This window comes from Gadus macrocephalus, chromosome 7 (genome assembly GCF_031168955.1).
Source record: "Gadus macrocephalus chromosome 7, ASM3116895v1".
Classification (NCBI taxonomy): Eukaryota; Metazoa; Chordata; class Actinopteri; order Gadiformes; family Gadidae; genus Gadus; species Gadus macrocephalus.
Window position 1 is genome coordinate 5,985,778 of NC_082388.1, and position 72,089 is coordinate 6,057,866.

The 72,089-nt window shown below is 44.2% G+C and overlaps 2 protein-coding genes and 2 long non-coding RNA genes across 4 annotated transcripts in view; 1 reads left to right on the top strand and 3 right to left on the bottom strand.

Moving 5' to 3' along the window:
* Positions 1-28,951: 28,951 nt before the first annotated feature.
* On the bottom strand, positions 28,952-31,826 carry LOC132461165 (uncharacterized). Its single transcript, XM_060056209.1, has 4 exons — positions 31,812-31,826; positions 30,427-31,640; positions 29,265-29,307; positions 28,952-29,131 (listed from the first exon to the last, which is right to left on the bottom strand). Exons 1-4 carry the CDS (start codon positions 31,812-31,814, stop codon positions 28,952-28,954), a joined length of 1,440 nt encoding a protein of 479 aa, XP_059912192.1. The 5' UTR covers positions 31,815-31,826.
* A 654-nt stretch (positions 31,827-32,480) lies between these two features.
* LOC132460755 (uncharacterized) lies at positions 32,481-33,834 on the bottom strand. Its single transcript, XR_009526408.1, has 4 exons — positions 33,790-33,834; positions 33,265-33,659; positions 32,874-33,147; positions 32,481-32,714 (listed from the first exon to the last, which is right to left on the bottom strand). It is a non-coding gene; the product is annotated as an uncharacterized LOC132460755 (long non-coding RNA).
* Positions 33,833-34,326, bottom strand: LOC132460762 (uncharacterized). The gene is made up of 3 exons (XR_009526415.1): positions 34,238-34,326; positions 34,036-34,104; positions 33,833-33,919 (listed from the first exon to the last, which is right to left on the bottom strand). It is a non-coding gene; the product is annotated as an uncharacterized LOC132460762 (long non-coding RNA).
* Positions 34,327-66,771: 32,445 nt separating this feature from the next.
* Positions 66,772-72,089, top strand: part of LOC132460647 (NACHT, LRR and PYD domains-containing protein 12-like) — a gene marked incomplete at its 3' end in the record, with an annotated part of 11,793 nt that continues 6,475 nt past the window's right edge. Inside the window, exons 1-2 of the mRNA XM_060055441.1 lie at positions 66,772-68,678; positions 71,126-71,293. Of these exons, the coding sequence (XP_059911424.1) occupies positions 66,889-68,678; positions 71,126-71,293 (1,958 nt within the window). The remainder of the gene's footprint in view (positions 68,679-71,125; positions 71,294-72,089) is intronic.

The following is a 72,089-nucleotide window of genomic DNA, read 5'->3' on the forward strand; positions in this document are numbered from 1 at the left end:
GTCTGCCTGGCGTATAAACATGCCCTCTTGTTGCTCTCGCCGCTCTGCCTGTGTCAGCATTGTAAGGCGCTGCCGGTGGACTACCGACAGCGCAGAGCTGACACTGCCGGCGTCATCGCTGAAGGTGCCGACGACTTTAATGCCCTGCTCGACGATGCCCCCTCCCTCCTTGCGAACTCGAGTGTCGGACAACTCCGACCGCGGCGAGGAGGGGGCGTCTCCCCCGGCTTCCCCTCTCTGAATGGAGAGGTCGGAGCCCGGGGCAGCAGCATTGCCCGTCTCTGCCACCACCTCACTTCCAGTGGTTGGAGCTTTGGTTGCAGAGCTTCTGGGCATTATCGCCAGGGCAGCCGCAAACCTTGGCCTTGTTGTGCCCATGCCTCAGGCCCCACAACGCCCGGACCAGCTGCATGGAATCTGGGGGCTTGAGGCCGCGACACGCCCCGCCCGGCTCGACCCGATCTGGCCGATGTTTCCCGCCATCAGACCGAACTTCAGTGGGGCTGCGGCGGAGCCCGGGAAGCTCGGAGTCCCGGTGAAAACATTCATCCAGGTCACGAAGACGGAGGGTCTGACAGGGCGGTACTGCCGCTGGATCCCGCTCTGTGCGCTGTCTTTGGAGTGAAGCCGGGACTTGGCGGCCGCTGCCCCACTCCCAAAGACCACCTGACGGCCAAGCTTACGGGCAGGGCGCATCAGTATATGATGCAGCAAGAGGCTGTTAAGAATAACATCGCCCTGCTTGCACATGACATCTCAACCATGGCGGCTGACCCTCATCGTCTGGCCGGGCCGTCGACGTGGCGAAAACTGCCGGTGTCATCCTCTGCCTCTGCTCCACCGGTTCGGCGGAATGGCAGCACCTCATACAGAGGAACCTGTGGCATGCAGCAGACCCCGGGCATCCTTGAGCCGATGAGACGACAGTTGCTGGAGTGCCCCGGCAGCAGCGCTCCGCCCAGGGATCCTGTCGCCGCCATAGGCCCCCGACAGCCACTTTCACGGCGCCGCCGGCAGCTCCTTTTCCTGACCCCCCGGCTTACCAGCCTCGCCCGGCTTACAAGCCCCGCCCGCCTCCATCCTTTAATGTCTCGCTGCAGCTTGTAGGACATGGACATCCAACGTGCAAGTGCTGTCACGTGACGACAGCCTTTTAAGTGGTCGGCCTCATTGACCTTTAAATAGCTGAAGAAAAGCTGTTTATTGGGAGCAGAACGTCTGCCGGCGCCCGCTTATATCTGTCAGTGCCACGGCTCGGGCCTAGGGAAAACCCAATAGCGATAGCATTAAAAGGCTGCGCCTATACACTTAGAATCTAGAGTTACAATACTGAACTAACGATGTCATCAGTAGAGGTGAGGGGTGGCCGTTGTCCCATGGGGGCGTCGACAATGAATTGCTGTAGGCGTGGTGGTTGAAGTGGACATCGTCGCTCGACTCGGTCCTCTGAATGAACTGCAATGCCCGACTTCGTGCACAGGGCCTGCGCTTTTTTCCAACATCTCTCCCCATGAGTTGTCATTCCGCTTTTCTTCCAGGGAAGAGATAAGTGACTCAATCAGACTCAATGCAGACGCTAGTTCAAAATCTGGGGCCTGCAAAAAATCGGAAAGGAACGTTGTAGTGCGGAACAAATCCTAAAAAGAAAACGAGCTGCAGAGCAAACTCCTCATCCAGCTGAGCCTTCATAGATTTCGCCTATGTTCTTCTCTTAGCCCATGGCAGCTTGATCACATCGGTCACTGTACTGAGGATCGCGGGCAGTGATTGCTTTATGGCGCACAGTGCCATATATTGGCAAGCCCACCGGGTGTCCGAAAGGGATTTCAATTCAACCAGTTTTTCTGTCAGTTCGAGTTCAACTTGCTTCTTGGGCAAAAATGCTGTGCACCACAGAGTCAGAAAAAAAATTAAGGAGCATCTGCACAACCAGAAAAAACTCCCCTGCTGGTTCGACATTGCTGACACAGTCCACTAAAACTAGGTACAGCCGATGGGCATGGCAGTGAACATATACAGCCTGAGGCACCTCTCTCCGAAACCTCATAACAACGTCATATAAAGAAATGAGAAAAAATTCTAACAAACCTGAACCACTGAGTAATCCAAGTGCAAACTTAGTCCTCGCATTAGACGCCATCTCCTTCTTGGATGTCCCAAAGGACATGAGTGGCAATGCTGGAAATGCCTCCATCACTGCCTTCGCCATCTACTCCAACACACAGAATGAACCTTGTATTCTTTGAAACATTGTTTTTAAACAGAAATGCAATAATGTGTCAACAATCTTCCCTCACTTCAATCACATTAACATCAATCAAAAAATCATACATTTTAGTGTGAATTCACTATTTGGACATCAATTAGTTGTTTTAGTTTTTATCATGCACAACAATTGTTTGTTGTCATAACTGTAATTTATGTAATATTTGTCTTCTTATTTGATTTTAAATTATGCACTGAATATATTTTTTGAGAACTCAATGTTTGCTGCATTGTTATTTATTCATATTTTGAACATTGAATCAAGACACTGACTTCACCAACTGAAAATCTGACATGTAAGGCATTAAACGCAATGTAATTTTGGACATGCAGTGAAAGAACAATGCAACATTGTTCCTATCACCCATGGAAACCATGATAAAATTATGGACGTCCTGTCAATCACCAACTCAGAAGAGCATCAATTCTCTTTATCAGAATAACTGGTATTATGTATCATTCATCCATTAGGATATGTTGTAGTGACTTTACCCTTTGAATATAGAAAAAAATATATATGTTATTTAAATTGCTTAAACTATTTAGCCAGTCTTCTAAAGACTTTTGCCATTAGTCTTTCATTTCTGGTGATGATTGTTATTTACCCCTTTTCAGGTAAACCATGTTTTTTCTACATACTTTGATAGATATATATAGGGATCGAAATTCAGATCAAACATGCGTTCATTACCATGGTGACGATGACCCAGGGCCGGCGCTGGCCGTTTCGGAGCCCTAGGCGACTCGAAATCAACTTGCGCCCTGGACAGGTCTTGCGAGCGGGGGGGGGGGGGGGTGCTACGCTGACGGTCCTGACAATTGCTCTCGCTTCTCCGTTCGCGTCATATATTTTAATTGATCTATTTTTTAATTAAGGGCGCCACCAGAGGGCGCCCCCAACGCATTTGTCGCCCTAGGCGGTCGCCTAGCTCGCCTATGCCGATCGCCGGCCCTGCGATGACCCCACAACTACTCCTGTCCTGTTGAACAGGGTGGGGCATGGTGGCTCCTCTCCAGTTTATAGTCCCCCAGTCATTTTTTGCATGGCAGATTTTTCTCATCTTCAGGAATTCCCTTTGGAAAACACATGGAGGTATCAAACCACATGCAATAGCAATCTCAATGTCAGGTTTAAATAATAATAATGACCTTCCAATCAGTAAAGCTCTAGGACCACAAAGCCAAATTACCTATTTAATTGACAGCTTTTTGGGATCTCTGACTTATTCTGTTATTTGCAACATTTTAACAAAAAAGGTGCATGATATCATACCAGATGCTATTGTCATCTTTCAAATTGTGTTAATTATTTTACACTGATTTCTTCAGGCAAATCTACTAAAATGTAAAATCAAACTTTATGAAAAAGTTGATGACCTACCCTATTCTTTTTGCAGCCTTTTCGGACTCTGCTTGCTCGGCTTTATTCTCCATTGGATCCACCAAAAAGACTGAGCATGTGGCAGGGATTATGTACTAAAAATAGAATTGTTATTTAAAACTTTATCACATACAGTAACAAAAAAAGATTTTTGACCGGCAGCCTTGAATCACTGACCAGTAGATTCCAGTGAACTCCGCCAACATTCACAAATGACAGTATTGCTTGGTACAAGCTGAAGTAAGTCTGTAATAAAAAAAAAGAAAATCATTTGATGTTGAAGTTTGTTATGTTTACATTTGAAAAAATAAATAAAATGAATGTGAAAATTATTCAAATTCTTAAATTAGATCAACCAAAGCCTTCATGCTGTCATACTAAATAATGAAACTTTACAAATGCAAATTAACCTGTTTTTAATTTAAAAAAAAATAGTCCGGACAGGTTAATGGACTGAATACAAGCATTACCCTTGGCAAGCTGTGTTCTCTCATTTGGTCTCTTTTGCCAAAGAGTATTACACCTGCGGTGTAATGGTTTAGCAGGTAAATATTCTGGCCACGTTGACATTGGCGGGCATTTAGATGGAAGAGGCCCTCCATTACCTAAATTAAGTAATATAGATAATTACACAATAATCACATGTTCAATTAAACAATGTGAAAATATAATGTATTGGTATGGAAAGTTATTCGTTTTTTCAGAATTTGGAATACTTTGCTCAGTAAAGCTTATTTTTGGTACTTTATGATATTGTGGGTAATGTTAGAACAACCAAATACCTCGACTGTCAGCCATCTGTGAGGTCTCAGCGAGAACAGTTCGCTGTGATTATTTATACCTTCTCCTTTGATTTTTGGAAGGTGAATGGCTTGTGGATTGGAGTAACATATCTCCCCCTCTTTTTCTGTTGCCGTTCCTTCCATTTCTCAGAAGCAGTCATTGAGCAAATACAGAACCAGTGAGACAGAAATCTAGATTCTACAACATTGCACACTGGTAATATTAATAAGGCCAGTCATGATTACTTATTAAGATTGTAGAATTTACAGTGCAACAGTTTTTATATTGATTGTATATCTTTTAATAGACAACTTTTATTACACATTACTGTCATGTAAGGGCACAAGATATTGAAAGGAAGTCCAGTACTCCAGGCAAATGTTTACATTGTTGAACTGGTGCGCATAACTTTTTCAATCAGGTGAACTAGCACAGAAATTCTTTGCATATCAAATTTACATTTCCTTTTTGTCAGTTGGCAATTATTTTCTACACATCTTTCATTGTTGACCAGAATAAAAGGTACAGATGAAAGTTTTCTTTCATGAAATTCCAGTAGTGTTAAAAAGTTTACATGTAAAAGTTAACTTGTGAAGAGCTTATTGTTTTTAATGAACTCCAATGATGGAGCAAGTTAGCTTGCAAAATTAAAGAATGTACCTTACCTTCTACATCTTTTTACTAAAAAGAATAATCAATTTACACTTCCACAGGTAAATAAGCATTCATAGCATCGAAAACTAGACCACACACGTCAGGCACCACCAGGTTATCCAATAAATTAACATAGATGCACCTGACTATATTTTAGAACTATTAGATGTGTGTTGGTATGAATAATCCAATTTCTAACCTTTCTTCGAGCACCTCTTTTGGAGTCTTCATACTCCTTCAGCAGAGCTATGTGGGTCGACTGGTACTGAACCACAAAATCGTCCAGTCTAGTGAGCCTGCCCGACCGGAAACAAATGTGTTTCAGATCCCACTGGCTCTTCTCCATAATTCCCTGGGTCCTGTTGTCTTATGTTGTGTTCTGAAAAAAATAATCACATTGTATGAATAACAAAATTAACAGTCAAACTTAACCTTTATTTGAAAGAATGAAAAATTACTTGTCTCTTCATGTTTGTCAGGACAGTATATCTCCTACTGCACTCTACATATGCCTGCCCAGTGCCATGTCTTCCAAGGTCACCTAAGCATTGAAATAGATTACATTAATTTATTTGCATAAACTTCCTTGCACAAACTGTTTTTCATTTCAAAAGGAGAACATTTGCTTGTTTATTAATTACCTACCAAGCATTATTGCAGTCCAAAGTCCAGCATATGGAAGTGGGTATTTATTCATGTGACTGAATAAACCTTTGCAGAGGTAGGGGTTTGGCTCTCCATCCAGATCCAGTGAAGCTTTGGAAATGACTTCTTTGCAGTGTTTCCCAAAGTTGTTGTTTCCTTGGATTTCCTAAAGTGCATTGTACAATAGTGATTACTAGTGTCTTTGAATGTTTAGTGGTGCACATTTTGAGATAAAACTGACCCAATGTCTAACCTTAATGATACAAAAAAATAAGATTGAAATGATTTATAAGAAGTTATTAATATGACCCCCTTATTCTTGAGCATGTCTCAGTCCCTTGAAACAGATCAGAAATTCTAAACCAATACATTCTTGAGGTCACCTTTACTTTACTTCATGGCACTTCTTCTCATAATCTATTTTGTTGCTTGTGTTATTTCCCACAAGTGTATATTGCTTTGATGAAAGCCTCTGTTCCGTCTTAACCAAAATAATTACATACCTTCAAATCCTCTGCATTAATCTCCGACTTCACTTTCTCCTCCTTTGGAATTCCTTTGTTTTTTAGCCAGGACTGCAGGTTTAGGAAGTCTTTCTGAACATTGGCCCCACTGGATGGACTCGAATACACAACTGCTGCACTTTCCAACATGTCACCCAGGTCACACAAGGACTTAGCTGTTGTCAGCAGACCAAAAGTGTGCATGGCCAGATGATAGTGTTTTGGTGCACTGTTGGATGTAAGAAAATAAATAAGTTGAATGAATGATATGCAGGTCTAGTGGACATTTACCGAGAACAACATTTGTTTCTCTTGCACAGTTGAGGTTAGGAAATCCCAAGGCCACTCTGCTAAGAGCATTCTAATGTGTGATCATTAGGAAGAGCAGATCTCACCATTGTACTTTTAAAAAGTAGAAAACGTTATTGGATTTTATTTTGTTATTTTAAATACTTTGGGTCTTAAATGATTATGTTAAGAGTATTAGAAACTAATTTAACTCGCCGTTGTGTTTCCCCTGTGCATTAAGAGGCTGATACAGAGTATTTTACATCTGAGACCTTCCGCTTTCACAAAAAATATAAGGTTTTCCAAATTTACTCTGAGTTAATGTAGTTAAAAAACTAGGTGATGATTACTACTTTCGACACGTCTTTGGCATTCTTCATCACATGACTGAGACAGCGATGGAGAACAGGCAACCCAAAGTCCTTCTTGGTTGCTGTTCCACTGGCTATCCTGTAGTAGGCGTTGATGGTGTCATGCTGATTTTTTCGGGCAAAAGTAAAACCAATGGCTCGCATTAGAACCATTGACCAATCGCACATGATGAATATGGGTGCTTGAATGCCTCTGCGTCCATAAGCCCTTGTGACATCTGGTTGAAAGGCCTCTAGGAAATAAGTCACTGAGGCGGTAGTGTGGTCACAGGTCAGGTAAGTCGCAACTGAAAGTGGAGATTATTTTTGGGGATTTCTGACCACCAGTTCATATGCATAGAATGGAGGCGAGTCCTTTTCTTTCTTCACGATGCTACCTGTAGCATCAAGATAAAGGATGTCCTCCCGGCAGCGCTCCTGATCAATTTCAATGCTCCTTTGGGACCACAGGAGAACCCCTATCAGATGAAGAAGTACTTTTTGTAGTACTTCATCTGCAGCATGGGTTCTACTTTTTACCATTGCCTGGAGACTTAAAATCTCATTTTTGTGCAGGCGACTTTTCTTCCTTAACTCCCATGAAATGTTTTCCAAAACATTGGGGGTTGGAGCCTCATCCCTGCAGCCAGAAGCCAGTACGTCCTCCTTTAAAGGGCCCATTTTCTCCAGATACATTGCTCGGGGCAACTGTGTCTGCAACTTTTCCCCTAGGACTTTTCTTTCTTCTGCCCTGACAGGTCTTCTCTTTATTTCCATTTTGTTGTGGACACACATCCCCCCCTGAAAGTCCACTGTGGCTTTTAAGTCCTCCTCACTCTCTAAAGTTACTGTCGCAGTGACCGGGCAGTCTTCAAAACCGCAATATCCCAGACAGCACAATTCTGGGCCTTGTTTTTGGGAGCCGGAAACTAAAGGGTGTGCCCTTTGAAATAAATTGAGCAATATGGATATATGCTCCTGAACCCTTTAGAAATTACATTTGTCCATTGAAGACCTTTAAATCTTCTTCATTGCCGTTTTCTTTTGATTTCATCCCACTCTTTCCGCTCAATATAGGCAAGACAACTTTATTTATATAGCACTTTTCATACACAAGGCAGACTCAAAATGCTTCACATATAAACATTGTCATACAATAAAATAATAGATAAGTAAAGGAAAACATATGCAAAGAAATGAGTAAAATAGAGTTAAAAAGGCATTTTAGTATTAAAATAGAAAATAAAGGCAAAGTTAAAAAAGCTTTTTAGAAAGTGCAATGTATTTAAGATTTAGCAGAAAGCAAAAGCAAACATAAGTCTTCAGTCTTTTTTTAAAGGTCCTCAGAGTTGGGGCAAGTCTTAAATCCTCAGGGAGTTTATTTTAGCTGTTTGTTGCATAATAACTAAATCCTGCTTTCCCATGTTTCGTGTTTACTCTGGGGATAATTAACAGATTGGTCTCAGAGGATCTTAGTGATCTAGAAGGCTTATGTAGTGGAAGCATATCAGTTAAATATTTTGGGCCTAAACCATGAAGGGATTTATAGGTTAGCAACATGATTTTAAATTCAATTCTCTGACCTACAGGAAGCCAATGTAGCGATTTAAGAATTGGTCTAATATGTTCACATTTTTTGGTCTTTGTTAGAACTCTAACAGCAGCATTCTGAACAAGCTGAAGCTTCTTCAGTTTGTTTTGGGAGACCTGTAAGGAGACCATTGCAGTAATCAAGCTTACTAATGATTAAGGCATGTACAAGTTTTGTAAGTCTTCGGTGGACATGAGCACTCTAACGTCTTGCTACATTTTTAAGGTGGTAATATGCAGATTTTGTAACTAATTTGATGTGACTGTCGAAAAGTAAATCTGAATCCATGATAACCCCTAGATTTCTGGCTTTGATTGAGGTTTTCAGGGACAGAGAGTGAAGGTGTTTGGTTACTTTAAGCCAGGGGTGGGGAACCTTTTTGTCATCAAGGGCCGGATACATTTTTGTAACTTGTTTGGAGGGCCGCACTTTTTTTAGGCCTATAAAAATAGCTCATGTCAAACAAAATTGTTTAATATATATATATATATATATACATAGGCCTATGTTTAAATGTATATATTTTAAAGCTTATCTCCCTGTGCAACGACATACTGCTTTCTGATTGGCTAATGGGGTGTCCATTAAGTCCATGGAACAGTATACCTTTGACGTAATCCCAGTAGAAAAGTTAAATCAGGTTTCATATCAATGCTCTTGAATAGTTACTTACCATTAACAACCAGTAGGCCTATCACCAGAATTAATCAGGTTATTATGCCTTTTATTTTCCTTAATGTAAAGGCATTTCTTAATATTAATAAAAACACATTTTGTGGATTTTGTAAACGGGAGATGGCGGGAGACTTCTTCGCCACGCTGTGTCCATTAAGTCTGTAGAATTGTAGGTTACACCTCGACGGTCGTTATCCCTTAATTAGGACTTCTCCCATCAAACAACAAAAGCGAACACACACTGAAATAATAATAAAATTAATAGCCTAACAATAAACTAAGTATACGTAAAACATAGCCTGCATCAGGAATAAATGTGGCAAATGCAGACTGAAACGGAGTTAATGATCAAGGTAGATTTATTTTAACATCAGCAATAGAGGAATTGACAAAAACTTTTCCAACATTAAAAAAGAACATTACACCTGATTTAACAGTTTCATTTGATAATAACCCTTGTAGGCTAAATCACAAGCGGTGGATAACAGCATGGATTGGCAGTGGCACGCACATTAACATTAACGCACATTCAGTGCGCAGCTGACTTAGCAGCACAGACGTATTAAATACTTAGCTAACTTGTACACTACTACATATCATACTAGGCTACTACTAATACTAAAATAATAACAATAATCTTGAATTTTTTTAATTTATAAAGAGATGCATGAACTGACCATGGACAGCCCAAGCTGCGTGAGATGGCTGCAACTGCTTCTCTTTCACTAGGCCTCTGATGTCGGATGGCGATGAAGATGAAGCTACCCGCAGTTGATTTTCCAGGTGTTGGTCTGTTAATCTTTAGCGGAACCGAGATTTTGCAAGAGTCAATTTTGAGAAGAATTGCTCACAGCAGTAGGTTGTCCCAAACACAGACGCAAATCTCAGTGCATGTCTCCTGAGAACAGGAAAATCTGTAGCAGGCACATACAGTTTATAGAACTCAAGCAGAGGGAGGTTGTTGTACTTTGCTTTGAGCTCGTCATTGCTTTGCAGCTCAATGATTTCGTGTTGCAGTTTGTCAGGCACGTCAGCTGGTTCCACATTAAATGGCGTTGCAAAAATTTTGAGTTAGTTTGTCTTACTTTTAATGTCCTGAAACCTCTCACCAAAAGCATGAAGGAGTTTTGCGCACTCTGCTGCATATTCAGATGTCACAGCAGGCTTCTGCTCTTGCAAAGTAGGAAAGTGCACGCTGTTGCCCTTTGCCAGTTGCATTTGCCACAGCTTTAGTTTCCCTTCAAATGTCTTCACATTGGAGACCAGAGCACTGAGTAGCTGGTTGGGACCTTGGAGCTTGACGTTCAGCTCAGAAAGGTGTTTGGTGATGTCCACCATGAATGCCAAATCACACAGCCACTTGCTATTGTTGGGCAAAATAACCTGCTGAGCACATCACATGTACATTATAAATATAGCTAACTCCCACCCTAGCTTGAGGAGCACAACACATGGCAGTCACGTTACAATACAGTCAATTTTTAACACATAACACACACATGAGAACATGGTCAGGTGAAGGCCAGAACCAAGGCCCCATCTCTCCTCCCGGCAAATGGTAAACACTCAGACAATGCACCGTTTCATCCTCAGAACGGGAGGGCCACAAGCAGGAGACTCTGTGAGACTCTCCCCCGTCAGGAGGAACACAAGAAGATATACATGCATACACTAGAGCCTGGGAGGCAAGGTCAACCAAAGACACACAGAACCATACACATCTTAAACGCACACACCTCATCGAGAGGAAGATACAGCATAAGAGTGTATCACACAGGAACTCATTCCTTCTTCTGCAGCAGACCTTCCACGGAGGCGAAGCTCTGGACGAACCATCAGCGCTGATTAGGGACTTAGACATATTCGATCTCTCACGCTTTATGACTCTGTATAACCGTTGCCACTTTACTTAATAAATCCAAGGTCCTCGTGCCGATAGACTTTATTACCTCTCCGTCTCATTTTATCTGATCCAGTAGCTAGACAGACCGTTTTTCCCAACAATTTGGTGACCCCGACGTGATTTTTTCTGAATTGAACACGCAACTGGGAAACGAGAGACGGAGAGCGGCACGACCTCGGGACCCCGGAGCACCGGACCGATTCCTGCAGTCTCACCTCGTGCACGCCCAACAAAAGGTAGGCAGAACCTGTTGATAAAATCCAAACTCTGCATAGTTATATAGGAATCATTAGGAGGTGAGACTGTGAGAGCGGTTCGCTACGGGATATCTCGTGGGGACGAATAGGACTGCATCCCAGTATTTCCCCATAAACCCGATTGACCCTGAACGCGTGACACATCGAATATCGGCTCGTTGCATGGTGAAAGAATACCCTCGAGACCATAGGGCCTATAAGAATCGGGCATAGTGATACAAGACTATCGATGGCCACGTAATGGATGTGTAATGGAGACACCTATGTCTTAAAGGGGGGTTAGAGTCCCCTTCTTTGTTTAGGTATTAAATAATTTCGGTGGTAAGGGGGTTAGAGTCCCCAACTATGTCTTAAGGGGGTTAGGGTCCCTCGGGTGGGATTAAAGTCCCCACCTATGTCTTAAAGGGGGGTTAGAGTCCCCTTCTTTGTTTAGGTATTAAATAATTTCGGTGGTAAGGGGGTTAGAGTCCCCAACTATGTCTTAAGGGGGTTAGGGTCCCTCGGGTGGGATTAAAGTCCCCACCTATGTCTTAAAGGGGGGTTAGAGTCCCCTTCTTTGTTTAGGTATTAAATAATTTCGGTGGTAAGGGGGTTAGAGTCCCCAACTATGTCTTAAGGGGGTTAGGGTCCCTCGGGTGGGATTAAAGTCCCCACCTATGTCTTAAAGTGGGGTTAGAGTCCCCACCTGTGTAAAGAGGGTTAGAGTCCCCACCTGTGTAAAGAGGGTTAGAGTCCCCACCTGTGTAAAGAGGGTTAGAGTCCCCACCTGTGTAAAGAGGGTTAGAGTCCCCACCTGTGTAAAGAGGGTTAGAGTCCCCACCTGTGTATTAAGGGGGTTGGAGTCCCCCAGAGTGGGGTTAGAGTCCCCACCTATGTCTTAAGGGGGTTGGAGTCCCCCAGAGTGGGGTTTGAGTCCCCACCTATGTCTTAAGGGGGTTGGAGTCCCTCAAAGGGGGGTTAGAGTCCCCTTCTTTGTCTGTATATTAAATAATTCTATGTGGTAAGCTATATATTCATTGCATATGCGGGGACTGACGGACAGACACCTGAACTGACGCAGACTAGGGATAGCAGAGACCTCTCACCCCCACCTTCACGACCAGAGAGCAAGTGCGTGTGTATGGAGTCGAGAACGAGAGTCAGCGTGGGTGGAAGAATAGGAGAGCATGGGTGAGAGAGAAACAGAGAGACAGTGTGTGTATGCGCGAGTGAGAGAGAGGTTGAGACGGAGAGACTATGTGTGTGTGTGTGTGAGAGGCCCAGAGAAAAAAAAAAAAAAAAAAAAAGAGAACAAGCGTATCTGTGAGCCGGCTAAATATAGAAATAAATCATTTAATGATAACCCGGGTGTGTGTGTGCAGCGTTTCCTTGTTTTGTTATGCTCAACGCTATGTGTGCAGCGCTTGCTTGCTTTGTTGTGCTCAACGCTATTTTGCAGTGTCTGATGATTGTGCGTCTGTGAGAGACAGAATGAGAGGTCCGTTGATATGTTTCTGTGTGCGTCTGTGAGAGACAGAATGAGAGGTCCGTTGATATGTTTCTGTGTGCGTCTGTGAGAGACAGAACGAAAGGTCTGTTGATGTGTGTCTGTGTGCGTCTGCGTGAAAGAGAGGATCTGTGAGTGAGTCAGTGGGTGTATGCGTGGTCCGCTCTATCTTCGCCCGTTAAAACGGGTAAAGGAAAGAATGGACAGATTGATAATAATGAATAATGTCTCTCTGACGTATTGCTTCGGTCTATGGCTTAACCTGCGGACCTAGATAAATTGACAAGGATAAACAACTTTTTTACTGCGTTGCTTCAATCTACTGTTTGACCCGTTAAAACCAGACCTAGATAAGTCGACAAAGATAAAGGATATATCTTTTACTGTGTTTCTTTAAAATTACTACTGGACCTGTCGCATAGATAAACTACGATACTAAACAACATCTCTTTGTCGCGTTGGTTGGCGATTTAGCCTGTTGAAACAGATTAATCAATAAAGATAGATAACGATTATTGGCTATGAGGAATATCTGGATGTATTGAATAACGTCTCTAGGCCCCGTTGTTGTTTTTGCTTCCTTCCCCCCCTGTTTTTTCCTCCTTTTCTCCTCCTCCAAGTTGCCCCCTAGCCTCTCATCCGCTCTCGTGTGTTAGACAGGTCACACAGAGTTATAGCACCACAGCCGCCATTTTTTGAGTTCTCTCACTCAGTCCCAAGCCACACCTCCCCCTCCGCCAAATCTGGACCACTCCGACTCTGCCCTTCCCCAACTACAGCGCCCCCTACTGGACCACTCAGACTCTGCCCTTCCCCAACTACAGCGCCCCCTACTGGACCACTCCGACTCTGCTCTTCCCCAACTACAGCGCCCCCTACTGGACCACTCAGACTCTGCCCTTCCCCAACTACAGCGCCCCCTACTGGACCACTCCGACTCTGCCCTTCCCCAACTACAGCGCCCCCTACTGGACCACTCCGACTCTGCCCTTCCCCAACTACAGCGCCCCCTACTGGACCACTCCGACTCTGCCCTTCCCCAACTACAGCGCCCCCTACTGGACCACTCCGACTCTGCTCTTCCCCAACTACAGCGCCCCCTACTGGACCACTCAGACTCTGCCCTTCCCCAACTACAGCGCCCCCTACTGGACCACTCCGACTCTGCCCTTCCCCAACTACAGCGCCCCCTACTGGACCACTCCGACTCTGCCCTTCCCCAACTACAGCGCCCCCTACTGGACCACTCCGACTCTGCCCTTCCCCAACTACAGCGCCCCCTACTGGACCACTCCGACTCTGCTCTTCCCCAACTACAGCGCCCCCTACTGGACCACTCCGACTCTGCCCTTCCCCAACTACAGCGCCCCCTACTGGACCACTCCGACTCTGCCCTTCCCCAACTACAGCGCCCCCTACTGGACCACTCCGACTCTGCCCTTCCCCAACTACAGCGCCCCCTACTGGACCACTCCGACTCTGCCCTTCCCCAACTACAGCGCCCCCTACTGGATCACTCCGACTCTGCCCTTCCCCAACTACAGCGCCCCCTACTGGACCACTCCGACTCTGCCCTTCCCCAACTACAGCGCCCCCTACTGGACGGCATCAATACCAACCCAACCCCGACTCTAGGACACCCCCTGCTCGAAGAATTATCCCAGTTACTAATAAAGCTAAAAAGACAAACCTCCCCACACCCGGCCTTCAGTGTAAAGGCGTCCACAACCCCGACCACCCCATACCAGGCTGCTGTAAGAAGAAGCGGCGAACGCGCCCACTATGTCGGACGAGCGACAAAGAGCCCCCGGAGAGGATTGGCAAGACGAACACCAGAGAAGCCAAGACAGAGCGATTCTCAGCCTCCCAGCCCACTGACAGCCACTCACCCCCACCCTCCCCGGAGAGGGCTCACCTACCCATGGCATCCAACCCAAAATTGTTCTGTCCCCTGGAATCGACAACACCAGTTCAGTCCCAGCCAAAAGCCCCCGCCTCATACACCCTACATTCCCCATTAATGACCCCCTCCCAGTTCAGCCCTGACCCAGATCACTTAAGGGACCCCCGTACCAATAAGAGCGAGCCCCGCCGCCCCCGGCCAGGTATACAAGAGGCTGTTATGGCACCTCTATTGATAGATGCGGAGGGAAGAGCGGCATACACACCATGGAGCCACCGGGACATGACCGCCCTGGTCGCCCGCTTGCCAACGCTCACGGCAGGAGCCTCGGCCTGGATCAGAAGATTTGAAACTGAGACGTCTGGCGATCTCCTGACCCTGGGAGACATACGAGCCATCATCGGCAGGGCACACGGTGCCAGACGAATCATTGAACTGGAGACACTGACCAAGACTGAGGCCCTACCTGACAACACCCCCTTCGACGCCTACCGAAACCTCTTCTGGAAGAGTCTCAGGGCGCTCTTCCCAGCCGACGCAGGCAGAATGGGAATCTCCGGCCTGACCATCAAACCTGAAGAATCTATCTTTCAGTACATAGAAAGGGCCGAAGGATTGTGGACGGATAATAATGACTGTCCCCCACACAGTAGCAAACTGGCGACACAGACATTCCAGCGGGCAATAATACAGGGACTGCCACCCACGGTCCAGAGGAGACTGAAGACAGTGGTGGCACTGCACTCCGAGCCATGGACGGAATGGGTGGATCACCTTGATCACCACCACCGACTCGAGAAAGACAAACGACTTGAAAAGGATGATGATTACGAGGAATTGAAGAAGCAACTCGTGAGGATGCAGATCAAGGAGCTAGCCGAAAAATCCCAGCTGCACAAAAAGACCAAGGACGACAAGGGACCCAGGTGGTGAACCTGAGAACGGGAGCCCCAATGGTGGACGGGCTTGTAAACCAGACCCCGATTCGTTTCATGGTCGACACCGGAGCCACAGTATCCACCATCGGGGACCTGAACCATGAAATCCCACCCCTCTCCACTCGAACCCTGACTCTCGCCTCCCGAGCCTTGTACACACAGGTCACCTCCCTCCCGAACCCCGCGGATCCCGACCCCGTCCTCGTCAATCCCGGGGATTGGGTCTGGGTCAGGGTCCACAAGAGACAATGCCTTCAGCCACGGTGGGAAGGCCCCTATAAGGTACTTCTGGCCACCCCCTTCTCTGTCTCCCTTTCAGGAAGGAGCGGCGCCCGCTGGCACCATCTGTCTACCACCCGCAAGGCCGACAACCCGCATGACCGCACCCTGGCTACCGTTCAACGCGACCTCGCACGGCTGCACCATGAGACCACCACTGACGCCACAGGAGGCCCGGACCAATAGACGTTGCATCATCGGCATGGTAGGAATAACCGGGGCCATGATGGGTTTCTTCATCCTGTGGGGAATGGACTTCCATACAGCCATCCCGGGGAGATCCTCCACCATCACTCCCCCGTCTACGACGATACAACCCTCATCGGGACCCCCAACCCAGGGTCCACACCGCCGCAAGAGACAGACACCCCTGCAAGCCGCCAAGTCCCCCGGCGACCCCTGCCTCAACAAATACGGTGGGCTATCCCTAACCTATACTTATGGTTCCAGCGCCGCCTATACCTTCCTCCTATGCGACGTCGTTCCGTGCGTAGGGGGACCCGCAGCCTGGGAGAAGTACGATGCATACATCTGCGATGCTCCCAAGGGCTCCTTCACGGGAGTCCAGGGCAACGGGGTAATGACGTCCCCGGACAACAGCCAGAGCTGGTGTCGAGGATGGGGAAATGTACTATGGATGACGGGGAGGCACCAGGGGTACTATGTGACTAACCGCTCTCAGACTCTCCCCAGGCCGGTCGTAACGGCCGCACTACAGGCGAACGGCTTCCTCTCGGGAGGCAACGGCAGAATCACCCTTACCCTCAGGAACATTACCAGCAACCCGTACCAAGGCTGGGGCAAACCCACGTTAGGGTCGACCCGGGCGTGCGGGGTAAATACGGACTCTGCCTATCTCGTGTTCGGGGTATCCCAGTCCGGCCCGGACACGACGGCGTTGTTGAAAATAAATTTCAGAAAGGCCCCCACCACACCCACCGCACCAGCCTCCAGGGCCAACGCGACAACTCCTAAACCCCCGGTCCGACCCATAATGACTCGCGACGGCCCGGTTACGATTTTTGATTTAGATTCCGTGGGGCGGCTCCCCACCCACGATTCCATCGCGCTCGCGACCGGCTACGCAGACGATAATGCATGGCTTAGCTGGATTGCTGCTACTGTCCGATTCCAGGGGCTGTCCGACTGCGTAGCCTGTGCGTCGGCTCGCCCCCATCTAATCTCGACCCCAGTACTGTTCGACTTTACCAGTGACCCCATCGGTTCCCACTGCATGTTAGCTCTGTTTGTTACCCCCAAACCGGCCGGCTGCGGCCTCCTTAGCTCTCTGTTTCCACCCGGCCTTAACGACTCAATTCCCCCGGTGTACTCCCCTGGGGAGTACACCCACTCTTGCGTCACCAGGGTCGGTGCGGTAAATGTTGGGGCGGTACCACCGTCGTGGTGCCACTCCATCACGAACGTTACGCTTTGGCCCAACATGACCGAACCGGGCCTGGGACGCCAAGACCTATTCTGGTCCTGTGACAAATTCACCCTTAGACTTACACTCCCGGCACAATGGTCCGGAACCTGCATTATAGTGCGCCTACTTATGCCCGTCACGCTCTTTACCCGGGGTTCGACCGGGCCCGATAACCAAACTACCTCTCGACACCGCCGCGACACCGCTCTCACCGACCACTTTGACCTAACCAAGAACACCCCCACGTACATGGATAGCATAGGCATTCCCCGGGGCGTTCCAAACCAGTTTAAGTTAGCAGACCAGATAGCCGCGGGTTTCGAGAACATACCCCTTATCTCTGCCATAATTCCAATCACCCCCAACAAAAACGTAGATCGCATTAATTACATTCACTACAACGTCCAGCGCCTATCCAACCTGACTCGCGACGCGGTAGAAGGCTTGGCCTCACAACTGGCCGCCACCTCTCTAATGGCGTATCAAAACCGTCTAGCCCTGGACATGTTGTTGGCCGAGAAAGGGGGGGTCTGTTCGATGTTTGGGGCTCAATGCTGCACCTTCATTCCCAACAACACGGCCCCTGACGGGTCGGTGACAAGGGCCCTGGCCGGCCTTCGAGCTCTTTCCGTCCAGATGGCAGAGGACTCTGGGATCGACAACCCCATGGAGAAATGGATGACGGACATGTTCGGCAAGGCCTTCTCATGGCCGTCCTGTCATCCCTGGCTTGCTTTGTCGGGATTGTGGTCTGCTGCGGGTGTTGCTGCATCCCCTGTGCCCGCACCCTCTGCTCACGCCTCATCACCACGGCCCTCGAGAAGGAGAAACAACAGCCCCCTCCCTACTCCGAAGCAGCCCCCCTCATGCCCCTTCTGGATTGCCTGGACGAGCTTCCCCTGGACGACCAGATGGTGCCTGACAAATTTGACTGTGAGTATGGCCTCCCTCGCCCTGCAACCCCTGACTTTGAGTACGAGTTCCCCTACACACTCCCAACCCCCACCATCGACTGTGTCCCCGCCGAGCCGGACGCCTACCCGTGAGTGCTAGTGGCCTCTCCAGGTGCACGGCCCCGGCGTCCTGTTTCCACCACCGTATGCTGAAACCCCACCACCACACCCCCCTTCCCATACCCCCGCCTGTGACGTGCTAGTAACCTCTCCAGGTGGCCTGCCCCATTCCCATCCCCGCCAACGGCACCACCCCCCCTCCCACCTGATGCGCCCACGTCGCCCGGACCAGGGATCTGCGTTCCGGTACCAGGGGCTGCGGCCCGTTCCCTTAAGGCTTGAGGGCGCCCCTGGCTGTATTCGCTTCTGTACGCTTCACTGTTTTTAGCCGCTCCCATATCTATGCCCGCGTCTACGCAACCGACGCCGGGAACATAAATGTTGTTGTGTATATCGCTGTACCACTAGATGGAGCTCGGGGATACACACGGGCGAGATTCCAGGGGCCTTGATTGCCCGTTTATCAGATGAGGTCCTGAGCGCAGTTGAATAAAAGGGTTTAACGCTCAGGTGGCGCCTTGCGACCACCTGCCCATGATGACGCTCAGGACTATTCCGTGGTTTCAGTTGTTCCCGTGCCCCGGGCCTGCCCCGAATACCCCATGCGTGTGATTGCTTATTGTTACACGACCAGCTAACTCCTCCTCACATCCTTAGTGTGTGGTCATCTGGGGATGGGTTGAGGGGGATTGCCATTCGTTATCTATCTCATATCTTTCTATTATTATTAATATTATTTAGGGACACGTTTCATGGTTGCATTTCTTTCCGGTGACTGTTATTGTGTAGTATTTGTGTGATTGTTGCATTTTTGTTTATTGTTTACTGTTTGTTTTATTGTTGCATTTCGTTGTTATTCCTGTGATTGCTATTGTGTAGTATTTGTGTCATTGTTACATTTTTGTTTATTGTTTACTGTTTGTTTTATTGTTGCATTTCGTTGTTATTCTTAGGGTTTGGTGTTAGTTTTGTTGTTGGTTGTTGTTGTTTTTGGGTATCGTTTGATATTTGTTTTTTGTATTATTGTATGCTTGTGGTATGTTTGTTTTTTGTGTATTACCTGCTGCCACTTTACTTGGTATTGCCTGTTCGCGATGTAAGGCCGGGGTGGATGCCACCCCCTAGGTGGGGTGTGTATGGCACACCCATGTCTGAAGCATGGGTGGCGTTTCTCCCACGTGGTTCCCCATACACCCGGTTCAGCGACTTATTTTAGTCCCATGCTCATGGTTGTTTGTTTTTATGATCATTTTGCCTTCTTTCTGTTATTTCTAAAAAGTGTTATGATGGTAGTCCCGCGCTGAAGTCCTATCCCTCGTACCCCTAATGAGTAAAAGTCGTCTTGCGACGACTTGAGGGGGATATGTTGGGCAAAATAACCTGCTGAGCACATCACATGTACATTATAAATATAGCTAACTCCCACCCTAGCTTGAGGAGCACAACACATGGCAGTCACGTTACAATACAGTCAATTTTTAACACATAACACACACATGAGAACATGGTCAGGTGAAGGCCAGAACCAAGGCCCCATCTCTCCTCCCGGCAAATGGTAAACACTCAGACAATGCACCGTTTCATCCTCAGAACGGGAGGGCCACAAGCAGGAGACTCTGTGAGACTCTCCCCCGTCAGGAGGAACACAAGAAGATATACATGCATACACTAGAGCCTGGGAGGCAAGGTCAACCAAAGACACACAGAACCATACACATCTTAAACGCACACACCTCATCGAGAGGAAGATACAGCATAAGAGTGTATCACACAGGAACTCATTCCTTCTTCTGCAGCAGACCTTCCACGGAGGCGAAGCTCTGGACGAACCATCAGCGCTGATTAGGGACTTAGACATATTCGATCTCTCACGCTTTATGACTCTGTATAACCGTTGCCACTTTACTTAATAAATCCAAGGTCCTCGTGCCGATAGACTTTATTACCTCTCCGTCTCATTTTATCTGATCCAGTAGCTAGACAGACCGTTTTTCCCAACACTATCTCTGAGTTCATCGACAGGCTTGCCCTTCATATCCATGAATTGTTTGACTTCTTCCCTCAATTTGTAAAACCGTGCGAGCATCTCCCCACGACTCAGCCATCGCACGACTCAGCCATCGCACTACACCAGATCTCCGTATTCCGACTCAAGCTCACTTAGAAGTTCCTTGAACTGGCGGCTATTCAGTCCTCTGCTTTTGATGAAATTGATGGTGGAAACGACTGTTGACATGACATGACTGAGCTTCAGGGAATGTGCGCACAAATTCTCTTGGTGTATGATGCAGTGGCATACAACTAACTCACACGGATCTAGGTTTTGACGGCTCATTTCTCTTCTGATCAATGCGGTTAATCCCTTTTGGCCGCCGACCATGGCTGGGGCCCCATCTGTCGCAAGGCCACTTAACTTTTCGAATGGAAGTTGAAACTGGTTCATAGCTGACATGACTTGCCCAAATAAATCCTCACCTTTGGTCGTGCCATGCATGGCTTGCAGTGAAAGGAATTCCTCTGTAGAGTCGAACTCTGCAGTAATCCCACGCACAAAAATGGCTAATTGGGCAGTATTCGTGATGTCTGTTGTCTCATCACAGGCTAGTGAAAAAAACTCAAAATTCTGTGTTGTGTCCTTCAATGTCTTTTCAATGTTCACTGCCATATCCGTAATCCGATCGGAGACAGTTCTTCGCGACAAACTCACACTTTGGAACAATTTGACCTTGTCAGGGGCAAGCAGTTCTGCTGTAGCGACAAGGCACTCCTTCACAAATTCCCCATCTGAATGAGGTTTCAGCTTCTTGGCTATTAACTCGCTCACCACGTTACTTGCACGCACAACGTTTTCTTTCTCCAAATTCGGTCTGGTGAAAGCTGCTTGTTGGGCACCCAAACTTCGCTTGAGTGCGTTGATCTTGTCAGAGCGTAACTGCCCCAGCAATTCACTTAGCCTAGCATGTTTAGTACTGTAATGACGTTCCAGGTTGCTCTTTTTCATTACAGCGAGCGACTCTCCGCACACAAGGCAAACTGGCCTGCCCCTTACTTCAACGAAGAAGTAATCATCAGTCCACTTCTCTTGAAAAACACGACATTCACTGTCAACCTTTCTTTTCTTTGCTGATGCCATGCTAGCTGTCAGATTCAGTAGCTGTTACAAATGGAACTGTGACAAGTGCTCTCACGCAAACTCTCACGCGACCCTCAACATTCCAAACAAAAAAAGAAATATCCTTTTTTCCCTTCATTTCGTACAAACGTTGTCACTTGTGCTGGTAATTTGTTAACATTTTATTTCATATTAGATTTTATTTATTATTATTATTATTTCTTCTTTTTTTTTGCCTTTCCTTGCCTCCGCGGTCCGGAAGAAAGGCTTTGGCGGGCCGTATACGGCCCGGGGGCCGTACGTTCCCCACCCCTGCTTTAAGCCTTTCCATTTTAGAACCAAATGCAATTATCTCTGCTTTGTCCTCATTTAGTTTAAGGAAATTTCGGCACATCCATTCTTTCACTTGCTCAATGCACTGGCACAGCAGATCTATGGGCCGTTGGTCATTTGGTGATAGCGACACATAGATTTGCGTGTCATCAGCATAGCAATGATGGTCAATATTGTTGTTTTGCATGATTTTCCCTAGTGGGAGCATGTAGATGTTGAATAAAGAGGGTCCTAAGATCGAACCTTGTGGGACTCCACATGTCACGTTGGTTGATTCTGATACAAAGTCGCCAATGGAAACTTAAAGTAGTTCCTATTTTGTAGGTAGTACCTGAACCAATTTAAGACTGTGCCTGAAAGCCCCACCCAGTTTTCTAACCTGTCCAGAAGTATTGTATGGTCTACAGTGTCAAATGCAGCACTGAGGTCAAGCAGCATTAGTATTGAGGTTTTGCCAGAGTCTGTGTTAAGACGGATGTCGTTTACAACTTTAATAAGGGCGATCTCAGTGCTGTGCAGGGGTCGAAATCCTGATTGGATGGTGTCATAGCAACCAGTTGATGCCAGGAAGTGATTAAGTTGCTGGAGGACAACTTTCTCAATGATTTTACTTATGAAGGGTAGATTTGATATTGGTCTGTAGTTGTTAATAATAGAGGCATCTAGGCTCCGCTTTTTTAAAAGGGGTTTAATAACTGCAGTTTTCAAAGCTTTTGGGAAATTGCCTGACTGTTGAGAGTTGTTAACTATCTGAAATATGTCTACTGCTAGGCAGTCGAATATAAAGAATGAAAGAATGTTGGTTTATTTGGGACTATGAATCCATCGCTCATGGTGTCGCTCTCTGTGCCCTAATGAAAATATACAATGTTAGAGCAAAATAAATAATGATATATGTGTACTCTGTACTTCAGACAGTTTACTAGGGCTGGCCCGAATGCCATTTTTCAGGCTTCGAATACTTTTCAGGCTTCGAATAATATAAATAATAATAATCCCTATACTCCCTGGAACCGATTTTGACAGTATCTGCATATTTTGCTGAAGATTTTATAGGGTTTGAACGTTAATTAGGAGGCCTAAGTAAGTTGGAGTTCCTTACTTTTTCCCCGTGGAAGCGAACAGCTGTTCAAATCAGCTGTCCTTTCTGCCATCTCAGCCATTACAGGAGCTTTTCAATTCATCCTGGAACATGCATCTTTTCAGGGAATTTGTACAATAAATCCATAACAAATACTGAATTGTGATTGACTTATGTGTCCATATTATATCCATTATAATGACCGGGTATTCCCAAGACGCTCACGCTCTGCAGCAAGCCAGTCACAGTTGATGGGCGTGGCGCTGTACAGCGAACGTAAACAAACAGCTAAGCTAAGGTTAGCATTTCGCTAAGCATTAGTTTTTCCTCCCGAGATCCCGCTATTGTTGTGTTATAAAGTTAAGGGAAACAAGATATATATTCTTCCTCCACCTCTCTCGCTTCTCTGCTTGGTGTCGCTTATAGTTTGCCTCCCACGCTCTGGTAACGTCACGTACTAGCATGCAGCTGGTGTCTCACCGGTTGCGCTTTGAAAGGTCAGCGGCCAACTAAGTCAAAGTTCAAAGACCGCCAGAAGGTTGTTCTGCCGTTCCAAATTGATCCAGTAGATAGCACAATTGTATAATGCGAGACCTACTGGACAATCAAGTCGCCCAGTTACAACAACAACCACACCAGTCATTACATTTTCTCAAAAATAAATAAATTATTGAACAAACAAGTTTTAACATAACATTAAGTATAGGAAAACAAATAGGCAGGCTATGGCTTCACATAAAATGATATCCTAAACAAAAAAATAGGCCAATATAATGTCTGACAAATATAATGCTCACGATAAAACAAACTGACACGATCACCATAAAAACAATCAGACAATAGCAAAAAAAATCAGTTTCCATCAGTTTCTGTGCAAAAATAAGCCATAAATAAAAACAGCCCTACAGTCTAAAAAATAACCCTGTAATGTTGGTGGCTTGCAGAAATTAAACAAAAAACACAGGCCTGATGTCAGGCAACAACTTTCTCTTAATCAGCTATTTATCTCTTGAAGAATCAGCTATTTATCTCAAAGTTTTTACTTGACACACTCTTCAGGTTGTGGGCCAGGAAGTTTGTCAACATTTTCTGGCAGAAGTGCATTTCTGTTTTTACTTACAATGTACCCTGCCTTGGAAAAGATTATTTCCGAAGGCGTTGAGGTAGCTGGTATGCAAAGGCAGTATTTGGCTGCCAATGCAAGTTTTGGGTAGCGGTCTGTATTGTTTTTCCACCATGCAACTGGGCCTGAGCTGAATTTGGTTTTGTCGCTCAAATATTGCTCCATTTCCTTCTTTGCACTCTCGCTATCATCGTTATCCTCCTTCTCCTCGTCATCATCAGACAGCAGCATGGCTATCTCCCTTTCCTTCCCAGTCTTCATTTTTTTCTGTGGTGATGCGGCTGCCGTTACTTCATCTGAGTTGTCCTCTGCAAGGGCCTGCCCTTCGTTTGCAACCTCCAGGCATGCTCCAGATGTCCAGCCAATTGAACAACCTCAATGTACACTAGATCCTTTTTCTCGTCATCCAGGAACTTGAAGTTCTTGAATCGTGGATCAAGTGCTGCTGAGAGGAGGTAAACAGTGTTGGGCTCCAACTTGGCCAGTTTCCAACGTGTGTCTATCTCGCTGACAAGTGTGCTTTTGAGCGCTCTGATTGCAGGGCTGTCAGCATCCAGTGGTGTCAGGTGACGTCTTTTAATATTGCTGAGCATCGGCACGACAGATGAAAGGGACACATTTACCTCACGTGACAGCAGTTCAGTTAGAGTGATTAACGGCCCCAAACACTTCGGCAGTATCCTGGGCCAGATTCCACTGGTCTGATGTCACCTTTCTTTGTGACGATGGGGTCAGACAGTACTGCGGTCACTGGCCATCTCTGCTCTACCAGCCTTTCCAGCATTGAATGTGTGGAATTCCATCGAGTGGGCACATCCTGAATGAGCTTGGGCTCAATTACATTCTGTTGTTTTTGCTTTTCTTTCAGGGCTGCAGTTGCTTTTGCACTTTTTCTAATGACTGACTAGATTCCTGCCAGCGCTCACTGTCCGGCGTATCGGATCCTGCTTTACAGCTGTGTTCACGCACAGTGTTGGGAAAAACGGTCTGTCTAGTTACTGGACCAGATGAAATGAGACGGAGAGGTAATAAAGTCTATCGGCACGAGGACCTTGGATTTATTAAGTAAAGTGGCAACGGTTATACAGAGTCATAAAGCGTGAGAGATCGAATATGTCTAAGTCCCTAATCAGCGCTGATGGTTCGTCTGGAGCTTCGCCTCCGTGGAAGGTCTGCTTCAGAAGAAGATGAAGAGTCCCTGTGTGATGCAGTCTTATGCTGTATCCTCCTCTCGATGAGGTGTGTGCGTTTGAGGTGTGTGCGGTTCTGTGTGTTTTGGCTCCCAGGCCCTGAGAGAGCTTCGTAACGCGGAGAGTTCCTCGTGTCTCGGTGTGATAAATTAAAACGGGGAGTGCCCCCCTGAAATGTCTCCTGTGTGATAAATTAATGTGGCTCTCAGGCCCCTAGTATCTGCATGTGTTCCTTCTAGTGGGGGAGAGCTTCGAGGTGTCTCCTGTGTGATAAATTAATACGGCTCTCCCGTTCTGGAGATGATACTGGTGCATTGTCTGAGTGTCCACCATCTGCCTGCCTGGGAGATGGGGCCTTCAGCTCCGGCCTTGACCTGACTATATATTATCATGTTTGTGTTGTTGGGTTAGAGCAAGAGTTGACTATATTATAATGTGTCCATGTGATGTGCTCATCAGGTTATTTTTCCCAACAACAGCTGCAGTGTGTGTCCAGAACAACGCACTCCTTGGATGTTTCCCCACTTCTCCGGCTGTTTGCGCAGAGTTTCTGTGCACAGCGTCATGTTGCTCGCGTTGTCATGAACAATGGCTACTCTTTTAAAATTAGGTATTTCAAAGTAGTCAACCACCTCTCCAAGCCGGTGTGCAATATTCTCAGCAGTATGGCTTTCCTCCATCTCTTTTGTTTCCAGCACATACGCCTGGAGCTCCCAGTCTGCATTAATGAAATGCGCAGTGACTGTCATGTATGCCTCCATACCGATCGAAGTCCAAACTGACTGCTGTAGTACTAGCAATCTGTGCTAATACTTGGCCCCTCAGTTCATTGTGCTTAACTGTGAGGGCTTCTGAGATTGTTGAACGTTTGGGGATGGTGTATCCAGGCTCCAACAACTTAACTAATCTTTTGAAACCCTCGCCTTCGATTATGTTGATGGGCCTCATGTCCATCGCTACAAATTCTACCACTTTGTCTGTTATATCTCTCTTTCTTTTGACTGAGATTGGCATCTCAAACTCAAGGGTCCTCTGGGTAGCTTTTGTGGTCGATGTCGATGGTTGAGATGTCTGAGGATGGACCTATAATAATTTGTTAGGAAATTCTAATTAAAGTATACAGTATAGGATTATTAAATAGATATGTATTAATGAGCCCTAACCCATTTTTGAGCATAGTTGGTTTGCCTGGAGTTAATATCTAATAAAGCATGTATAAAAAAAAAAAATCTAGACTATCTGGGCTATAGTATGTGTGCAGCAGTGATGTCATTGTTATAATAGGCCTAATAAGCATTTTAATAAATTTGTATTTTCTCTAAAGTATACACATTTACCCTCTCACAATGATGGACTCTCCAAAAGCATCATTTAGCATCACATTTAGCATCAAAGCTAACGAATCAAAACCGAAACTATCAAACATGTATTAATTAAGGACATAGAGACTATCATTCTTGGATCTAAGGGTGGGTTTATTTATTGCATAAAGACCCCGAAAATAAGCACAAGTTCCAAGCTGGATAAAAAAGCTTCTGTAAGGACAACATCGAACCAATGGCAGCATCGGAACCGCACGGCCGTCAGCTTCCCGAAGCCGACAACGGCATGTTTTTACTACTTACGGATCAAAAGTTATTTAATAATTTATTAACCTACACACGTGTGGTGTCCTGTACAGTAGCTCGGGCTCTGATAGTTTTAGTTATTATCAAGCTATTAAATGTTTTTTTCAAGGCTTTGTCAACAAATAGTTCTATGCCACATCTGCATAATAGGCTACTTACTTGTTTGAGGTGATTCATCAAACTTGTCGTTCCTCCGTGAAATGCCAATTTGTTGTTGCAAATTTGGCACTGAGCATGCTTTCGATCATTGGTCAATTTAAAATGTTCCCAAACTGAAGATTTTTGGGGCATTTTGAACCAGCTCGTTCAATGTAAGTAATGTAAGTGCGCTCGGAGGTGAGGAGATGGATGCGCAAGTTGTGACACTTAGTGATGTAATTCTAAATTAGCAATATACTACTACTACAATATGCTGAAAGATATTTTAAGGGCCTATTCAGGTGAATCTAAAAAAGGTACAGTTTCTAGATTATATAAAGGTTTCTTGACAAAAAAAACATACTCTACAGAATACATAAAAAATAAATGGGAAAGAGAGGGAGACTTTCAGATGACAATAGAGGAATGGCATACCTACTGTGATTCACAGTGGAAATGTACTAGTTCATACACATGGAGGGAGTTCGCATGGAAGTGCTTACTAAGATTTTTTATTGCTCCAAAACTAAAAGCCCATTACTCTGGAGGAGACTCTAAATGCTGGAGAGGCTGTGGAAATCGGGATGCAAACCACTGGCATATATTTTGGGAATGTCCAGGGTTGAAACATTTTTGGTCAGAGGTACATAAAACAATGGAAAAAATATTCCACATGAAAATTCCTAATAACTTCAAAACACTTATTCTAGGTAAAGCTGACTTTTTTATGAGAAACATTGATAAATATTTCAAATTATGATAACGGTAGCTAAGAAAAACATTACTAGACATTGGTTGCAGCCCGATCCTCCCACATTAGAAGAATGGGCAGACACAATTAATGACATTTATTTGTTGGAGAAAATAACCTTCTCACTTAATTTACAAATGGACAAGTTCACTAAGATATGGGAAAATTGGACTTTGTTCATGACAAAGACACAGACAAATTATATAGATCCAATGGATTAAGGAATTGGATTTGTTGTTTGTATTCTTATTTATGTCTATTCTAGTCTAGTAAAAACATGCTATGTTATCTTATTTCTATTATTTATTTGATGTAAAAAATACATCCACTCTAGGAGGTGCTAGGTTATCCCACTTCAAGGGTGTATTTTTTATTTTTTTTCTCTTCTCTCTTTGATATATTATTGCTGTCAATGCATCCCTGTTACATTTGCTCAACCAAAAAAAAAACAGAAAGGGGAGTATTAGGGTTTTGCTGGTTGAGAATATTACTGATTGTTTCACCCGTACTGTTTTTTATTCTCTGTAATCATCAACAAGAAATAACTTGTTAACAACGTTTTGATGTATGCAATACTCCATAAAAAAAAAAGTGTATTAAAACGTATTGATGTTTATTAGATTAGGGAATTTATTATGATTTGATTTGTAACTTCTAGTATACAGCAAATTTCAAAACAAGGACAAACATCCAGAGAAATAACATAGAGGATAAAGCTGTATCAATACAAATGAATACTTTTATTTTGTTAATTATTTTATTTGTTAAGGAACTGCGGGTGCATGCAGGCAGGTAGGACCCAAACGCAGACGGTTTCAGGAAACGGCACTTTATTCAAGCCTAAAGGCTAAGGCACAGGAATCAGGGAACTCGGGAGACAACTCGGAACTCGGGAGACTACAGGGAACTCGGGAGACGACAGGGAACACGGAACACGCAGGACTAGCCACCACCAACAACCACAGCAAACCACAATGACAGCACAAGGAACAAAGGAAGACGAGGGCTTAAATAACAAACACAACGAGGAACAGCTGAGACACATTAGGGGAGGGAACAGCAATCAACACAGGAGGGAAACACAGGGAAACACCCACACCCTGACATTATTATCAGCTAAATGCCTGGAAGTATACCCTACTGTGTCATCAACGGTAACTTATCAATACAAATGTCTCACACGCAGCATAGTCTTAATACTTCAGAATACTGTTGTCCAGGTTAATCGGTTCCACTATGTTAAGGAACGTGCTGGTCACAGGGAGGCGGAGACAGGGTAAGGGCAACGGGATTTATTGGTGCAAGCGAGGCGGGATGTCAGGCAGGCGGGGGTCTGGTGCCGGGTGGGCGATCGAGTAGGCAAGGGCTCGACGATGGACAGGTAGTCAGGCAGACGGAGGTCCGATAACGGGAAGGCAGTCAGGCAGTAGGAGAACTAGAGAAAGGGAGAGGGGATTACTAAGGGAGCAAGGAATTGGAGCAAGACTTGACAAAGAGCTGGTAGGACGATACAAAATTGTTGTTGTAAACGGCGAACTGGCGCCGGCTGATTAGATACGCGGCCCAACACCCCCATCTGAATAGATGGGGGTGTTGGGCCGCGTAGCAGGCCTAGTGAATCAAGGAGCACCATTTATTAGGGCATACATTTTGGGCAATCCGCAGAGGTCACTTTGCCTATGTTTGGTGTGTATGAAGGTATTATTGTAGCAAAAGTCTTTAGCACCTGTAACAGCAGGATTTGAATGCGTACACTAAAGTCACAGTAAATTTGAGGTTGTATATATTTATTTTGCATGTGTACTCTAAAGTCACAAATGTGTAACAGTACATTTGTAGTCGTAAATATTTTTTATACCATTGTAAACACAAAATAGGGTCTACGAGTATGCAAATCTGTGTTACAGGTGCACAAATCCTTTTGCTACAATTATTGCAGCGCAGTTGGTGCAAAACACATTCGCACACCCGTGTTTCATAATCTGAGAACATGCCCAAAAGGTGTGCATTCATAAACCCAAATTTGAACTAATGCATCAGAAGTTGCACATCTGTGAACAATTCCTCACAAATAAAATGATAAAGAACGCTATGTTAATTCAGCATTTTAATGAGCAAGCACAAATCCATTTTACAACTGCTCGAATCTGGTCCTGCAAGTCTCAGCTGTGTTTTTTTTTTTCAGCTGTCCGGTAGTTTTGCAACACGTCTAGGTGGTAAATGTGTAGCACAAGTATTCGTATCCGTAGATGCCAGAGCGTCCGTGGGCGGGACAAAATAGTTCCGCCCATAATTTCCTAATCCAATGAAAATCGCCTGCAGGGATGCATTTCTCAAATTACACTGGGAGTGGGACCCACCGCGTGCCAGCCTTGGAGCTATAAAGATCGCAGCATACTCTTTGCGCGGGATACGTTTCTTTCTGGAGAAGTGAAGAAGGCGTCCTACTGAACAGCGGTGGGTATCCTACATTATGTTAAAATAAATTACTTAGGTCAAGTGAATTCCCCCCAAAGTATTTCATTAACATGCCGCAAATGTCCTTCAATGTATTTTAATGGTCGCCATAACATAAATTCAGAAAAGTTGCAACTTCTGATGCATTATTTCAAATTTGGGTTTACAAATGCACACCTTTTGGGCATGTTCTCAGATTATGAAACACGCAGGTGTGCGAATGTGTTTTGCAACAACTGCGCTGCAATAATTGTAGCAAAAGGATTTGTGCACCTGTAACACAGATTGTGTGTCATAGGTGAAAACAGAATTTTGACTATCTCTAACAACTTAAGTAGCATTTGTGTGTAATAATTGTCTCCAATTTTATCAATAAGAAAAGGCAGAATCTTTAACAAAAACAGCATCTGCCCAGCTGACTGTTTCAATTTATTGTCATTTGATGACAGTGTATTGACAGATATGGGGCAAGGCTTATCCCTTGCATCCACAGGAGAATAAGGGAAACCAATAATTGCACTGTTGAATGCATCTAAGTCCCTATGTCCTGAAAGAACAAGATGCTTTAAAACACATTTGATTTCATATGGGGCAACACCTTCAAGAATGACATGCATGATGACTTGTGGGGTTTGATTGATTATATCAAAGTGAGGAAATTCTGTTAATTTGCTTCTCCTGTTTATGCCATAGGTCGTTTTTAGATTGTCTTTCAGAAAGTCAGTATTTGTCTTCTCAATGTCATTACATTGACTGTTATGACTTGCCATTGTCCTTTTAACAAACAAATCTTCATTAAATTGCTCCTGCATGTCTTCAAAGTTGCATTCACAGTGCCTGCATTTACTGTAGGCAAATCCCACTCCTATCTTAAATCCAGCCACTTCATGCTGAGCTAGAGTGTCTCCGCACACAGACATAAGTGCCCCATAAATTGTCCTCTCACCTTTTGCAGTGACAACCTGGACACCATCACGCAGCTCAGTTAAATCACGGTTAATCCTCTCAAATATCTTATCAATACCACAATGAGAAAGATCTTTTGATTTTACCATGGCAAGCAGACGAATAGCGGCAAGTCTTGATCTGTATTTAAGGTTGATGTTACCTAAGGTGTAATAAATCAATAACAATTTGTTTTTGTTTGCACGAGATCCAAGAGGATTGCATAGCTCAATTTCATCTGTATATAAAACCAACTGCAATGCTGTGGGAAATTTCAAAAACAGTGGGTGTGACTTAAAAATGTCTCCATCAATGAAATCATGAAAAAATCCATCCTTGCACGTCTTTGGTCTCTCATCAATCAAAATTGTTCTTGGATGTGATAGCAGCTGCTCCAAACTTTTCACCAACGGTATATAATGAAAAAAATGGTCCTTAATGGTAAGAACTCTGGAGTCTCCATGTTTCACATAACGTACTGTTTGTTTTGCGACAACAATCTCTGGTTCAACTGGTTTTAACAGTTCTTTGATGGTCTTATCCTGCAAATGGGTGGAAGCAATTTGACAGAAAGGGTCAACAAACTGGTCAAATATCCCCATTGCATCACTCTTTAGTTGATCCAGGTCCCCAGAATGTCTCTCAATCATGTCGCTCATTTGCAGTTTTAGGTGCTCCAATAATGCGGCCTGATATTGCTGGACTCCACTCACCATATGGTTAACAGCTCTCTGGGGAGTAGAAAACAGACAAACAAACAAAATACTGGATTATAAAATTCATATAAAAATGCAGTCAACATACAAACTCAGACACTAGGGGTTTTAATTAACCCCTCAATTACATATTGTTAGTGTCATGCAATGATCAAAATAGGCTATTTCCAGCAAAACTTTCATGAAATAATATTGCCTTCCGCAACTTAAAGACGTTGTTTACACTTGGTCTTAAAATGCGTTTTGAGCAATAGGATAACAAGTGGACAGTGCTAAATAAAATTGTTAGTGTTGGGTGTACTATGTTGTCTCTATTCTTAGCTCATGCTCAACAAATATAGTGGATGGGCAGATTTTGTAAGCAAAGTATGTTACCATTTGCATATATAGCGGGGAAATGAGATCCGATCACAAGTGGTCACTGAAGAACCATGTGGAAACACATTCTAATGTCAGGTGTTTCTCTGACAGCTGTCGACCTGTGATCGGATCAACCAAGATGCCAGGACTGAACAGTGGCCAAGTAATTTTACAGTTTAAGATTATTGTTTTTAAGCTTGACATTAAAAAGGAAATATAATTATTTTTTTTTTTTGCTGTTTTTGTTGCAAAAAATCATACATTGTTTTTCCAACCCCAATTAGATGTATCTACAGAAGCACTTACTGAATAGGGCCGATATTTGGCTGTGTGCATCAGTGCAGAACTCAATGACATCAAGATCTTGCTTCAGCGTGTCTAATGTCTCTATAAAGGCCACCTTCTCCATGTTGGTCGATTTCCGCGAAGTCTCACGCTTGTCCACATTCACCACGTTGATTATTTGTCTTGTGGCATTGTCCATGGCAGTGTACGTACAGTACTGCGCGCAGAATCCTGCACTGTCCATCCTTCCATCTCCTTAAAATACAGACGACAAAACCGAATATGATGATAAATAAGTTTGTGGTGCCAGAACATGCATGAAAAATGTGGATGTGTCTTGCATAATTGTTTATGTTCTTAGTTGACTATGGGTGTGTTTAGGTATGTCTGTGTGTGTGTGTCGGTGAAACTAACCGAGAGCAACAGTTGGTCCTAATGTCTTCACATTGGCAATCACTTTGGCTCTTCTCGCATTCCAGAACGCCTTTATAGTGTCCACACAGTAGTTGTCTTGGATGTCAGCAAAGTATCTCTCATTGATCATCCCCATATTCATGAAGTTGAAAAGCATTTTCACCTTTGTGTAGTTGTTGCCTGTGAGCAAAATATTGGTGGCCATTAGAAAGTCTCCTAACTGACTTTTAAAGTTGGTTGGGAAGACCACCGCCACACGACCTTGAGGACACAGCTGAAAAAGGGGCAGGAGAAAACACATGGAAAAAATGTAATAAGTGAAGTAATATAAAACAATGATAATATTTTGTATTAAAAACTAAATTACATGTGTTACCAAAACATGACTTACCCATTCAATGACGGCAGCTGTGACCCTTGACTTGATGTTAATCTCAAAAGGTCCTTTTGCCTGACATTGTTTTTGGGTGATGGGGTCCTTCCCTTTACAAGAATCTATTGGCAAAGCAACAAACTCACAAAGCTGCCTCAGACAGTCATGGTAAGCAATAGAAGCCGGTTTGCCAATTATATCATCTTCCACCTCAACAGTTATCTCTGATCTATATGGTTGCCTTCTTTGCTTTTTTTGGGGAAGATGTTGTGTCTCTTGCTCTTGCTCCAGCACAGAGAGATCTTCTTCATGATCATCTTGATCTGTGTCGTCTCCCGCGTCATGCAGTGTCTTCCATGGTGACTGATGGACATTCTTCAAGGATGAACCCAGTATTCAGAGATCTGCCTTTGCTGTAAAAATGAAAGAATATTTCTATAATGTTTCAAATTATTAATAATACTAATAATCATAAGCGAAATATAAAATCAGGTAAAATAAATGTCATAACAGGTTGGTTATGAAGATTGGTAATAACCATACCACACACGAAAAAGTGGCACGTAATCTGGGTCGTCGCTGTCATGTGTCCTCCTCTTCCAACAGCAAATCTGATTGCGCCTCCATGTCTGGATGCCAAGAAGGATCGTATTCGTCCTCATCGTAGTCAATGCTGATGACAGACAACCCCAGCTAGTTACATTATGTTACACATACACAGAATTTACAGAAATAATAACCCATAAAATATCATGAAAAGTCTCATCTTATGTCCTTGAAAACACTTACATAGAGTTTGTTATATCATTAAATGCGTCCTCATTGATGTCACCCAATCTTTCATCTGCTGATGTAACACTGCATTTAGGAAATCAGAAAGAAAGTCAGTATTGCATAATTATACATTTGGATGAGTGAATAAAAGGCCTCTTCACTTTAAAAAGATGTTATTTTTAAACATTTGACAAGTAAAACCTAGGTACCACTGTACCTTGCTTGTATTGTGAGAAGTGAGGTCTCAGCAGAGTAGCTGTCCAAACCCTCCACTCCATGAACAGAGAAATCCTCCTCTCTACAGATTGTGGCATCCCGCCACGTAAACCTCGGCCTGGACGGGCCCGAGGGACCGTGAGGGACGGGATATACCACCCCCACCCACCAGCCGGCGACGGAGAGCATCCCTGTCGCCGCCCCAATCAGGGTGATTGGTGGACACCTGGCCGGTGGCAGGGGAGCCATTTTAAAAGGAGGTCTAAGACAGCAGCACGTCACAGCACGGCACGGGAGGAAGAAGGTGCTCGTGGCAGCGAGAGAGCCTAGAGGCCCACGGAGGCCCACGGAGGCCCACGGAGGCCCTAGAGGCCCACGGAGGCCCACGGAGGCCCTAGAGGCCGCGTCTCCTTCATGGTTTGATTTAAGTGGATTGTACTCAATAAATGCCTGCAATGGCTAAAACCCCAATGCCAAGCGTGTTTGTCCCTGGCGCCGCCGCCGCCAGGGACGCCGCCGCCGCCGCAAGGGACGCCGCCGCCGCCGCAAGGGACGTCGCCGCCGCCGCAAGGGACGTCGCCGCCGCCGCAAGGGACGTCGCCGCCGCCGCAAGGGACGTCGCCGCCGCCGCAAGGGACGCCGCCGCCGCAAGGGACGCCGCCGCCGCAGCGGGAGAGAAGGCCGCAGCGCGAGGCCGGGACGGGGCTGCGCCGCTGGCAGGCGTGGACGTGGGGACAGGTCGGCCCTGTATGCTGGCGACCTGCTGGGCGCAGGGAACATCTGGTAGTCCGACCATCCCGGCGCGGGTGATGAACCGGGACACGCAGGCCCTCCTGGACACCGGCAGTGCGGTTACCCTCCTTCGCCCCGACCTGGCGGGTGGGAAGGCAGGGGAACCGATGGAGGTGGCCTGCGTCCACGGGGACACCCGGACATACCCCACGTGCCACGTGGTTGTCCGCACCACACACGGTGTGTTCACGATCCGGGCGGGGATTGTCCCCCACCTACCAGTCCCCGTGGTAATCGGGAGGGACTGCCCGATTTTCCGCCGGGGTTGGGACCCGGCACTAGAGTCCCGGGGCAGGAGAGATGTGGTTGCCGTCGCGGCGAGAGAAGCGGTTGCCGTCGCGGCGAGAGAAGCGGTTGCCGTCGCGGCGAGAGAAGCGGTTGCCGTCGCGGCGAGAGAAGCGGTTGCCGTCGCGGCGAGAGATGCGGCTGCCGTCGCGGCGAGGGATGCGGCCGGCGCCGCTGCGAGAGGTGAAATCGCCGAGCGTGCCGAGCTTCGACCGAACTGGCTTGGCAGTGTAGAGAGGCCTTATGCTGGAGAGAGGGCAGTAGTGCGCACCTAAAAAAGCAGCCAAATAACACAACACACACGCACCACGGCGGGTGCTGACTGACTACACACACACGCACGCACGCACACCACGGCGGGTGCTGATTGACTACGCACACACAACATGGCGGGTGCTGACTGACTGCGCACACACAAAATCCTCCGTTCCTAGCCTACTCACCGTTAGATGAGCTGGAGGCGAAGTAGCCTCATCAGAGACTACTTGCGTTAAACAGCAAAGTCTCAGAGCTTGGCGTCTTAAATCTTTTGCAGACTTTTGTAAACAAGTCCTGCCTTCCTCTGCGTGCAGTATCACATAAAAATACGTAATGTTGGGTCGCCATGGTTGTTGTTTATAGAGGGGGGTTCCGTTTAATTTAATATTGCATAGTTTACAAAACTCCCGCTCAGCCCCTTGCATCTTACGCGTGACTGTGACGAGTGTGTCTCTAACCTTCCGGGAGTAGTAGCAGGATTTGAGACATTTCAATTCAAAAACGGTTGTGAAAGAAAAAAAAGTTCACTGTATCCGGCCCTTTACCTTTTAAGCTAACATATATATAAAATAAATAAATAATATAACTTCAGAATAATCTGGCGGGCCAGATATTATGTCTTGCGGGCCAGTTATGGGCCGCCAATTGCCGGCCCCTTTCCTTACTTCCCGTTTTTAAGGAGCTCTTATTTTAGTGTTAGACTACAAAGTAATTGCTTTGGATCTGTGTGGGTGATATTGCTTTTTATTACGAAGCACTTTGTTAGTGCTATACAAATAAAGTCCGATTTTAGTAGTTGACAACTAATTGATTAACTGTCTAATCTTTGCAGCTCTACAAAGAGGCGTTGTCTTGAGCAGCCATCAGACACGGATGAAATGGGTTTCAAGTGACTCAACAATCATTCTGGATCGGTCCACAGAAGGAAGTGGCAGCCAAGGCTCAGAAAGTCAGTTAGAAGGTAAGTTTCAACTTTTTATTTACACATTTGCCCTTGTGAGGTACTTATATTTTAGATAAACTAATAAACCCATGTTATGTTTTTAAAACCCATGTGTCTCATTCGTTGCATTATTGCTCTTTTTAATTTAATGTAATTTTTGGTTCCAAAATACCGAAATGATCCTTAAAGTACATTATCCTATCAGAAATATGTCTGTTATGTGTTGAAGGAAAAAGGAGATCCCAAAGCCTGCCTGAAGAAGCACCCTCAGTCCTGTCCAGTCCTGATGCTGAGTTTGTCCAACTGTCTCATGACTGTGTGTAGTGGGGTTGAACTTGTGTGCTTGCATGCAATTGTATGTGATTGCATATGAGTTTCAAGCAAATAGTTCTCATGCATTTATTAACAGAATAAAAAGAAAAGGCATTTAAATGGTCAAAATTCGAAAAATGAATAGGTAATTAGTAGCTAGGAACAGGGCTGATAATTGTTAAAAGATTAAATTCCATGAAAGTTTAATCTAATGTATGATTTATATTGCAGTTTTTTGACATATTTTGTCATGCAACAACATGAGATGAACTTTTTTTAAACTGAGGCATATAAATTTATTTTTTTTGTGTCTTACAGCTAACAAGTCGGCAGATGTTGACAGTCCAGACTCCTACAGTCCAGCGATCTTGGCCAAGCACTAGCCCTACATACTTTGTATAAAAGAAAAAATCCAAACCACCAGGATGTCTCTCATCTCTTGGATTTGGAATTTGTAGCCAGGAGAGCTATTGACTCAAATACCATTCGCGAGGAGGACAGACACGAGAAGGTTCTAGATGCATATCCATGTTTCAAGGACGATGGACATGTAAGTCATTATTGACTGTGCATGATTAAAACCATGGTATCACACACAATGTTTAAAAAACCAATTTCCTCTTAAATGATATATTCAAATATCTGAATTGGTGTATTTATATATTCCATAGGTGATGGAGGAGCTTCAACGCATTCTGGATAAGGATAATACCAACTTCATCGATGAACTGAAAGGAAGATGGCATGACTTCTGCCAGAAGGTGCAGTTTTTTGGTGTATGGAAAAAGGCGTTGAAACCCCCAATGGGAATGGACAAAGGTAGGAATGCTGTTTTGGTGTTATTAATGATTAGGGTTTAAGGTGGACCTACAGGCATGTTAATTGTCAATTACATGAGCTAGTGTTTTGTCCTTTTTCAACTATGACCCATTAATGGCTGAATGTTTTTTATTTTTTCAGCAGTGTGTGTTGTATACCTTTTGATCAGATTTGACCTTGTGCACTTTGTCCAAGTGTTTAAGTAATGAATATTTTCCTGTACAGCTGAACAGGCTCTTGAGATCCTACGTGTGCTGCCATCACTGTTCCCCTCCACGTCTGCTCCTCCAAAGAGGGTACGAAATGCGAGTGAGGCTCTGGTGCATGTCCTCGAGGTGAGCTATCTGAAATGTTGCAGGATCATTTTGACTGCAGTATCGGAATTTTTTTTAACTTAAGGTGCTGCCTCTGAAGACTCCCAATGTATTTCCTATTCCATACTGTATGTTCTAAGCCTTCAAAGACACCAGAAAACATTTGGTTTTAGAAAGAGGATTTTCAATGGGTAGATGTCTTGGCTATGTCACAGTACAAAAATGGGTGCATTACATGGTAGCAGGTTTTATCACCAATGATAACCAAGCAAGACTAGCCTAGCCTTGGTTTTTAGTTATTTTGGAAGACTAGACGTGTATAAACAATAAATGCATTGGGATAGTCTCAGTACTGTAACTTGTCAGAATTTTACTTTGTAAAGTTATGTGTTTGGAAACGACCTTCTAGCCTAGGTTGTTCCGAATGACCAAAATGCATTATCCTGACAGAAGGATGTATGTGTTACAGGAAACGGAAGACCCCAATTCATACCTGAAAAAACGGCCTCTCTCCTGCCCAGTCCTGATTGTCAGTCCGTCCAACTGCCTCCTAGCGGTAGGAGATCTGGGAATAACCACCTTTCCAAAAGACAAGCTTACCGAGAGTGCTTTATACCTAATGGCTTACTATTATACCCTACACCTGACCTATCCAAAGTGTGTAGCCACTCTGCTTTCGGTCATCCAGACGGAGGTCCTCTTAGACAAAATCCATGAGAGAGATCTCACATCGTCTTACAAGAAGAGCATAGCTGAGTGGGAAGCTTTTATTGGCCAATAAAACCACTGGTCAGATATGTGGTGTACAGGATAGCAGGGTTTCCCCCAGCACTATCTTGTTAAGGCGGCCGCCTTAACAAGACTAGGGCCCCGCCTTGACTACCAATGTATTGAAAAAAAAAAGTAAAAAAAAAAAAAAATGGCATTCGTAATACTCAGGTAATACTGTTTACAACATTAGTCGTGCCAATAAAGTTTTTTGAGTGTAATTGAGACGGGGACATCTGGTGGTTGAATATATTGTTGCATAGTCTATCATAGTCACCTGTCAATCTACCGCCAGTGACGTGCGGTGAGGTCAGTGAGTGGGTAGGCACTGAGTTCTGAAAGCCAGATTTCTCTAAACCTATATATTAAAACAACAAACAGGCACGCACGGCCGATTTCAAATAAGTTCCTCCCTTTCTCACACACACACACAGACGGGACGTATATGAAATGTCACGACGGTGACTTCAGGTTTGCCCGTAGCCTACTGTAGTTTGGACTAAATGATTAAACATCGCATCCATCGACTTAACGGACCCCTCCCTCACACCGAGGGCCGAAAAAACGTAAGGCAACAAGTCAAACCTTTGCCGATTCAAACTACCGGTACTACTTCTATTCAACTTAAAAAATAAAAGACAGCATTCATCATTATGTAGGACTACAGCATAACTGATGGCAACTCCACTCCATAAACTTTATCTTAATAGATAAAGTACCAGTAGCATATGCCCCATGGACCTGTCCAGCATCAGAATGTAACCATTTATCCACATTGCAGAGCTTAGGTTTGTCCGTCAGTAACAATGAAAACACAACTGCTCAATTGAATATAAAATGCAGAATGGATTGCACTCGGTATCAATTCATCCAACTTTATTATTAAATAAACCCCAAAAAAGTTTCTGACTCACCAATCTGACTCCCTGGCTGTAGAAATAAGCAATACGATAGTAATCCAGTGACCTCCAGTCTGAAATATCTGCGGGCACGGACACGGCAGCTGCAATGTTGACTTAAAAATCTGCGGCGGTAACGCAACGTGAATGAGCATAGCCAACGTAATGACGTTGGCCTAAGCTGCGTAAATGTCTAGTAATATCTCGATTTTAATTGGTCCATGAATGATATGTAACGTAAAGGCTTATGTGGCATACCATTTACGTAAAAAAGGCACAAAGAATTATGCTTATTTGCGTACATTTGAAATCATACAGAATCAGGTGCGCATGCTCACCTGATTGCCGTCCACAATGAATAGGTGGTTAATTTGAACGGAATCCGACATCACAAACTGTCATCTTCCACAAACTGTCAATCAACCATCAGCTTGATTTTTCTTAAAAACCGGCTTAAAGCAACAAGGTAAGATCATTATTAACCTTAACTCTCATAAATTCAAGAATACTCTTAAATTCAAGAATAAACTTAACTTTACGTTCGAATTTAAAAAAAGTTGAAAACATAGGCTACAGTTATTGAAACCGTACCTGTGCACATGGTTTTATCTTGCAATAGGCCAATATAGCCTAGCTCAATGGATGGCAAAAGACAGCCCAAAATTTTGGGCTTCTTTATGCAAAGAAGCAGGCCAACTTCGCCGTCGTCGGCACCACCTCCTCCGCCTCCCCCCCCACCCCCGGATCCACAGCAATCCTCTAAACACAGAGTTAGTGGATGGAACACGGAGTGGGCTATGGACCAAAAATACGCCAGTTGGCTGTATCATACCGAACACGGTGAGTTTTATTTATTTATTATTAATTAATTAATATTTTGATTATAACATTGTAGGGCTTATTAAATCACGAGTCAATGCGTCATTCCTAGGGATGTTCTGCAGAATATGTAGATCTAACCGTCAATCAGCAACACGCGGCCCTACTCAAAGGCCATTCATAGAAATCCCATGCACGAACTATAGACGTGATGCCTTGGATCAGCACATGACGTCCAAGAACCACTCTGCATGTGTGGCCATCACAGCCAAAACCAGCAAAAGTAAGTGTTTCTAAATGATAAATGAATTAACAAACTAAGAATATTTTATTTCTTTTATAATAATAATAATTATTATTATTAATAATTTATTATACAACTTATTGAATATTTCTTAATTAGGTCTGTCAATCAGTGAGGCATTTCAACCGATTGTCAACATGGAGCATGAGGCCATAATTGGTGGTTTTAAATGCCTTTACTGGCTTGTCAAGCACGAGATTGCACACCACACCAACTACCCTGCATTGCTTGATCTGGCAGACCTTCTAGGTTGCGAATATTTTTCCAAATTGAGGGTAAGATTTTTCATTATGAATGTATTATGATTGATGAATGAGTATGAATGTAGTTATGACATACTTTTGGTAAAATTAACTGTTAAGGCACAATTTTTTTTCTTCTAGATTGATCAAAGAACAAACTACAGGTCCCACAAAATTGTGGACGACATGCTGTAGATTTTGGCCGAAGTGGTGGACAAGCCCATTTCAGCAGCAATCAAAACCTCAAAGGCTGTAGGCCTGGAAATAGATGAGTCTTAAAACAACTTAAAACAACTGGACATTCATGTCAGGTAGAGTAGTTGTCACCTCTTAAGCGCCTTGTGATGTCCTCTCTGTGTAATAAAAACAGGATCAAATTTAATGATGTTATACACATTTCAGGTATACTGACAAAGAAGGGCAGCTCTTCTGCCAGTTCCTGGATCTGGTATCCATACCAGATGGCATGGCAAGAACCATTGCCGAGGCAGTGAAGGAGGTCATTATAGAAAAGGGAATTCCTCAGGATCGGATTTATGGCCTTGGCACGGACGGAGCAGCAGTCATGACCGGTAGAGTGAATGAATGAAGAAAATTTACTTTGAATTTAATGTTGACTATAATGAACAAGTTTGCCTTAATCTATAACTTTTAATGTTTTTAATTTAGGAAAACATAATGGCACAGCCAAATTACTGGCCGACACCTGGCCAGGATTAGTGACAGTGCATTGTGCTGCTCATCGCCTCGCCCTCGCTTGCAAGGATGCTGCAGATGGAGTGCCCTACATGAAGACCTTCAGAAAGCACCTGCAAGATCTTCATCTTTATTTTAGGAATAGTGCAAACCGCACTAGTGCCCTCAAAGCAGCTGCCAGTGTTCTCCAAGTAGCCGCCCTCAAAGTGACAGTAAGAGAAACAACTTAACATCGAGTTCCTTATAGCAATATGCATTTAAATGATTCTCCCATTAATCACCTCACATTGCCATCCCCAGGAGGTTAAGGACACTAGGTGGCTGTCTCAAGAAAAGGCCATTTCCAATCTGCAACGGAATCTGCCTGCAGTGCTTGCAACACTTGCGGAGGAGGCAGATCTAAAGAAGGACCCGGTGGCAAGAGGGTTATACACATACTGTGCAACGTACAGATTTGTTGCAGCTGTACATCTCCAGGCTGACATCCTGCCCCACCTGGCCCGGCTCTCCAAATTATTCCAAAAAGAAAATGTGAACTTCATGGCAATTAAGAACCATGTAAGTTGTCATGTTTTTTCAACTGATGTTTATTTCAATTTCTTAATAATTGCATGTTAGTCATTAAAAATAAAATTATGTTTGATTTGCATGTGTTTTTAGGTTCCTGTCACAATTGAGACACTGAGGCAAATAAAGGCAGCAGGTGACAAGCAACCTGAGGGCTCCTTTTTGGCTCAGGTCAATGAAAAGGTCAACAACCTTAACATTGACGCAGAGGAAGAGAGGGTGAGACGTGACAGAGGTCAGCCCACATCCACCGGGAGGTTTTGGACAAAGTTTCAGAACGAGGTAAGCTCAACGATGAATATATAGAATATCTTTTGAAATATATCTATCATTAATGATTATTTTCTCACGTCCACTGTTTAATAGGTCATGGACCCCTACATCGACCGTCTCGTGGAACACCTGGAGCTGAGGTTCCAGCAAGTGAGCATTCTGGGTGCCTTCAACGCTCTGGGACCACCAGGTCCACAAGCTGACGAGGGTCAGGCCATCTCGGACCTTAAGATGTTGGCGAAGCAGTTTCAGGTCATTCAAGAGACGCCACTGCTCCATGAGTGGCAAAGCTTCAAAGTGCTTGTGACTACTGGAATATTAAAAGTGAGTATTTAAAACCTATTAAGTTGTTTGTATATGTTAATGCATATCAGTCAGACATTGACCAATTGTTTTCATCCATCAGGACAAATCCCAACTGGAAATAATGAAGGCAATGACATCTCAGTATGATGAGCTACATCAGCTGTATCCAAACCTGTCCCTCCTGTCAGCGATCGCGCTCACGATACCAGTGGCAAGTGTCAATTGTGAGCGAGATTTTTCTGCCATGAATAGGGTAAGCCCATCATCTTCTCACTATCTTAGTTCAAATTTTAAAATATTAAATATACAACATTGACTTCATTCACTCTATGTGTAGATAAAGACAGACCTGCGAAACAGGCTGCAGGGCAAGAGTCTTACAGCCTGCATGAAGATCAGCATCAATGGCCCACCAGTGTCTAAGTTCAATTACAGCAGGGCGCTGGAACTGTTCTTTGCACAGCCACGCAGAATTGCATGCAATGATGCCTCTTGTCAGCTGTGCCGCAAATAAGATCCAAAAAAGGAACTGTAAATAGTTGAATTTGCATACAAAAGTTAAGTGTATTGTCCATTATTTGTATTTAATTTGCAGACATTATTTTTTAGTGTCTGCATGTTTGCACAACATTTGTACCTACTGTTGTTTATTTATATGGAAATAAACTGGCATCTTTGAGCAAAATACCCCCAAAATTTTTCCAAATTTTTTTGCCAACACCACCGACTGCTTACCACCTTGATTGAGACATTTACTGGGGGAAACACTGGGATAGCACTTCCTCTCTCCCGCCAAGGTTGCCACAGTCCATGTTCATTGCATGTTTTCATGTTGGAGTAGCGTAAATACTGTGAGCCAAATTGTTGAAGAAATGAAGCTGATTCCCTTTTATGTTCAATTAAAAAAATGTGGTTAAATGCAGGACTAGTTTTCATTTATTCTGTTTTATAATAAATAATTAATGTCTTGAATCTAGTAGGTGAATGTCTTGAATCTAGAACGGTATTACTTTTGTAGAGCTTAAAATAAGGTAAATACACTTGATGACAGGATGGTAAATTACTTTTTATGATGGCAAAAGAGTCAGGAAGGCTAACTTCAAGACATTTTGTCTCAAAAGCCATTTTCTAATCTTATTTCAAGTGACTGTTGGACTTAAATCTAAAACAGTGTAACAATTATTTAACAAAAATGTTTAAATACACTTGAAACAAGCAGGATGACAAAAAAAAGATACTGCTTTTTAGAGGAAAATACTATTTTTGAGCATGACAAGCTTATTATGAGACACACAACATCACAATACTAGTAAAATATAGCTAAAAATTAGTTTTCCCAGCTAATTTCAAGATCACTCTTATTTTGTATCTTGTCTTACCCTCTGACGCACTGGACCTGTGCTCCCGGTTCCTGGAGTTCTTCCACAACAAAGTGGAGACCATTCACAACCACCTCCTCCAACACTCTCCGTCACTGTCTCACACTGACCTTCATCTTGGTGCCGACACCCTGCAGTGCGGTCTCTCCGCCTTTGCAACACTGGACGCTAACCAGGTGCACGACTTAGTGTCCCGAGCCAAGTCCTCCTCCTGCAAGCTGGACCCCATGCCCACCTTCCTGGTGAAAACCTGCCTACCTGTTATCTGCCCCTTCATAACTGACATCAACTGCTCGCTTGGTTCTGGTGTGGTGCCCGCAGGCTTCAAAACTGCAGCTGCAACTGTCATTCCCACCCTAAAAAAGACCGGTCTGGACCCCGACGACCCCAACAACTACCGCCCGATCTCCAACCTTCCTTTCCTAAGTAAAATCCTGGAAAGAGCAGTGGCTTCCCAGCTCCAACACCACATGGCCCACCATGAGCTCTTTGAACCCCTTCAGTCTGGCTTCAGAATTCACCATAGCACCGAAACTGCCCTCATTAAAATCACTAACGACCTCCTCACTGCCGCCGACAATGGCCTCATCTCCGTTCTTATCCTCCTCGATCTCTCAGCAGCCTCTGACACAGTATCCCATTCCATCATCCTCACCCGTCTTGCTGAGCTCATTGGTCTCAGTGGCTCAGCCCTTTCCTGGTTTCAGTCCTACCTCGCCAACCGCCAACAATACGTCACCTTGGACGATGCCGCCTCCATCACGGCACCAGTCAACCATGGTGTTCCCCAGGGATCCGTGCTTGGCCCTTTACTATTCACCATTTACATGCTCCCCCTTGGTCAAATCATCCGTCATCATGGTCTCAGTTTCCACTGCTATGCTGATGATACCCAACTATACATCAGCACCAAACCCTCAACTCAGTTTCCACCGGCCCCAATCATCAACTGCCTGCAACTGGTTACCTGTTAAGTCCCGGATCAAGTTTAAAATCCTCCTACTCACCTACAAGTCCCTGCATGCTCTGGCCCCCCGTCTACCTCTCTGACCTCCTCCATCCCTACACCCCCCTGCGGTCCCTCAGGTCCTCTGCTAAGGACCAGCTGGAAACCCCCCGCACCAGACTCAAGACCTTTGGGGACAGGGCCTTCTGCGCCTCTGCCCACACTCTGTGGAATCTGCTCCCCCTCCATATCCGCTGTGCCACTTCAGTGGAGTCCTTCAAAAAGCTCCTGAAGGCACACCTCTTCTTAGAGGCCTATGGCCTTTAACCTGCCCCCCCCCCCCCCCCCCCCCCCCGTGTACACCTCTTGTAAAGCGACCTTGGGTACCTTGAAAGGCGCTATATAAATTTAATTTATTATTATTATTATTATTATTGTTAGGCTTCAATATAATGTCTTATTTCAAGAAATCTTACTAAGACAATTTTCACTTGTTCCATTGGCAGATATTTAAAAAAAAAAAAGCAAAAATATCTTGCATTAATATTTTTTTGCTTATTTTAGGAGTGGCCTTTTTTGCTGTGTGTGTGTGTGTGTGTGTGTGTGTGTGTGTGCGCGCGCATGTTTGTGCCACCTTGCCTTAGCTCCTTTCTGAACAGCGGCCTGTAAAGGGTGTAACAAGATAAGGAAGAAACGAGGAGAATCCATGTCAACACAATATGCTGTTGTGTATAAAACTCAATTACAACAAGTAAGAATTCAGAGTTTACCTAATTCATTATTTAAATTATGATATTTTTACTGTAATGTATCGTTGCAACAGTATTTATATTTACTGTTAAATTGCATCCTTTTGTGGGACTACTGCATGTTTCTAAAACCCGCCCCTTAAATCGTTTAAATCAAAATACCTGTGTGTAGAGGGTGTTGCAAGATAAGAAGAAAGAAACACAAGAAGAATCCAACCCAACAAGATGACTCATTGAAGAGAAATGAATGTAGAAAATAACCCTGTCTATTAGAGAATCACACAACAGTACAAACATGCTTACCCTTACTCTGAGTATTTCGAGGACACTGTACACACTGCTATTCTGAAAAGTGAAATAATCCATTGAAGAGATTCTACTGATTTATACGTTCACGCTGAAGCAAATCAAGTGTTCATGTAAACAAGAGGCTAAACTGTCTTAAGAGGATGGAGGAGAATTCTACAAGTATGAAATCAGCAAAAACAGAAAATAGAATGCATATTCACTTCATGTGTTTCTATTCATTATGTTTATCAGTCTCTTTATTGATAACATGATATCTACGTTTCTCTGGGTTCTGCTGTAAAGAAGGAGCTGCATCAGTGACTTAGTGTCTCTACGCGCTGTTTGAACTGTCAAGCTTATCTCTGTTTTTATGTCTGAGCTGGTAGATATCAAATCTCTCTGCCTAGCATTCATATTTTAATGAAGTTATTATTCCTCATGAAATAGTGAAGTCATGGAACAGCAGCCACTAGCAGGGTTGTCTGAGAAGATTGGTTCACAACATTATTTCCTTGGATGAGTCAGAGGGTTTTGTGTAACTAACTATCTCTCTGAGAACCGCCTTGCACTGGCTTTACCCAGTTAGAAGGTGTTTTGCGGTCTGTGAGAGCATTTCATTTTTCTTTGTGTTGGATTCCAACAGATTTCTCCTGAATCTGCATAGCGTGAGACTTTGTGGTGACTGGATGTTCTGTGTTTGGTGGAGTGCAGCAGGCAGCACAGATGGTGACAGGGTAACCTGCACTCAACCCTCATGTGTGCACATTTTAATTGACATAAACACACCCCTGTGCTGACAGCCTTCCCTGCCTTCTTCGCAGCCTTTGGCTTCAATCCAGATTTTAGAAAGGCGTGTGTCCTACAGTGGTTTGGCTTTTTAAAACTAGAGCAAATCAGAATGCAGGACATTCTCTCAATATGTTGGAGCCGGGTCAAGGGTTAGAAATGCTGTGCAGTCCCACCTCAAGCAGGACACCTTTGCACTGATGTCATGGAACAGCAGCCAATAGGAGGTTCGTCTTAGAGGAGGAGAAACTGGGAGGTTAACTTGTCCAACTGGTTGGTTCACAACATAATTTCCTTGTAACCGAGTTGGATGGTTTGGTGTGGCTCACTGCATAACAGCAGGGAGAAGACTCAGGTACTGTTCTCCACTCTGATCCGTGAGTCATCATAAATATCTATAACTTATTTATCATATTAATAGGTTGATGGTTAGTTTTCTGAAAAATAAATGGTTTTAAACGTTAGTAGGCTAAATATATGGTTGCATTGCTATTTGTCAAAATTGATATTTGTCCAAAGTGACTGACAGTGAATTCAGATACAGGTCTTTAAGGAGCAGGTAGGTGTTGGAAATTGCAGAGGCAGGTCATTAAAGGTCCCATGGCATGCTACGTTATAGACTGTACAGCTCCTAATACAGTACTTGAAGACGTTCAAGAAATTCAGCCTTGGTGCAGAATTACAGTCAGTACAAGCCAGTCCCACAATGAGCTTTCCACAAAAGTGCTGTTTTTTAGAGGCGGGTCAAGGTGGAGAGTGGGGTTGTGGCCCTGAGCAGCTTGCTGTCACGGTACCATGCGCTCGTGTTTACAGTGGATGTATCGCAATGGCGAGGCGCGCACAACTTTTGGCCGTGTTCTGTAAATATATGACAACACTCAAATTTAAATAATATATAATACATAGATATCTATATAATGTAATATATATTCTCACGTCCAATAGCTGTGTGCGCCTCCAGACGATATTATGAATCTCAAATGACTGCGTCGGTGGTTCTTCCCCTTTCACATTAATCTGAAGTAGTCTGAACCGCGACATGGAGGAGAAAAGGATTGTTGCCCATGATGTTGACCTCGATTGTCTCCCGCTGGAGCCCCGCTGCCCGCTACTAAGGCACCACCGCCTCGGCAGTGAGCGGTGGGCAGCGCCGAGGCACAACCACCCCGCGGCGGCGGTGCCTCAGCAGCAGGCAGCGGGGCTCCGGTGGAAGACAATCGCGGGCAACAATCCCTTTCTCCTCCATGTCTCAGTTCACGTACTTCGGGGAGTTAAAGCCAAAGTTCCTTTCCCCCCAATTCCTTCTCAACCATGGCTGAGATATCCCCAACTGTACGGTGACCAGACGTCCTCTTTTTCCCGGACATGTCCTCTTTTCGAGACCTAAAAAATGCGTCCGGCAGGGATTCCAAAAACGTCCGGTATTTTGCCTCGTCGCAAAAAAAAAATATATATATTATTGTTATTATTATTATTATTTATTTTTTTGCCTCGTCGCATATTTGTGTTTCTGGGTCTTTCACATAACCTACTAGTTATTACCATTGTATATGTCTATGGTTATTACGGCCTTCCAAGTTCTGGAAATGGTTTACGTTCCACCTTCTTGCGCGAGCTGACTGTAGAGAGTCTGTCATTGGGCGACCGATCTCAGGGTTGCCAGAGCCACGATAATTATCCTCCAAATACGACAATTTTGAGCCTTTGGTACGTTACTTTGCCATTTCCAATCTGGCAACATTGAGCACCTTGCCGCTTCCACTCTGTTTACAACAGCACATTACATCTGCAGCCATGCCTAAACGTAAATGTAAGTTCACGGACGAACTAAAGAAAAAATACCCATGTTTTCGCCTCGGCCGTGATGCTTCGGAAGCTGAGTGCATGACATGCAGAGCAGGCACTTTCGTGTCAGTGGCAAATAAAGGTGGCAGCGATTTGGAAGCTCACGTGCACTCTACAAAACACAAAACTGCAGCAAGAGGAGAGAGCTCATCGAGTAAAGTGACCGACTTTTTTGTGAGTAAAACCGACACTTCTGTTACGGCTGCAGAGGGTACCCTTGCTTTTCACACTATAAAGCATCACAACAGCTACGATTTTCCCAGATTCGGTGACAGCTCAAAAAATCTACACTACACTACACCCCCCCCCCCCCCCCCCCCCCCCCCCCCGCGACGAAGTGTCCTCTTTTTTACAAACTCAAATCTGGTCACCCTACCCAACTGCAGTCTCGTTGTGGAATTACCAGAGACATCAGAGAACCCGATGTGTTATGTGCAATAACACCAACAGCAGAAAGGTTATCCAAATAACACTGAAGTGTACAATACTTGCGTTACATTGTGTGTATTCACACACATACACGCGTGGTTCTTGCCCGGTCGTAGCTCATTGGCCGGCCAAATTCTCTTGGCGGGCAAAGTAGAGAAAGGGGAGGTAACATGTCCCACCATTTCTAGCTACTTGGGGACCATAGGCAGGCTAGGGGAACTCTATATTAATGTTAGTGAAATTGTCATGCCATGGGACCTTTAAGGAGCGGGTAGGGGTTAGACATTACAGACACAGGTCTTTAAGGAGCAGGTAGGGATTGGAAAGTACAGAGAAGGGCCATTAAGGAGCAGGTAGGGGTTAGACAGTGCAGATCATTAAGGAGCAGGTAGGGGTTAGGGGCATATCTGCTCTATAGGATACTACAGGTAAGACTCTGGGCATTGGGGATCGAACCAAGAACCTTTCAGCTTGGATTCAAGCAGTTACTGTAACAGTTCACAATAATTATTAAATTTGTTTTCTTATTTAGGATTTGTCCGAAATCAAGGTGTCTTTGGGGAACTTTAAAGGTACTTGGGATATAATGTAGATGTATGTACGATATCCGCGTGGTGAGCTTGATCTTGATCAGACACACAATGTCTATGAATCTGCATCCAGGAAAGACCAACCAGCCATGTCCCAGTTCACGAATGAATAGATGCAGAAAATGTGCAACAGCGCCCCCTAGGGTCACTTTTTTCGGTGGGTTGCAGTATTCTGTGTAACACCCGCTCGCTCTCCTTGCTTGACTGATAGCTCTTCCTCGGGTCCCTGGAAGTTAACACTGAATATCATACATTGAATTTTGCAGCTGAATTTGGCATGTTGATTTGGGGACGTTGAAAATATTTAAGTTGAATTATTTAACGTTGATTATTTGATTTTGAATTTTTTGACATTGAAAATAAAGCTCTAAAAGATTTATTGACAATTTTAAGGGTTAAATTCAGAGGCAAAAAATCCAGATACGTGATTTCAATGCATTAATATTCAGTGCTTAGAATTCAATGGCTTTTTTTTTTCGAAATCCGATGGCACGCATTTACTTAGTATTTTCAAAACACATCTCAGTAGTAATGTTTTTGGCGGCCTGTTTTAATTTTAGTTTTAGTCTAGTCTTTGTGTCAAGCTGTCATTTTAGTTTTCATTAGTTTCAGTCATGTTCATGCTCTTTTCAGTCTAGTCAAGTTTCAGTCCACTAAAAGTCTGAGCATATTCGTCTTATTTTAATCAGAATTATCCATGACTATTTTAGTCACTGTTTTGTAATTCAATTCTATTTAACTCATTCAATATAGTATAAGGACCTTATAGTATTGACAAAAACAACATTTAATTTTTGCCAAACCAATTTCACAATTCAAACAAGGTAATGTTATTATATTATTGTTACCTTATAGACTCAAGAACACATCCATTCCAGACACGGAAGACACTCTGATAAGAATTTACAACGTATTTATTTTACCAACCAAACATGTTCCGTCCACATTAGGATGGCGAATTTGACACCGAAAACAATGCTTTTTAAAAATGATTGCTGAGGTGAATTAATATGAAAATGCTGGGTTCGCGTTGTAGTGTGGTCAGGGTAGACGGAGGCTTTCAGATGGCCATGACACTGCCATGATGCTGCCACAAGCTTGTGCTCGAGATCGAGATGCTCTTCCAAATAAAAATGGCGGGTGAAATGGAAATGATGATTTCTCCGTGCAATGTGCCTTGTATCAGTTACAAGGTACAACTCGACATACTATCTCATACATAATCGTATCTCCAACGCCGAAGGCGAGCGTTTTACTTGCTGTGCTTAAGCGATAGGAGAAAACCGCAAAGACGCCGATTCAAACTGTACTTTGAGCGGCGTTTAAAAAAAAAAAAAACTCATCTTTTTACTTTTGGTTTGAACCATATTTTTTCTTGTGAGTGAAAATGATTAATCAGCTGATCGCGCGCCTGTAATCTAAACAGAGAGGCGTGGCGGGAGTTGCGTAACCATGATAACTGTTTATCAAAATCATTTCGTGGATGCAAAACATTCCGAAAACGATAGTGTGGACAGAGATAATTTCACTGCGACTGTGCGTTTTTAGATTTACCCGGATTAGTATGGACAGGGCCTTAAATTTTCATGAATGCTACCACCACAGCTGCATCTTCTGAATTTAAATAATGCTGTGACGAGCGAGGATTCAGGAAGCAACATAATCTGATACAGCCCCAGAAATAAATAAAATAAACCATTTTACTCGACTAGTTTTGGTCAACGAAAATGAAACATTTTAGCAGGGATGTATTTTGTAAAACACATTTAGTCTTGTTTTATTCGTCAACAATATTGCATTATTTATTTAATTATAGTTATTGTCACATGACCAGCATTTACATTGCGTCTCGTCTCGTTTCCTCACGTGATAAAGTTGACGACGATATTTACCGTATTTTCCGCACTATAAGGCGCACCGGAGTATAAGCCGCAGCAGCTAAATTGAATGATGTTTGCATATATAAGCCGCACTGGAGCCCGCCGCTTAAAAATCCATAGATTTAGGAGGTCCCCTAGTGGCCGTTAGCTATAAAATTCAAAGATTAGCCGCACCGTTATATAAGCTGCAGAATCGCAAAATGGGAAAAAAGGCGCGTCTTATAGTCCGAAAATTACGGTAGTCATAATTTTCGTTGACAAAAGCAACACTACTCTAGCCTGGCTCCGCCCGCCTAAGTACTTCCGCTCAATTTGAATTTCCCTTCAGTACTAGTTCTGGATCTGCGGTATGTTAGTGGGTTTTCTCTGTCAAAATTTTCGGGGCCTGCCCTTTATTCCGACGCCTCATTGTTCCGACGTCTCAATGGTCCGAAATATTTCTCATTAGATCGACATGCCACCATGCCGACGGTTCAATGTTCCGAAAACGGAACCCATTGGTCCGATGGTCCGTTTGTCCGACTTTTCAAAAAGGAGGCGCATTAGGCAGACGGTTCAATCTGCCGAATAGGCCTACATATAGGCTGTGTCCCAATTCATAGGACGCATCCTTCGTAGACCGCGTCCTTCGAAGGATGCGGCCTTCGTAGGCCGCGAAGGACACTCCGAAGGCCGAAGAAATGGGACGGTCTAGCATACGGAGCATTTCCGGTTTAAGTAAAAAAGCGTTACCGCCCTTTACCTTCCGTGACCACGTGCTGCTGCTGTCACCTAGCAACCCTGACAGTTGACCTGACCTGTTAGCAAACAGAAGTTATACCGGACAGCGCGAAAAAAAGAACAAAGAAACCAAATAAACCAACAAAGAAACCAACAAAAATGATTATTGATCATTATGTTTTTGTATATAGTAGTTTTATAATAATTGTTATAAATAGTCAGATGAATGTTTTTTGTTGTAAATAGTTGTATTGTTGTATATATGTTTTATAAGTTATATACGAATACAATAGTTAATACAAAAAAGTTAGTTAGGGTTTTAATAAATAGTTAATCAAAAAAGTTAGTTAAATAGTTAGTTAATAAATAGTTAGTTAAATAAGTTAGTTTCAATAAATATGTAAAGAATAATAAACAATGTGTTAAATATAACAGAACATAAGTTATTTGTCCACCAAACGCTCCAAAATTGAGAAAAACCTATCCATTCTTTCCCTGCTCTCCTGGGCTCTTCTCTCCTCTGCCTCCCTTTGTAGCCTCATGTCCTCTTTTAATAACTGGAACATGTCTTCCTCTCTGTCCCTCTTTCTGGACCTTGGCCCTCACTGTCTTTCCTCCTCCCGATCCTTGTCCTCCATCTCCTGATCCACCACTGCTGTACTTGCTGTACTTGGCCCTGGTGTGTTCTCAGGGATGGAGGCAATTAGGACAGGGGGGTTGGTGGAATGCCTCTGTCCCAATACCTTATCCATGGGGACAAACCAGGGCCAAGTGGCAGCAGTGGGTTTCCCACCTACCCCCTCTCCTGACCCTGGATACAATCATGGCAGTTAACAACAACAGCAGTATCAAAACAAATTTCAGCAAAAGTGTTTATGAACTTGCATGGTTAAAACAAATAATGTATATTTAAAATGACATGTACATACTTTATATTTTCTTTTTAAATTGTCCCATTTTTTCTTTGCCTGCAGGGAGTCACCTTCCCCTGCAGGCCTATTTTCTCCAGAATTGTCCTAAACACAGAGAGATTAATCAGAGAAAACAATAGACACATTTTTCAATCATGTTAATAGCCCATGTTAACAATAGGCCATTTATAATATATACATTTGACCATCTTGTGAAGGTGACATTTAAATTAGCCCTCATCCTATATGAAGCCCATAATAATAAGACCCTTTTTCTTTGTGTGTTTTTCTAGTGCTGTCTAGTACTGATGCGAGCTGTGACATTTAGTAAACGACATCGTAGTAAACGATTTCTGGGGATGTTGTATCTGTCCTGCTGTTTAATGAGGGCTAATTTAACTAACCTTTACAAGATGGTCAAATGTAGATATATAAATGGCCTATAATAATTTTTAGCAACTAACTTACGATATAAATAAACAATTGTTTCCTTGCCCCCAAGCCACACTTGCTGAATATTTCACCCCGGTGAACAGCTCATCGTTCTCCCCCCTCAATTTAATAAATCGAGCAGTATGCTGCTGGCTCCCTAAACCAAAACCAAATGTTAGAATTAGTTTTGCTTTACACTACCAAACAAAAGCAGCTTAAATAGCAAAATAACCAAGTTAACTGAGTAATCAATCCCAACGTCTGTAACGTTACGGTCTGAAAACCAGGGTCCACAACCTGTGTTCGCGTTGGTCCATTTATCTAACGTTACAGAATAGCAAATTATCTATATAATCGCCACAATTTCGGTAAATATAACCATTTTGACCTCTTAAATTTGAAACTATAGGGCTTAACGGGTGTTCTTAGTTAACGTTACAGCGTTACTAACTGTAACGTTACCTTACTTATATTGCATATTACTTTAATGAAAAATGTTTTAAGGGCCCTTGTTTTTTTTAACATTTGTATCGTTAAATACTAGAGTGACTAGAAACCAAATACTTGCATTTAAATGCAAAACTTAAATCGCCATTCTCCGCCATCTCCATTGATTGAATGCGCAATGAATCTTGGGAGGGATACGTTGGGCCGTGAAGGATCTTGGGATACGTTGGGCCGTGAAGGATACAGCCGATGCATCCTTCAAATCCGGGTAAAGAAGGCTGCATTCGTAGGCCGCATTTGAAGGACCCTTGGAATTGGGACAGCACTTGGCGCGTCGCTGTGACACAATCGGCGTCCTATGAATTGGGACACAGCCATAAAGAGTTGTATACCTCGCTCGCGCTCTCGCTCTCTCTCACTCTCTCTCCAAAATACAACATAGGCCTACATATCACGTTCACGATGAATATTGGAGAGCAAAGTGACAACGCTTCACTTCATTTGGACAGGGTGTTTCAGCCCCATGGACAGAGTGTAGGTCTAATTCTCAGCACGGGCACGAACACACACACACACACACACACACACACACACACACTTGACTAAGTACACGGTATGAGGTATAAGTTTGACTAAATCAATACCAGCGAAATTATTTAGGCTAAAAGCCCACTGTAAACACAGTAAACAACACATATAGGCCCACACACAGCTACTAAAGATAAATATTGTATTTGTTTTTCACTCACCGTTTGACTTCTTTACGGGAAAAGTATTAGTCCTTGTATAACGTGCGCTTCATAAATTCACCTCTTGTGACCGTTCAAGCCCACATCAACTGTCTGGCTTGGTGAAGTGCACTGCTGGAGCTTAGCCTATCGTCTTTTATTTTTGGTTTCATAATCACACATGTGGAATTGGCCTATTCGGCATATTGAACCGTCGGCCTAAAAGTCGGACAAACGGACCTTCGGACCAATGTCTTCCGTTTTCGGAACATTGAACCGTCGGCATGGTGGCATGTCGATCTAATGAGAAATATTTCGGACCATTGAGGCGTCGGAACAATGAGGCGTCGGAATTACGGCATGGCACCAAATTTTCTGCGTCCAATCTGCGAACAAAGGGAGTGGCTGAGATCATTGATGTTAAAGTCAGCTCTCGTTGACTGGCACCTTCACGTACGGTGATTGGTTTGTTTTACAGCTTGCGCGCAACCTGATTCCCAGCCAAACGTTAGTGATTGGTTATGGAAGATCCAGAGTGGCACTGGGCAGATCCAATAGTTTTAAACTTCAACAGACACCCGCCTTCAAGTGAGTTAACGTTTGTCAATTGAGTAGGTCCAGACTCTCTGTACAAATGAAATGAAGTACGAGAGTCTGATAGGACCAGGCTAACACTACTCAGTAGTCCTGTTAACTTCGACTGCTTCGACTTAATTTTTTGCACAAAATACAACTCAGAGGTAAAAACGAAATGATTATTTTTACATCCCATCACATGACTCTTACAATTGTGGGCTTTATAATTAAAATCTGTCTCTGACATTGCTTATATAAGCAATGTCAGAGACATTGTGTGTGTGTGTGTGTGTGTGTGTGTGTGTGTGTGTGTGTGTGTGTGTGTGTGTGTGTGTGTGTGTGTGTGTGTGTGTGTGTGTGTGTGTGTGTGCATCCCCAAAAACACACACACCGCATCCCCAAAAAGGATAATATAGCAGATAATCCGTCCACCTGGAGGGACATCTCCCTCCTACCCACCATCTACGAAGTGTATCCTGTCCCGTGTGTTGCCCTGGCTAGTGGACAATAACATCCTCTCACCCAACCAGAAAGCATACATTAACAGACAGGGCATGAATGAACACGTGTTTTGTCTGAAAACTGGGATCGATGATTTCAAGCATGAATCTTGCAAATTCTACTCTGTCTTCCTGGACTTCAGGGACGCTTTTGGGACCCTGACCCACAATGTCATGATCCACGCCCTAGAGGAAATCCAGCTACCTCGCGTGTTTATTGACATTATTAAGGATGTCTACAGCTCTTCCTTCATTCAGGTTATCTGTGGGAAACAACTCACAGATCCCGTCCCCCTCCAGGTGGGCATTAAAACCGGCTGCCCGTGGAGCGCCATCAATTTTGTCCTGGCCATCAACCAGTGGATTAGGTGGCTGTGCGACTGTGCACCACCCAATGTGATTTCCCCAAACCCCATACAAGGCTACGCAGATGATGTGCAGCTGGCTTCTCGGAAGGAGAGTGTCATCAAGGACATGCTCTCCAGAACTGACACATTCCTGGACTGGTCCGGTCTGGAGATCAAACAGTCTAAATGTGCAGTTCTATACCAGAGAAGGAGTGGCGGGAATCGCTGGTACAAACCTAAAACGGATAGGGATCCAGAGTTTTCCATCAACTCGGAACCAATCCGTGTGTACGACCTGCACGAGACGTACACCTACCTCGGGCACAAATTCAATGTAGCAGGCGAGTGGAAGAAGCAGGTTGAATATATGGTCACGGAATTCACCACCAGGCTGGATTTGATTGATGTTTCACCACTTCCTCTGCTCATGAAGTTGGAGGCCATCAGACAGGTGGCCCTGTCGAGAATTCAACATCTTTTCTCCAACGTACACCTCGCGTGCAAAACACTGCGGGAACTAAACAACCAAGTAGTTTCTGTAGTGAGGAAGTGGTTTGGACTGAACACCCATACAACCAGGGACATTATTTTCCAGCCCAAACAGGAGGGAGGTCTAGGCGTTCCAAACGTGGAGTGGATCTATAATGCCACCAGGCTGTCCCACCTGACCAATATGCTGAACAGTGATGATCGGACTGTCAGGGAACTTGCACGTTCTTCATTGTTTCTGGACATGAAGCGACGTAAAGTTCCCCTGGCAGGAGAGGGTGAGCCGAGCTTCTTAGGCTTTAGAAGGAAGCCCAACAACAAGATGGACTCACGTTCTGCTAGGTTTGGGGTCTCGTCGGACTGGCCCGACCTCAATGACCTTTGCGTGCGAGCTGGAGTCTCCCTGGACTGGGTGAAGTCTGACTCAGACACTGTAATGGTGTCTGAGGATGTAATAACTGACTGTACAATCTCAGTAAGGGTAACTGTCAATGATACTGAACATCATGTATCACCAGCTCACACACGCAGGTACCTGCTAGGGTTAGAACAGCAGAGGCAGCAACAACACTGGACTGGTCTAAAGCTACAGGGAAAGCTAGCATGTATTCCCACTGCAGATCACACAGTTTCTCACACAATATTCAAGAACTATGCAGTTGATGAGGATATTCTTACATTTGCAGTTAAAGCCAGATTACAAGTTCTTCCAACCAGACTCAATCTCTCTCTGTGGTACCCTAACAGATTTCCTCCTCATTGTCTGCACCACGACAACTCAACCATAGAATCACTGTCACATATTCTGAATGGCTGCCATGTATACAAGGGCATGTATATTTCCAGACATGATAGAATTGTTGATTTACTGGTTAAGAACATGCTTTTATATACCCCACCTTCCTCCGTTAAAGTATATACCCATTCAAGGGTTTCATCTGACATGTTCACTCTGTGCAATAACGAAGTTGACTATTTTTCAAATGTGACAGCCAATACACCAGATGTTATTGTTGTTAATGAGGTAAGCAGAGAAGTCACCATCTTAGAAGTAAGCTGTACGTTTGACTATAGTCTGGAGGAGGCATTCCTTGCCAAGGTTACAAAATACCAACTTCTCAGAAATGAGATTGCACAACTGGGGTACACCTGCAAACTACTTGTGTTTATATTTGGAAGCCTTGGCCATGTCCACAGACTCGTCATAAGGGGTTTGCAGATGGCTGGAATTTGAAGCCAAAAGCTAAAGCACTTGCAAAATTCTGCTCCATATCTGTATTAATAGGCAGCCGCCACATATGGAGGAGACGCTGCTTCCTGTATCCATAGACTGAGATCAGACATGTCAAAGAGATTCTGGGCTTGATGAGTGCATCTACCAGTGTTTGTGTTCAAGATTTGTTATTGTAAAATGTGAACATAAATAAATGACTAAAATGTGTGTGTGTGTGTGTGTGTGTGTGTGCGTGCATGTCTGTGTGTGCCACCTTGCCTTAGCTCTTTTCTGAACAGCGGCCTGTAAAGAGTGTAACAAGATAAGAAGGAAGAAACACGAGGAGAATCCAAGTCAACAAGACAACACAATATGCGGTTGTGTATAAAACTAAATTACAACAACAAGTAAGAATTGTTCTCTCGTCCCACAGACTACAGCTGCCTGTGACCGGCAATAAGCAACTTATAATAAAGCAGTGAATAAACAAATGCTGAATGGCCGTAGAAACAATATGTAGTTGTGTTTGTGTCCAGATCTCCATTCTGCTATGAGTGAGGCGAGAGAGGAAGGGGGTCCTACCTCTGAAACCACACAACAGGAACATGGCCAACAGAGCAAAGCTAAGAGGTAAGAAGAGGATCTCACTGTCTGTGAGACAGAGTGTCATCTGAGAGCTCAGCTTTGATATATTGTGACTCCATCATTAGTCTAAGAGTAAAAGCGTAAAAGTGTGTGTGTTGTGTTGAAGCGCAGATCAGCAGGAGAGAGCACACTCCCCTGGACCCAGCTGGGCTATTCTCTTTGCTTTGTTTTTGGTTGCCCACTGCATATAGGTCACCTTCTGTGCACCATTATATGAGTTTAAGAGGGGAACGATTCTGTTTTTGCAATCGTCACATTCTCCGTACATGCAGGCCTTGTTGCCAATGTCACAGCACACAAGTTGTCTAAATTTGAAGTTTCAATCAGCTGATAAAGCTTGTCAGCCAGAAAGCCACGGTTTTCATGTAACCTGCACTGGCATGTGTCACGGTCGGAAAGTGATGGGTGGACACCCCAAAAGGGTTGCCGCCGGCAAAATGAGCCGTAGGAAATTTGACTGTTGTTTTCTGACAGAAACTTCCTGTGAAGGTTCTTTATTGTGTTTTTAAGGAATCGATTTGCATTTAAATTTTCTTCATTGTTTTTGTTTGCTTTTTGCCCGTCGTCATCCGACTAACATCATCTCTTCAGAAGAATGTCTTCACCTTGCTCACCAGGGATTTAACAGTGTACCTGTTGTATGCTTGTCTGGTGGAGTTATTACATTTACATTTACATTTAGGGCATTTAGCAGACGCTTTTATCCAAAGCGACTTACAATAAGTACATTTGTCATAAGAAGTGCATCAATATATCGCTGTCGGTACAGAAAGGATGTTCATAGAACCAAGTGCAAGTACAACAATCGCTAGGCTAACCAATTCCCCGTGTTACAGCCATGATAGCAGCTACTGCAGTTGCTACACAGTTAAGTGCTATAGTACAATACAACACAATACAATACAGTGTACAATGGTGGCCAGAAGGGGGAGGGTAGCTATGCTGATTGATTGTCCAATACCACACCGAGGTTTCTGGCAGTTGGAGAGGGAGATACAGTGATGTTCTCGACGGTGACCAGTAAGTCCATGTGTGGGCATCTTTCCCTTGGATTAGGAGGAGCTCGGTTTTGTTGAGGTTAAGCCTTAGGTGATGGGCAGTTGTCCAGGTGCTGACGTCCGCCAGACATTCCGATATGCGTGTTGCAATCAGGGTTTTATCAGATGAGGGGAAAGAGAGAAATAGCTGAGTGTCGTCAGCATAGCAGTGATAGGAAAAGCCTTGTGATGCAATTACCAAGCCCAGAGATCTGGTATAGAGGGAGAACAGAAGAGGCCCCAGTACAGAGCCTTGAGGGACACCAGTTTCAAGCGTGCAAGGTTTGGACAAGGAGCCATTCCATGTCACTTGATAGGTGCGGTTCGTCAGGTAGGATGTGAACCAGGAAAGAGCAGATTCAGTGTTGCCAAGTTCGGCAAGAGTGGCAAGAAGGATCTCGTGGTTCACCGGGTCAAATGCTGCGGACAAGTCGAGGAGAATGAGAACTGATGAGAGGGACGAGGCTCTGGCAGCACGGAGGGACTCGAGGAGAGCCGTCTCGGTGGAGTGTGCCTTCTTGAAACCTGACTGGTGAGGGTCAAGGAGGTTGTTAGATGAGAGATAGGAGGACAGTTGGTTAGCAACGGCACGTTCCAGTGTTTTAGACAGGAATGAAAGAAGAGATACCGGTTTGTAGTTCTGGATGTCAGTGGTATTAAGAGTTGTTTTTTTGAGGAGAGGCTTTATTCTGGCAGTCTTGAAAGACGCTGGAACAATGCCTGAAGTGAGGGAGGAGTTGATAATTGAGGTGAGAAATGGCAGGATCTCGCTTGAGACATCCTGGAGGAGAGAGGAGGGGATAGTGTCAAGGGGGCAGGTGGTGGCATGGTTAGATGTTATTATTCTGTTGACCTCGTCAGAGGTGAGGGGGCTAAATTGGGTAAAGACAGAGGAGGGGATGGGAGGAGGGAGAATGGAGGCAGGGATAAAAGAGGAGCTAATGTCCTTCACTTTCTGGGTAAAGTAGGTAACAAAGTCATTAGCAATGAGGCAGGAAGGAGGTGGGGGTGCGGGAGGGTTGAGGAGGGACGAGAACAGGAAAAACAGTTTCCTGGGGTTTGAGGCAGAGGAGCTGATTTTGTTCCGGTAGAAGGCAGATTTGGTTGTTGACACACAAGAGGTGAAATCTGAAAGAAGGAAAAGATAGTGAGATAGATCATTAGGACAGTGTGATCTCTTCCATTTCCTCTCAGCTGCTCGCAACTTTGTTCTACAAGTCCGCAGAGGATGGGACAGCCAAGGCGGGGGCGGTGAAGATCGCGCTGGTCTGGAGTGGAAGGGACAGAGGGAATCCAAGGAGGAGGAGAGGGAGGATAACAGAGTGTCTGAAGATTCATCTGTAGATAGTTGAGAGAATCGTTCGATAGAAGGAAGTGAAGACAGAACAGTAGAGGCAAACGTAGAGGGAGAGAGGGATTTGAGTTTACGGCAAGTGGTGACAATGTGGGAACTAGAGAGGAGGGGGGGGAGAGGATTTCAAGGGGAGAGAAAAATCAACAAAGTGATGGTCAGACACAGGGAGCGGGGTAACGGAGAGGAGAGAGGTGCCGCAGGACCAGGTGAATATTAGGTCAAGCTGGTTCCCGGCCCTGTGTGTGGGAGGAGAAGGGGTTAGTGTTAAGTCAAAGGTGGCGAAAAAGTTGGTTAGTTCAGGTGAGTGCAACTTCTCTGGCAGGATGTTGAAGTCGCCGAGGATAATGAGTGGGGTGCCATCCTCAGGAAAGCAGCTGAGGAGGGCATCCATCTCGTTGTAGAAGTCATGGAGGGGACCTGGAGGACGGTAGATCACCACAATGGAGAGCTTGATAGGAGTGGTGACCGTGACAGCGTTGAGTTCAAACGCAGATCTGTCCAAGTGTTCTAGTGGAAGGACCTGGTAGGACCACAGGGGCGAGATGAGGAGTCCGTTCCCCCCTCCTCGCCCGGATGGTCTAGGGGTGTGCGAGAATGAGTAGACGGTGGAGAGGGCAGCAGGAGTAGCAGAGTTCTCTGGAGTAATCCAAGTCTCTGTCAGGGGCAGGAAGTGAAGGGTCATGAGGGACGCGTAGGCTGAAATGGAGTCTGCCTTCTTGACCGCCGACTGGCAGTTCCAGAGTCCTCCCATGACCTCAAGGTCAGTGTAAGCACGGGTAGGTGGATGGCAAAGATTAGACGGGTTACTGCAGTACGACACATAGCTGCAATAGGGCAGGTGGCCTCCCCGGGGCTTCCTCGAGGGACTCCCGCAGAGAGACTCCCTTAGTCTTTGTTTCCCGGGTCTTGACTCCCGCAAAGAGACTCCCTTAGTCTTTGTTTCCCGAGTCTTGACTCCCGCAGAGAGACTCCCTTAGTCTTTGTTTCCCGGGTCTTGACTCCCGCAGAGAGACTCCCTTAGTCTTTGTTTCCCGGGTCTTGACTCCCGCAGAGAGACTCCCTTAGTCTTAGCTTCCCGGGTCTTCGTTTGCTTGGTCCTGACGCAACAGCTGATGCTAACAATAGCTAGCCCTTAAATGTGCATGGTAGCTGAGGCAGACTTAGCTCCGCCCAGCTATCAAGCCTTTTGTTTCCCCTTAAGTGACAGAAACTACAGCCAGATATCACCCAGCCTACTTGACAAAAATGTATTATTACTCAGGTCTTCATTCTTACACGAGGTCCTGCGTTTCTTTGAAACGCCTAGAGCTTTTTCAGACAATCTCTGCAGTCTGTATTTCTTGACTATCTTCCCTACAAGACCCCCAGCCACAAAATAAAATTGTTTTTCATTTCTGGCATTCTCCTAATGTCATGAATTAAGGCTTCATGGTGCAGTAAAGCTTTCCTAACCTTGCTGTTCACAGTACAATTCTTCAGCAGCTGACAGACTTTGGACCTGGGAGTCTTTATTCTTGGTTGCTCGCTGTGTCTCCATGAACTATATATGACTATATATCTGATTCAGATTCTTTATTGTCCTTGTTTAACAGAGTTAATCAACGAAATTAAGTTTAGAGCATCACCACTGGCATAGTATATAAATATAAATATAAATATATTAATAAATAAAAAAATAAAAATAAAAAAAGATAAATAGATAAGTAAATAAATAAATAACAATAATAACTTGAATAAGAATGCAGCCAAGTCCAGTCCATAGTTGTGATGTGTGAGAGTGAGGGGGGTTGGGGGGCTGCAGTCCTGCAATAGATGGAAAATAGTGCTATATGAGTTATATGACCGAGGGGGTGGGGTGGGGGGTGCGGGGGCCAGGTTGTTCGTTCAGCAGTCTGACAGCCTTTGGATAGAGGCTATTGGTCAATCTGCTGGACCTGGAGCGGATGGAACGGTATCTCCGTCCGGAGGGCAGTCGCTGGAAGAGATGGTGCGCTGGGTGGACCTGGTCCTTTAGGATGTTGTTCACCCGGCGTAGGCAGCGGGAGGTGAAGACTGTGGAGATCTCTGGGAGGCTCTTCCCAATGATCCTCCCCGCAGCCTTGACCACTCTGTGGAGGGCCTCCTTTTCGGCCCTGGTGCAGCTGGAGAACCACACCAGGAGTCCGTAGGTGAGTACACTCTCTACTGCGCAGTGATAGAAGTTGACCATCAGTCCCTGTGGAAGTTTAGCCCTTTTTAGTTTCCGAAGGTAGAAGAGGCGTTGTTGTGCCTTACCCACGGCAGAGGTGATGTTGGTCCTCCAGGACAGATCGTCGGCCACAGTCACACCCAGAAACTTGAAGTTGGACACCCTCTCTACCTCCTCCCCTCCGATTAGGAGTGGAGAGTGGCTGAGGTGTCTGGCCCTGCGGAAATCGATGATCACTTCCTTGGTCTTGGTGGTGTTGAGAACCAGGTTGTGATCACCGCACCACTCTACCAGTCTCTCGGCCTCCCTCCTGTATGAGGTCTCATCATTTCCTGTGATGAGGCCAAGTACTGTTGTGTCGTCAGCAAATTTCACTATGAGGTTAGATGGAGAAGAGGAGCAGCAGTCGTGAGTGAAAAGTGTGTAGAGAAGTGGGCTGAGCACGCAACCCTGGGGGCCCCCGGTGTTCATGGGCAGGGTGGGGGAGACATGCTTGCCAATCCTGACATGTTGTGTACGGTGTGTTAGAAAGTCCAAAATCCAATTGCATAAAGTGGTGTTCAGGCCAAGTTTGTGTAGTTTGCTGTGTAGCTTGTTAGGCAGGATAGTGTTGAAAGCTGAACTAAAGTCAACAAAAAGGAGTCGCCCATATGTGTTACTGTGCTCAAGATGTTCTAGTAGAGTGTGTAACACAATGGCAATGGCATCCTCTGTTGACCTGTTCTTCCGGTAAGCAAACTGATTCTGATCTAATGATGGCGGTATGGAGGCTTTAATGTGTTTCATGACTAGTTTCTCAAAGCATTTTGCGACGATAGGGGTGAGTGCCACAGGTCTGTAGTTGTTCAGACCTGCAACATTTGGTTTCTTGGGAACCGGGACTATTGTTGCTGCCTTGAGACATCCTGGGACCCAGGATGAGGCCAGAGACAGGTTAAAGATGGTGGTGAGAACTGGAGCTAGTTCAGCCGCACAGTCCTTGAGCACCCGTCCCTGGACTCCATCTGGGCCTGCTGCCTTCCTGATGTTGATGTTGCGTAGGATGAGTCTGACCTCATGAGTGCTCAGGACTAGGGTGGAGCCGTCAGAGGGGAGAGGGGGCGACACCGGGTCCTTGTTGTTCCTGTCAAAACGTGCGTAAAAGATGTTTAACTCCTCCGCTAGGGGGGCGCTGCTGTTGACAGGGGGGGATGTTCTTCCCTTGTAGTCCGTTATTGCCCTAACGCCCTCCCACACCTGCCGGGGGCATGAGGCGCTGTTGAACTGAGCTTCAATGCGGGTCATGTATGCTTGCTTGGCAGAACTGATGCCTTTCTTCAGGTCGGATCTTGCCGTGCAGTATGCATTGGTGTCACCGGTTCTGTATGCTGCATTCCTGGCTCGTAGTAAGGATTTTACTTTAGGTGTCATCCAGGGTTTAACGTTTGGGAAGACACGGAATTGTTTCCAGGATGTAACAATATCCACACAAAATTTGATGTAGTCAAGGACTGAGACAAGATAATTATTCAGAGACCTACGTGTCAACACACCCAGTCCACTGAAAATGTCCCAGTCTGTGGAGCTGAAGCAGTCCTGGAGCCTAGGGATGGCGTCCTCAGGCCAAATCCTGACAGACCTGACTTCGGGCCTACTGGCTCTGATTTTGGGTGAGTGCCAGGGGTGCAGGAGGAGCGAAACATGATCAGAGAGACCTAGGTGGGGGTACGCCTGGGTTCTGTATGCATGGGCTATGTTGGTATAAACCTGATCAAGTGTGTTGCTCCCTCTGGTAGCGCATTTTACATTACGGTGGAAAGAATGAAGTACAGACTTTAAGAAGAGTGATCACTCTATATATCTACCTGCTAAATTTAAAGGTTCTAGTCAGTCTATTGAGAAGAGGTGAGGATTTATCAGAGATGATTAAAATACAGAATCTATCAAACATCTATAAATCCTGGTTCTTTTTCTAGAGGAGTCCAACAGGAGAGAGCAGACTCCCCTGGACCCAGCTCTGTCTCCATGAAGAGTGACTTATCTATGAATCATCCTCCTCAATTCAAAGATGGTTGCCGCTCCAGAAAAACGAGGTAGGAGATTCAATCAGACGATGAAAACAGACCATTTTAATCTTATCAGACTATTTTATTTTATCAGACTATTTTATTTTATGGTAATCAGAAGAGGAGAGGATTTATCAGAGATTATAAAAATACAGCATCTATCAAACATCTATAAATCCTGGTTCTTGTTTTTCTAGAGTCCAACAGGAGAGAGCAGACTCCCCTGGACCCAGCTCTGTCTCCTTGAAGAGTGACTTATCTATGAATCATCCTCCTCAATTCAAAGATGGAAGCACCTCCAGAAAAAAGAGGTAGGAGATTCAATCAGACGATGAAAACAGACAATTATAATGTTATCAGACTCTCCGATACTGATGTTTACAAGTTAAAAAATATATATTATATCTCTCTGTCTGTCTGTCTCTCTACTTTGTGTGTGTTCTCTCCACAGACAACCCAAGGAGAGGTCAAAGGCTACCAGTACTCAGACTGTACAGCAGCATCATGCAGAGCTGATCAAGGTGGGTAAATGTCCAACAAGATATTTTACTTAAGCTCTACATGAACATTAAATAGCATCTCCTTCTGCTAATAGTCTCCAGGCACAAAGCTCTGCCTGAAGGAGAATAACCAGAAGGAACCAGCTGCTAAACTGTTGGGCGGTAAGAGACTCTTAATTTGAAGACAGAGGAGACAATTATTTTGAAGCGTAGAAGAGACTCTTATTTGTTCTGTTCAGACTAAATGACACAATGGAAGATTTTTACATCCCTAGCTTTTCATTGTCGAGATATCTTTCCTCGTGTTAGGGTAAGGGTATGAGGTTAAATGGTATTGATCCAGATATATAGGTTTAATGTGGGTCTATCAGAATACAGAATGTTAAACAATCTGCTTCAAATAAGCAGCAGAACAACTCAGTGGAAGAGATGCAGAACTATCTTGTTATATCAGCATAACAAGATGATTAACTATCATTATTACTATCATGAGATCAATCATATTGCTATTGAAATAACTTCAAAAAGCAAGGTATTTTTTAATAAACTTCCGGTACGCTAACTAAGTTGTTGATGCTTAGTTTTATGTGTAGGGACCCTAGTCCTGCTACTGCAGAGGTTGTGTGATATTTTGAGCAATATTGGTGGTTAAAAAATGACGATTTGGAAGTGTTGTGCGCACAGCCCCAAGACAATGCCCTGTTAGCTATTTGGGCTCTCAGCCTTGCTCCACTGAAAACATGTCTGTAGGGCTTATTTGATCAGTTTTCATGCAGAAAAAAAGACCCTGGGTTGAAAAAAATGAAAGATTCACCATTTTGAATCTGTAACGCGCAGTCCTTGTTATGACCAGTTTCTTCGACCAAAGTTATAAAGCCACTAAATCATCATGATATCATGAAGTTGATTATTTAAGAGGAAATATTGACCTGTTTCCACTGATCTCACCATCCACTATCTGATGTCTTCTGTTGTTTTCTCATTTAGGATCTGCTGCTGTCAAGTGCCAACATAAATTCAAATCTCATTTGATGAAGAAGTTCAGGCGTGTGTTTGAGGGAATTGCTATAGCAGGACAGCCAACCGGTCTGAATGACTTCTACACAGAGCTCTACATCACAGAGAGAGTCAGTGGAGAGGTCAACAAGGAACATGAGGTCAGACTGATTGAAACAGCTTCCAGGAGACTGGCCAAGGAGGAAACACCAATCAAATGTGAAGACATCTTTAATCCCTTACCTGGACAAGATCAACCAATCAGAACAATAATGACAACTGGAGTGGCCGGCATTGGTAAAACCATCTTAACACAAAAGTTCACTCTGGACTGGGCTGAAGGCAAATCAAACCAGGACATACGCTTCACATTTCTCCTCACATTCAGAGAGCTGAATTTACTGAAAGGAAAAGAGTTTAGCTTGGTGGAACTTCTTCATCACTTCTTTATTGAGACCAAAAAAGCAGGAATCTGCAGATTTGACTGGTTCCAAGTTGTCTTCATCTTGGATGGTCTGGATGAGTGTCGACTTCCTCTGAACTTCCAGAAGAACACGATCAGGACTGATGTCACAAAGCCGACCTCAGTGGACATGCTGCTGACAAACCTCATCAGGGGCGACCTGCTTCCCTCCGCTCGCATCTGGATAACCACACGCCCTGCGGCAGCCAATCAGATCCCTGCTGAGTGTATCGACATGGTGACAGAGGTGAGAGGGTTCAACGACCCACAGAAGGAGGAGTACTTCAGGAAGAGATTCAGGGAGGAGACGCTGGCCAGCACAATCATCTCCCACATTAAGAAATCAAGAAGCCTCCACATCATGTGTCACATCCCAGTCTTCTGTTGGATCACTGCGACAGTTCTGGAGGACATATTCAAGAAATCCCAGATAAAAGAGACACCCAATACCGTGACTCAGATGTACATCCACTTCCTGAGGGTTCAGTCCATACAGGGGGACAGGAAGTACCATGGGAGAGCTGAAACAGATCCACACTGGAGTTCAGAGGAGATCATTGTTTCTCTGGGAAAACTGGCTTTTAACCAGCTGGAGAAAGGCAACCTTATCTTCTATGAGGAAGACCTGGCAGAGTGTAACATCAATATCACGGCAGCCTCGGTATACTCAGGAGTGTTCACCCAGATCTTTAAAGAGGAGTGCGGGCTGTACCAGGACAGGGTGTTCTGCTTTGTCCATCTGAGTGTCCAGGAGTTTCTAGCTGCCCTTTATGTCTTTCTGTCCTTCCTCGACACTGGTGTCAATCTGCTCTCAGAAGAACTACAAACCTCCAGGAAAGATAAACTCTCTAAACTCTTCCTCTACCAGAGTGCTGTGGACAAGTCCTTACAGAGTAAGAACGGACACCTGGACTTGTTCCTCCGCTTCCTCCTGGGCCTCTCTCTGGAGACCAATCAGGATTTCCTACGAGGTCTGCTGGGACAGGGAAAAAGTATATCACTGACCGCTAAGATTAAAGAAGGTCTGCTGGGACTGACAAGAAGTAGCTTGCGGACCAATCAGAGAACAGTCGCTTATATCAAAGAGAAGATAAATGGAGATCTCTCGCCAGAGAGAAGCATCAATCTCTTCTACTGTCTGAATGAGCTGAACGACCAATCTCTAATGAAGGAGATCCAACACTACCTGACATCAGGAAGAACCTCCAGAGAATCACTCTCCCCTGTTCAGTGGTCGGCTCTTGCATTCATCTTTCTGACATCAGAAGAGGAGCTGGACGTGTTTGACCTGAAGAAATACTCTGCTTCAGAGCAGGGTCTTCTGAGGCTGCTGCCAGTGGTCAAAGCATCCAAAACATCTCTGTAGGTTCACTAATAACATGGATTACATACAATCCATGAAATTATATAATATGGATACAATGCAACACAATCTACATAAAACTAAATATGCATAAAATAATATGCAAAAGATCTTTGTATGTTCATAACATCATGTACCGTATTGACCCAAATATAAGACAAGGTTTTTGTTAAAAAAATACGTCAGAAAAATCGGGGGGTTGCCTTATATCCGCGATACACAAGGAAACACAAGAGGGCGCCAAAACGATAATTTTGATGGTGTTTTGATTTAAATAAACTGTCCTCCGCCTGGAGCTTAGATCGGGCCCAGAAAATCAAGGCCGACTCGGCCCGAGCCCGTGCACGTTCTGTCCGAGCCCGGCCCGACCCGACACATAACTTTAATTATGAGCCCGAGCCTGATTTCAACCCGAAATTTTTTTTAATACATATGTAACTTTGTACACATTTTTGGATACTAGGCCTACTCTGCTAAATATTTTTATGTAGCAGATTTAAGGGATAATGTATAGAACGCTGGTCATTATCGGGAAAATAAGCCCAGGCAGGTCGAACAGTACACCGACCGACGCGCAGCGAAGGTGTCTTGCGTCGCCCTGAAGGGGCTTATTTTCGATAATGACCAGCGACGTTCTATACATTATCCCGCTTATTACACGGCTACTTGCCAAAACGAAAAAATAACTTCAAATGGTGTGTCTTTTTACAATTTATTCGTTACCAGCTTTCGTAATGTTGATCAGCAGAGAAATAATTTGTCTGCAAAGACGGTGACGTTGCGGTAGATTGATGGTTAAATAATGTCACACCACGATCGGTTATACTTGCAGGCACTCATTTGCAAGTGCACTGATTGCTGTCCTAAGTTAGCCCATAGCTAGCATTATGCCTTCTATTTCTTGATCTTCTGACTAAGTTGACCGGTACATACGACATAATCGCTGTCACTATATAAAGAAAACGTTGACTTTAATTTTTATTGTGCTATTCACTGACAGTAAAAATAAATAAAAGTGTCGTTATTGTATGCACTGCTGTTCATTGACTAGCTCCAGCGCTCGTTGCTGGTTGCTAAATTATAGCAATTCTCCACTCATTCTCCTCTGACCATGCATTTAATTGGCTTTGACCGCCATCAGTTCTCGGCAATTCCTCATTCGCCCTCTTTTTACTGCTGTGGGCCATAGATGTTATTTGTGGTTCTTGCCACCTCTTAGACGCAATAGTTCGCTGTAGACAAAATATTTCTTCCCACGCAGAGTGTACAGCGGACGTAAGTGTTTTTTACATCTTTTACCGAGTCAAACTCAAAGTAATGTCTGAACTTCCATGAATTAAATGCTCCATGTTCGTTCTCTCTCCCGCACTCCATGTCTTGCACACGCGTGTCTGTTGTTTACTTCTAGACGTCGCGCTGCTACAGGCTACGTCATTGTCACGAGACAGTCTCACAAAGCAAATAGGCCTACGGCAAAATTCCAAATTCTTTTACTGTCTTTGGCAAAAATAAATCACGGTTTGGTAACGCAGGCGGCTTGAAGGAAAGTAAAAGCAATCAAATTACTATTTTTGCAATTGTAATCACTTACTTTACTATTTGAAAAAAGTAATTGGATTACAGTAACGCCTTACTTCTAACGCGTTACTGCCCATCACTGGTAATAAAGGCCTATAATATTTCTGTTTATGGCATAGACTCCTCCTCAGATTAGGCCAATTAATCAATGATAAAAAAAATAAAAATAATCGTCGATCAAAGGCCCGGCCCGCGGGTCGGGCTCGGGCAGAGAATCTAAACTCTACCTCCGCCCCTCACAACAGTCATTTATTGACACATTGCACTTCATTTATTAAATTGTGTAACCAAGTAATCCAAATATACACTTATGGTGTTAAAATGTTTTTTCCCAATGAATTATCACTAGTTTTCTACTATTTTCTGTCGAAAACAAGATTATGTCCATAAAAAGCAATATTTTTCCAGAAATAAGTATCAAAAGGGGGGGGGGTTGTCTTATATTCTGGTGAATACGGTATTACTATTGTACTCACAAGAGAATAAACATACTAGTAGAATATAAAAGTTACAATAATATACCATCTCACAGCTGTACTATTAACTTATAATGAACTACCGTACACACACAGAATACTAGAATATGGAAGTAGTATTCAACTAAAAAAATATTTTGCAAACACAATTACAAATCTATTCAACATTTTTCTTCGAAATAAACTGTCAAAAATGATTAATAAGACACACGCTGTAATGGCTAAAAATACACCGTCAAAGATATTTCTTATAAAAAAATAAAAAAGACATATACATCTAATTATTTTGTAAATATTATTGCAACTAGTAAAATTCCTTCATTATGTTATAAGTTAAAGATTTATTTTAATTTAATCACAGTTCCTACATGTTCTGTATATTTTTTGTGAAGGCTGAATGGCTGTCATCTGTCAGAGAGATGCTGTGAAGCTCTGGCCTCAGTTCTTAACTCCTCTAGTCTGAGAGAGCTGGACCTGAGTACCAATGATCTGCAGGATTCAGGAGTGAAGCTGCTCTCTGCTGGATTGGGGAGTCCACACTGTAGACTGGAAACTCTCAGGTCAGTTTTACTAAATGTGCAAACAGTTACACCGCAAGGTTCAATATCAAGACATTTAACAGATTTACATCCAGAAAGGTTAGGTCATAAATAAATTGTTTTCATAAGAATAACTCATCATATTCATATTTGTGTATATATGACAGTTTAGGTACACATATTCTTAGTTTGTTAATGTTGGTATAAGGTGTATGATGTGTAACATTCTTATTTTGATGATCATGTAGTCAGACAGTAGCTGGGGTTTAGAGTTTTTTAGTAAAGTTTAATAACTGCCTTTTCATAATGTAACGGTAAATTATAATGATAACTTGTTTCGTAATTTAACATCTACGTGAAATCTATTTCCTAATATAATCTTTTTGCAATCAAATTGTATTTCAAAAATACAAATTAATTGGCAAAATGGTGACATATTTTTTTCAATAAAAATATACCGAAAAATTCAGTTTTCTTAGTACATACATATTTTCAAATACAGATTCAGATAAGTGAATAGACAAAAATAAACAGTAATAATAAAAAAGGACAAGAAATCTCTTTCCAAAACAGCATTCTAGTTAACAGCATTCCGGTTAGCATTCTAGTTAATCGAACACGGCTGCACACTGAAGCCATGTCACAAGTGTTGGACAACCGGGGGGGGAGGGTTGCCCTCGTCAAGCAGTCGTGGTGTAAAGAAACTTAGGTTGTAGCAAAACTGTGTTCACCTAATCTGGGATGCCTGACCATTAACTGCAGACCATTCTACATACCGAGGGAGCTACAGTGCATCCTACTGACAGTTGTTTTCATT

Coding starts and splice junctions, on each gene's coding strand:
- LOC132461165 (XM_060056209.1), bottom strand. Junction 29,308..30,426: donor ACACACAATCTGTGTTACAG/GTGCACAAATCC, acceptor TTGATTCACTAG/GCCTGCTACGCGGCCCAACA. Junction 29,132..29,264: donor CCATCTATTCAGATGGGGGT/GTTGGGCCGCGT, acceptor CCCTTTCTCTAG/TTCTCCTACTGCCTGACTGC.